The following is a 72,089-nucleotide window of genomic DNA, read 5'->3' as shown; positions in this document are numbered from 1 at the left end:
AGGGTGTGTGAAGAGTTCAAGATCTTGATTATAGGTACTTTGGCTCACTTGACGAGGTCATGTAGCCAAAAAAAGACGGTGTAGCTTGGCGCATCCATAAATGCTCACTAAGGCTCACATGGTCCAACAAGGGATCCACTAATTTCCGAAGAAATTACTTATGTATTAGATCTTGGGGATCAAATGTTCATTAAGAGGTGTTCCATTGAGCTCGGCACTTAAAAAGGTTTTAAAAGCTTTTACAAATGTTTTCAACCATTAAGCTTTTGTTTTAATCGATAAAAAGGTTATTATTGCACTTAATGATGATTTGATGGTTTAGATATGGTGTTCCACCACTTGATCTGCAAGAAGATTGGTCATGATAGTGAAGGGATTGAGTTATATATAGGTACATAAGATAAGGCGGGATTACATGATTTAAATGTAGTAGGGCATGTGGAAACTTGTGGATGGTAAAGTACCACAATTGGTCTCCCCAAAACCCTAACTCCTTGTATATGGATGTTGTCCTAGAGGAAGAGGGGAAATGATAAAATCTCCCACATCGCCCCTGGGCATTAATGTATACCATTTGCTTCCCACTTCCTTCACATCACGCACATGTGTGGGGTCCACTTGAGTGAAGTGCCCTATGTGTTTCCCTTGTCCCTACTACAAGGGTTGACTTGTGGCTCCCATACTCTCCTTTGTCTAGGATAAATCTGAAATAGATCTCCTATGTTGGAGGATCAACACTGTCAAGTGATGGGTCGTCGACGACATCGATCAAGGTAATCCTAATCGTAGGATTTATGTTTTTCATTCTTAGAAACTTGAGAATATCTTAACAAGGATACATAGTGATGTAAAATCTAAAACAAGGTTTTTGAACATTGTCAAACTCCACTTTGTTTTGCTAAACAACACTAACCACTCAACAACATGCTCGACATAATGTATATTTTGATATTAGGATGTAGATTTTGGCTTCCTTGATGTGTTAGAGTACACAGTCATTGGTGTGCATACATTACAATGTATTTGACTGTGAGAGTACACATATTCAGTTATCCTATGGTGCACCATATCCTTGAAGGTAATGGTGCATCTTTTAAATTCAATTTACATTTATTTTAAGCTTATCTTTTATAACAAGTGATCTATAAATAAGAGCTAGTGGGGGGAGAGAGAGGAAGAGATGAAAAAAAATATTTTCTTCCCCCTCTTTTCTTCATCTCGACATCTTCCACAATGCACTCTTGAATTTAACATGTTATCAGAATCATGATAGCTTTCTTATTTATAATCTCTCTTATTTTGTTCATTTCCCCAATTTCCATTCTTACAATTTGTCATGAAGTTTTGAAGGGTTGTTACTAGCATATTTGTCAGGAAATAAAAAGGGCCTCATCATGTGCCGACAACTGTCAAAAGTGTTGACTGATTGTCATCCAACCATCGGAAATGATGTCGGATCATCATACAGCCACCATAGGCGTTGAAAAATCATAATGCAGCCACTAGAGATGCTATCAGGACATTCTATGGCCATAAAAAAATGCTATCAAAACATTCTAAATCCCCCGGATGTGTGGTCGCATAATACAACAACCACCAGAAGAGTAATAAGTTCTTTGCTAGCAACCGAAAATGCATGTGACTCACATCAGCCAACATAAGTGCCTACAATTCAAATCCCATCCAACACAAGCGTTGGAAGTACAATTAGCTTATTCCAGTCTCCGAAATCTGGCAAGCTTGACATGTAAGATATACATGCTCTAGAGTCTTAGAGTACACTGTTTGTGATGTGCATGTATTACAGTATATTTTGGGTTTGAGAGTACACATTCAGTTGTCCTATGGTGCATCACATCCTTGGAGATAATGGTGTGTCTTGCCAATTTGATTTCCATTTATTTTAAACTTACCTTTTATAATAAGTGGTATATGAAACCAGTGTTGCTTCAGGAATGCTTATTGATTCACTATGTATTTGCCAGGGAGGTTTGGGGTCTTTTTCTCTAATTGTTCAGGTTACTATGGGTGTTCCCGAAGACGATAAAGGAATTTCTCATTGCTTGGCACAGTGGGAGGATAGAGAAAGAAGGGAAAAGGTTGTGGCGATTAAGTTTCTTAGCGAGTCTATGGCCTTAATGGGGGGAAAGAAACCGTCGTTGCTTTAGGAACAAAATGAGTGGACCGGTGCAAGTGTTCAATAGGGCAATTCTTAATATGAAGGATTGGGTGGAAGCATAGATTTTTCAATCTTCTCTCGTCCTTTGGGGGGCGTTTCACTGGGTGTAGTTGTATTTTTGTATATTTGCATGCTTTGGCTTCAGCCTTTTTATAATATATCATCATTGATCCAAAAAAAAAAAAAAAAGTGGTATATGAATAAGGCTGGTAGAGGGAACGAGATGAAGAAAATATTTCTCTTTTCTTCATCTCCACGTCTTCCACAACGTATTCTCTTGAGTTGAACTTGTAAGATTTTGATTACTATTTTCTTTTCTTTGTTTGTCAAGTCATTGTTATCTATTATGGGATGTGGTTCATGTATTTACTACACAATGATAAACTTATTTCTACATATGTTATCCGTAGCTCTCAACCATTTTCTTCAAGAGGATTTTGGATGTGAGTGACATTCTTATAACTCAATGGTTCTCTAGTTCTAGTAAACCCTATTGTTTTGAATAAGGTTGGTTTAGACTCACATAGAATAGTCGAGATTTAAAAAAGTGACCAACGATTGCTATCTATATAGTGGAGCTTAGATTGTCTAAGTTAATACTGAGTCGACAAGGATGCAACACCTTTTATGCCCAAGAGATCTAATCTAGTAGGAGTTCCCTAGCCTTTTATCATTTCGAAAATAGAGAAATGCTTCAATTTTCTTAGAGCAATATAAGTTATAGTGCTCCTAATTGCATTTGGTTGCATTGGGGCTCGTGGACTGTTGTATCCATTGATCTAGATTGTTCATTGGGTCCAACGAACATTCCTAGTCTACCATGCAAGAATCACACCAATCTAACAAATATTAACCACTCATTCAATGCTCTCTAATTTGGACAGTCAAGATCATTTACACATAAATAGGTCCAAGCAACAATTCGATCCATCTATTTGTTAGAGATCATGATGGATTGTTTATCATTCTAAAGAATCCTTTTGTTAGGCAATCATAGCCACCCCATCCATGTCCTAGAACAAGGAAGGGTATGGAAAATAAGTCCAAATCAAGGATGGATTGGATCATCCAATCAGTGCATTTTTTGAATGGTAGCTTGAGGAATATTTTCTGAACTTAATGCATAGTTCAGATCAATTGATTGAACTGTCTAACTAAAATTCTCATCATTAGTCTTTCGTTTTAGTTTTGTTAAAACTTACGAAGGAAATCCCAAATCCAATATTAGTTTTTCATTTGTGAAGTTATGCTTCCAAATACACACTTTTTGCATCAATTTGAGATGGAGTTTGAAACATATCATTCATGTACCTCATCATATCAAGGGAATTAGGGTAGTTCATTTATTACATTCTTTTTCTCCCAATGTCAACATGTCAATGATTACGTTTATGTAGAGTATAGGAAGGTCATTTTTAATTCTCTTAGTTGATGATTTATACTGAATGGAGTTTACAAGGCCCTATTCATAGAAATGAGACTTGATCAACCTCTTTTTAAAAAATCTAGTATTTTTTGTTTGCTTTTAACATAGGCATTTGCTCCAAACAAAAGTTTACTACCCATCATTTAAGGTAAATGATGCAAAAATAAATAAATGAATGAATGAAGAATGTTGTAAAAATTTAAAACTACATAAGAGTATTTAGCATCAAGTTTAGTTGGAACAAGGTATTCCATAATGGCAACAGTGCCCGTAATGGCAATAATGCTTAATAAAAAATTATTTTTTAAAAAAAAAAAACTATTTTGGCCCCATAAGGGCCATTGTAACCGTTACAGGACCGTTACAGGTCATTACAAGACAATTCTGAGGTCAATTTTTCCATAACAGCCGTTACGACACCATAACGAGGGATGGTTGCCACCATTACTAGGGATACCTTGAGTTTGAAGCATAACTACTTAACTTGAAACCACAAAGAAACTCAGGTCCGTAAGTTGAACAACAATCATTGAATAGCATTTCAACAAATGGAAAGGAAACATAGACTTCAAATAGTTTTTAGCAGCAAAAAACAACAATGACAGATTGGCCATCCATGCTCCTAACAATATTTTGTAGTTCCCATACATCTTGGATTGCTACTAAAGCTTCAGCCATCCAATAATTAACTCCCCTAGAATAGAAAGCAGTTAGCTCCCTTACCTAAAACAAAAACAAAAACAAAAATTAAAAAAAATTAAAAATTAAAAATTAAAAAAAAAAAAAAAAGGACCATGAGACTAATACATGTGCGAATATTAAGACTCTTCAATGTATGAAAATCCATATAAGATTCTTAAAAGCAAGGATCACCCAGCAATAGAAAGGAAAAATGCTCAAAAGTAAAAGCTCATTGAGAACACAAACATAACATATTCCTAAATTTGCCTAGTATGCGTTTATATTATTACATTGCTGTTTAATCCCCACTGGATTCATAGAGAATAGCCGAAGATACTCGTTGATTTCAGGGGGCCTAAGTTGTATAAGCCAGCCATGTTGTAGTGGTTTGTGCACCTCAGAGCTCTAACCTTTTGTAGCGTTCTCAAGTTCTTTTAATATAAAATGTTATTGTGCTTTGATATTTCTGACATGTAAAATGGTATCAAAGAAGTTTAATTGTGTTTCAATATGATTTTGTTTTGAGTTGGATTGAGGTTGACCAGATTAGTAACCAAACCTCGAGATAGAGAACAAAATCAAATCACAAGAGCACATCTATGAGCAAATGAGCAAGGGAGCCATCTACTTTCCTAAAAATTGGATCAGGAGACTACAAAGATCTTGCAGATGAAACTTTCACCATTACATGGAATATGCATTGTAGGAAAACCTTTCTAACAGAGCAAGCCTTGCCCAATTACAACCTCCCAAGTAGGAATCCATTAATCGATTGGTTCAATCAACCAAACCTATGACTTTCAAGTCACAACTTTTGAAGACTGTCATGGTACCTTTTGAAGAAATGTGGGTGTGAAAATCACCCTGTTTTAGAGCATTAAAAGAGCTTACAGCCCAAGAATCCCAAGTTCTATATTCAACTAGGAAGTTAAGGCCAAAGCATGCTCACCCAAACTAAAACATCAATAGTTCAAGCTAAGCATTGTAAAAGTTGAGTCCAAGTAGGAAGCTATAGCCAAAATATCCAGACATACACGCCAAAACTAAAACAGCAATCATTCAAGCCAAGCATTGCAAGAGCCCATTTGGAACCTCGTATTGGTCAATACAAAACAGACCAATGCATGCATTTTAAACTGGATTGGCGCAAATATATATATATATATATATATATATATAATTTGTTTGAACTGCAAGCATTGCCAATCCTGGATTGACCAATACAACAATCCAAATGGGCACTAAATGTACAGAATGCTCAAATAGTCAAATCCATCAATCTGAACTGCCCATTCAGTCCTAACAGTGTCATATGGCTGATCAAACAATCATAACCATCCAATCCAAACAAAAGCAATGGGTGAACAGACAGATACCCACGCATCGAATGAAAGTAGCTGTGGGTATCAACAGCTCACAGGACTGATACTTCCGTATCTCCCAAAGAGCCACAGTCCCCAGCCTGAACCTGTGGGGCTTCCGCGGCTTCCTCCCTGATGAAGGCCCTGCTCTTCCAAAACCGATACACCATCAAAACTCAACAAAGACAAATATAATAATAATAATAATAATAATAATAATAATAATAATTAAAAACACACACACACCTGCCTGTGCATTTGCAGGTACCTCATCCCGTCCACTCGCTTGACTTTCCTGTTTTATTCTAATTCTTTTTCAGAAACTTCAAGAATCCAACGAATCAACAGGAGAAAAATAAAATAAAAAGAGGATCAGAAATGGAAGTGAGAGAAGTCCCAAGGCCGGGGTTGGGCGAGCCGATGACGCTGGATCTTCTTGAGATCCTGTAAGTTAGAAAAGGGGGAAGAAATGGAAATTTGATTTTCAGGGGTTTTGAGAAAGACCCAAATAGGGGAGAAAAAGGTACACCATCAGCAGGACCACCTGAAATGGTAGTCTATGGGAAGTGGTGCAGCAGACATCGTGGCCTACACCCTACCTGATTGGAGCTGTTAATCGAGTGTCCTGAACCGTGGAAGGCACCATGGATTATATGATTCGTCCGACCCTTACACCCTATGCAAATGGACGGATGACGATGAAATGGCAGGAGATTCATCATCGAGAAGCGAAAAGTCATCAACCCAACAGGGCGAGTCTAGCATGGCCGACCGTCCATGGTGGGGGCCTTAAAGACGAGTGATTCTGACCTACATGTATGGCGGAAGGCTTGGTGACTGCATTTTAAAATGGTATCACGGGCTGCTGAAACGAGAGAGAGAGAGAGAGAGAGAGAGAGAGAGAGAGAGCTGACCTTGTTGAGTCGTTCGAGCGGGTGGACGCCATCTGGTGGGAGTTGAGAATCGGCAGTTCGGCGGTGAGGAGCGACGGGAGAAATGCTTTCTCCTCCTCGCCATGGGATTGTGCCCTCAGAGAGAGAGAGGGAGAGAGAGGGCTGAAGATTTCAAGATGTTCTTTTCCCGCTAGAATTTCAATACGTCCGTCATGTGGAGGGATGTACGGCTCGCACTTGTGCTTCAGCTGAGCTCGGGGTGGGAGAATGAACGGTCCGATGGGGGAATTGGATTGCTTGGGGTGCCAGGCAACGCCGACCTCCGTGCTGTGTTGACATCACCAAGAAATCTGGGTTGCCTGGGGTGCCAGGCCCACACGATGTGTTTTATATCCGGAAGCGGATTGGCTGGTGTACCACACACCAGCTATATAGCTGCTGTAGGTACGTGTCGTGCGAAGACGAGCACTGACGGTCCTCGACCTCTGTGTACGAACGGTTCAAAGGAGATCAAAGTTACATGGGCCCCACAGTGATGTATTTATTTTATCTACACCGTTCATCTATTTTTAGAGATCATTTTAGGCATTATCCAAAAAAACGAATCATATCCAAAGATGATGTGGACCACACCATATATAGCAACGGAGATAATGATTTTCACCGTTAAACAGTTTGTAAGGCCAATCCGCTTCCTTTATATCCAGACCGTTCATCCATTTGGCGATAACGTTTTAGGAAGAGCCTAAAAATGGGGCGCGGATTGGCTACTGACAGGTTGAGTAGCGAGATTGGGATTGAAGTGACTGCACCAAGTTGGCCCATCATGATGTATGTTTTGTATCCACGCCGTCCATCCATTTGGAGATATCATTTTAGAGTGAAATCTAAAGAATGAGTCACATTCAAAGCTCTAGTGGACCCCACCACAGAAAACAGTGGGGAGAGTGACACCACTGTTAAAAACTTCTACAAAAGTTTTCCATCAAGCTGATATTTGTGTATTCCCTTCTTTAATGTCTTTTTTAACCTTTGAATAGGTTGGATTCTGAAAAAACATCACGGTGGGTATTAGGAAGGTTTCAACGGTGTGCATCAATCTTCCTGCTATTTTCTGTGGTGGGGTCTACTAAAGCTTTGGATCTGCCTTATTCTCTAAGTAATGCATTAAAATAATATCTCTAAATGAATGCACGTTGTGTATACAACACATACATCAGAGTAAGGTCTGGTGACATAACTTCACTAGCTAGTCTAGCTAGTCAACCTGTCGGTATCTAATCTGCAACGCCCAAAAATGGTGCAGATCCGAAGCTCAAGTGGTCCATATCACAGAAAGGGATAATGACATACACTTTTGAAACTTTCCAAGGGCTACCATGTTGTTTATTTGAGACGTGGCCTAGCTAGAAATGCGGCCCCTAGCAAGGTGGCTAGTGGTATGTGCCATGTGAGCCCACCATGATGTACATATTTTATCCACCTATACATCAATTTTTTGCTGTCAGTTTGGGCTTACAGTGACTCGATGTTCACCGTTAAAACCTCTAAAGGTCCAATATAATGTTTATTTAACATCCAACCTATTTTGTTCACATAGATATGAACCAAAGTTAGAAAACAAATATCAACTTGATCTAAAACATTTATGGCCAGAAAAGTTTTTAATGGTGGGAGGTCAATCAACACAATCTCTTGTGATGTTATAATCTGCCTCTTTTTTTTATTCATACCTAATTATTTGAAGAAAATGGATGGATGGCATGGATAAAACACATCACATGAATGAAACACTTGACTACAAGCCACATGCTGGTCTAGACTCCCGGTCTCTGTCAATCCCCATCTATTTATTTGTCATCCAACCAATTCATACCGTTAGGTAGACTTAGATGAAAGAAAACATAAATATCAAATCGATTCACAACTTAGAACCCCTAAGATTCAACGGTAGAGTTCAATTTTCTTTGCTTTTCTATGGTGTGGTCCACTTGAGCTTTGGATCTGCCTCGATTGAGCTCATGCCTGATATAATCTCACAAAGTAAATAAATGGTGTAGATATAACACATACATCATGGTGGGCTCCACAGAAGTTGATGATGTCAACACACCACTAAGGTCGTTGTTGTGTTGCCCACCACGCAATCTGCTTCCTCTGATGGGAAGTTGAGCTGGAGGCCTTGCACCTGGGCCTTAAGTGTAAACAGTGTTACAAATGGGCCCAGCTGTTGCAGCCCAAATGGAGGCTTGCAATTATCCAGGTATGGGCGAAGTTGGCTAGGTCGCCCAGTATGCCCGACATAGCAGGTCCAAGCCCAAGCATTACTTAATCAAACCTGGCTCAGCCTGAAAATTGATAAAATCCCTATTTCCCTTTGGATTTTTCTAATACATTCATTTATCAAGTCAGCTACACATCTTTAAAGATAGATAACTGTCCGAGGACCAAAATGGCATATTTATAAGGTCAAGCAAAAATGAGGTCAGGTCAGTTGGGCTAAAATGACCAAGGGCTAAGCCCCAACCCAAAAATAGATCTGGCCATGCATGCAAAGCCCAAGTTTGACCCATGGGCAAAACTAATAGGTCCATGCCCAGCCTAAAGCTGGGTCAGGCTCACCGGGTTGGGTGGGTAACCTGGCCTGATCCCACCCTTATGCCAAGAACTCACTCATCCTATCAGGGACCGGTTCATGGTCTGGACCTGGGCCTATTTTCAGGCCGAGTTAGTGTACCCCAACAGGATAGCCTGGCCTAGCTTTACCATGCTAAGACCAAAATCAAATTGAGCTGGATGGGCCTAATGTTTGCTAGTTGGACGAGCCTAGACGGCTGTAACATCTAAGACCTCAGATGGAGCAACGCGACTGGGCTGCGACCAGCCAGTGATGTGGGTTTAACCCTGACCGTAGCGCCCACCTTGATGTGTGCATTGTACATCCATGCCGTCCATCAGTTTTTTCAGCTTATTTTAGGGCATGGTTACAAAAACAATTCAGATACCAATTTCATATGGACCACACCACAGGTAACAGTGATTATTGACCATTAAAAACTTTTTGTGGGCCACAAAAGTTTTGGATCAAGCTGATTTATTTTTTCTTTCATCTAGGTGAGTGTGACTTTATCAATGGTTAGATGGTCAATAAACATTGGGTGATCGTAGGAAAGTTTTTAATGGTGGACTTTCAATGAACACTATTTCTTGTGGCGTGGTCTACATGAAATTTGTATCTGGTTCGTTTTTTAACGCTGCTCTAAAATAAGCTGTCAAAACCATTAGACGGTGTGAATGCAGAAAGAGATGCTGTCCAATAAGAGAACTATAACTTGTTTGGTAAATGGGGGCGTTCTCAATGCATTGATGATATGGGTATATTTAGTTTTGATATTGAACTGATTTTTATTTGTTTTTCTAATGTTAACCGAATGAAACTCATTCACTCAAAATATTAAAAATCATATATATATATATATATAGAGAGAGAGAGAGAGAGAGAGAGAGAGAGAGAGAGAGAGAGAGAGAGAGAGAGAGAGAGAGAGAGAAGAAGGTATTATGCGCTCGTATGTTACCTTCCCATGAGATCGAGTGCTAGCAACACGTTATTTATCATATGGTAAAAATTTTAATTAAACGATGAGATTTTATAGGGGAATTGGATAAACAAAATGGTGAAACTGGTTATTAAAATACTGGCCTCCACCTCTATCTCTCTCATGCGTATTTTAGGCCTATTGTGATTTTTTTTAGAAATTTACCCTGTCCATCCGTTTTTCCATATCATTTTAGGACGAGGCCAAAAATGAGCCAGATCTAAGACTCAAATGGGCCCAAAATGTGAGGATTGAACATCCATAGTTGAAATATTCGTGGGGCTACAGAAGTTTTAAATTAGGATAATATTTGTGTTTTCAGTTCATCTCAGTAAGAATATTGTTATAAATGGTATGAATATAATTGAAACATCACTTTCAATCCAGGGAGGTTTCAGTGGTAAAAATTTTCCTACTCACCTTTTCCTTTAGTGCAGCCCACTTGAGTCTCGAATCTGGCTCATTTTTTGCCTTATGTCTTAAAATGATCTCCAAAAATTGATAGACGGGGTGGATTTCTCACAAACACTAAGGTTGACCCTTAACTAACACATTGCAACCTTGACCACCCCAAGAATTTCTCAATGATAGAAGTTAAAATCACACTATTTCTATCCACTTGGACAGCGGATTAGATATTGAGAAGTTGAGTAGCAAGACTCGCAACTGAAGTTATGTCACCAAGTTCGGTAGGCCCCACCATGATGTATGTTTTGTATCCACACATTCCACCCATTTAGAGAGATTATTTTAGGGCAATATGCAAAGAATGAGTTAAATCCAAACCTCCAGTGGACCCCAACATAGAAAACAGTAGGGACAATGACGCCCACCATTAAAAACTTCTAAAGGCCACAAAAGTTTTAGATCAAGCTGATATTTGTGTTTTCTCGTATTTCATATCTTTTTTAACTTTTGAACCAGTTGGATTTCAAATAAACATTATGGAGGGCCTTAGGATAGTTTCAACGGTGGGAATCACTCTCCCAACTTTTCTGTGATGGGGTCCACTACAGCTTTTTATCTGCTTCATTCTTTGACTAATGCCCTAAAATGATATCTCAAAATGGATGGACGGTGTAGATACAACACATACATCATAATGGGCCCAAATAACTTGGTGACATAACTTCAGTCGCCGACTCGGTATCTAATCCGCGTTCATCTAGGGCTGTACACAAATTGGGCTAGCTTGATTAGCTCGCTCGACTCAGCCCGAAAAAAGCTCGACCCGACCAGACCCGGAGCTGAGTTTGGGTCGGGATGGGCCATTTTCTTCAGCCCGAAACTGAGTTCGAGCCGAGTTCGGATAGGTTCCAGTTCGTCCCGCCCACCCGCTATATATATATATATATATATATATATATATATATATATATATATATATATATATATATATATATATATATATATATTCTAAATTCTTACCCAGCTACCCTAACCATTTACAGCAATCCAGGCCGTCCAAATCGTGGGTCCCTTTGTAGGTGAAGCAAAGTTTCAAAAATCTATGACAAAAGCCCTTCCCAAAAATCAAGACCATTCAAGTTACCTGCCAAAGCTCTTCTCATGGAGTAGATGGAGCAAATTCAAAAAATCAAAGCCGTCCAAATCGTGGGTCTGAAACTGGCACGAACTCGCCCGATTGCTGACCGAGCCGGGTTCAGGCTGGACATGTTGGCCCGGTGAGCGGGCGGGGCCGGGTTCGGGCTGCTTTGGTTGGTGAGTGGGCTGGGCCGGGTTGAGCCCAGTTCGACTCGGTTCGGCCTGACGTACACCCCTACGTACATCCACTTCCCTGTTAAAAATGTTAAAAGGCGTGATGGACTAACACGGAAGCGGATTGGCCGATGTACCACACATTGGTAGCAAGTTTTGTGGGTCCGATCATGAGGTATGTAATATATCCAAACCGTCCATCCATTTTGCAAGCTCGTCTTAATGCTTGAACCGAAAAATAAGATGGATGTAACACTCAATTGGACCACACTACAAAAAGCAGTGGAATATTGAATGTCTACCATTGAAACCCTTTTAGGGGTCACAGAAGTTTCGGAGCAATTTGAAATTTGTTTTTTCTCTTCATCCATATATTTGTTACCTTATTAACAGATTGGATGGAAAATAAATATTTTTGTGGGCCCTAAGAATTTTTTAACGGTAAAAATCATTATCCTTGCTGCTATTTTTGGTGTGGTCCATTTGAGATTTGGATATGATTCATTTTTTGTCTAGTGCTCTAAAATGATCTCGAAAATGGATGAACGGTGTGGACATAATAAATACATCACTGTGAGGCCCATGTACCTTTAATCTCCTTTGAACCGTTCGTACAACTCAACTCGAGGAGCGTCGACCAGCTATATACCTGGTATGCACCAACCAATCCGCTTCCCTCAACACCAGCTGGACGCGGATTAGCTAGGACAGGTTACGTCACCAAGTTCTGTAGGACTTACCATGTTGTATGTGTTATATCCATACCGTCCATTCACTTGGAGATATCAATTTAAGGCATGAGACAAAGAATGAGTCAGATCCAAAGCTCGAATGGACCCATCAAAGAAAACAGTGGATAGAGTGACGCCCACCATTAAAATTTTCCAAGGGCCACAAAAGTGTTCGATCAAGCTGCATTTTGTATTTTCCCTTCTTTCATATATGTCTTTACTTATGAATAGATTGGATCTCATATAAACATCATGGTGGACCTTAGGAAGGTTTCAACGGTAGGCACAGTGGGAAGGTAACACGGGGTCGAGCGCATAGTCCCTTTTCCACACACACACACACACACACACACATATATATATATATATATAAAGTTTACTTCATTTAATAGGTTTCCATTTGTACAGTGCTATTGATGAAGTTTCCTTCTATTATAATGATTTTGTTTTGATGGTGGCGTATTAGTGAATGAGTGGTGTGAAAATGAAGAATTCAAATCTTAATATTTCTAAGCGTGACGTATTTCTTCATCAATCATCAAAGAGAAGTTTAAATGGACACATAAATATTTTGTTGATGCCATGAGGCCTGTTGGAGTCTAGCAACCTGCGGCTGTTTTTTGGTCTTTTTGGCTCGATCCATGCTTGGTTTCCCCTCCCCCTTCTGCCAGGTTTTCAGGTGCTTCTTTCTTCTCTAGCTGCAGCTGCAGCTGCAGCAAGTGGATGGAGCTTTGTTACAGGAAGTTTTGGTCTTCTGGATGGCTACTTCAGTAGTCTTCATTGCAGGTTGTTGCTGCAGCCTGCTCTCTGAATGGTGGAAGGATTTCTGCGGCAGGGTCTGGGAGAGTTGATCGATTTGCTGCTGTGTTTGCTTTCCCTTTGCAAGGGTCCTCTTTAGAGTTTGATTCATGCGTGCTGGCCTAGCGTGGGGTCGTCTTCTGAAGTTCTTGATGCTTGTGGATTGTATTGTATGAGGAAGGGACGCAGTGGTTTGGTAGTTCTTCTTTCCAGCTTGCTTCTCAATCTATGGGATGAGTAGGGATTGCTTTTATCATCAGAAAGAAGAAAAAAAAATGTGAAGGATTTTTGTGCAGAGTGGGCGTTTGGTCCTGGTTTCTATATTGCTGCAGATGGATTGCTTTTAGTCTTTTTGCTGCTGCTGGTTGTAGCTTGGAATGATTAAGCTGGTAGTATGGTGATATGGTAGTATGATTGCTTAGATTTGTTATGGACGGTTGGCTGCAGGGAAGTCATGCAGTTGGCTGGGAGTGGTCGCATGATTTTTTGCTTTGTAGTTTTTCAGCTGGCTGGTCTAAGCAGGTATGGGCGATCTAGGTGGTGTTTTTTGCCTTTGTTGAGGCTTGAGGGGCATGTGGTTCTCTGTTATGGATGTTGATTTCTCTGTTGGGTATTGAAGATGAAGAAGGCTTGTCTGGCGTTGCAGTAGAGGCTTCAGCCGTGGTATGGTTTATGGAGGCTGTCCAACGATGCTAGTGTAGTTTGCTTGCTGCTTTGGTAATGTAGGTGGCGGCTTTGTGGGCTGGTTGTGTGTGGAGTATGGCGCCTTTGTTTTTTATTGTCTTTATTTTAGCATTGTTATGAGCCAGTATAGGTTATGGGCCTGCTAAATGTTTGTATAACCTATTTCTTTATCAACAAAGTTGTAAGTGGTGTGCTCCCACCTTTTTGAAAAAAAAAAAAATGAATGATTATGGCATGAAGTCTTTATCTGTATTAGCTTAGAGGAGTTGATATATTAGGGAATGTACCAGCAATGGTAGCATTAGCTACGGTCCTGCAATTTCTTCAAAAGCAAAGGCTATTGTACCAATGCCTACAATCTTGCTACGAAATAAAATTGTAGTAATAGCTACGGCTTTTATCCGTAACTTGTAGGTATGGTTTCCACTTTTCCTTAGTCTTGTATTTCAATTCCTTTCTCATGATGAATACCTGGTAACGTCAGTATAATTTTGAAATCATGGCTTTTATTAAACTGAACCTTCAAATCCCAGTTCAATTATGCATCCAAATCCTTTTTTTTTTTTTGTTATGTCTTTTGGCTTTTCCCTTTTCCTTTCTGTTTGGCAGTGGGGGCAAGGTCTAGGGAGGACAAATTGTCCACATTTTTAGAAACTTTCACCCTAGTATGTAGCTACATCAGTCTGTCTTATTACTTGAAGGAATGGCCTTAAAAAGGGAGTTAAAAATCTATCAGAATGGTTAAATATGGTTTTATTAATGTAAATACTATATCATTTGAATCTATTTTTTTACCAAAAGCTCATGAGATTGGAAAACATGTGAATCGATCCAAACTGACAGGCTAATAGTGGATGGACCAATGCTCAACATTTACATCAGTTAAAAGGATAGGATAATGGTGATGAAGCTGAACTAGGTGCGCCCCCGGATTGAATGTTCCAGATCCATCACACCATTCATCAACGGTTTTGCAGGGTGGTAACATTTTAAGAATGTACCAAGCATCCACGAACTTGGGAACTAAAAAGTTAAGCAAAATGGAAAGTTGGCCTGAGACCATGATTGCACAACACCTGTAGTGACCAGGATCCGGTTTGCCTATTAGAGATTAACTCATTCCAATCACAAAAATATTTTGATCTTCTGCAATGTAGAATAGATGCAAAGATCATACCATTGAATTTATCACACCACTTTAAATTTTATTAATTGAAAAATAAATACATTCATTTGAGAAGGGCTTAAATAAAAAAAATCCAGCCTCACCTATCAAATATGACAAATTGAGTTACAACACTGGCACAAGAGACCAACAACAGCTAACATAACAAAATTAGAAGCCCATTACATCTCATGCACCACAAACCCATCCCACATTCAGAGTGTGCCTCAATTCAAGAAACCGTCGTGCGGCCTATGTCGAAAGATCGCATGCTGTTCACTCCCCAAGTATAGGGTTGTGATGTAGTAATAAACTCGGTAAGACCGAGGTCGAATCCACAGGGACTGAAACTTGTACGTTTCCTGAAACTGGGTAGAAATAGAACTAGACTAAGATATGATCTAACCAAATAGAAATTTAAGGAATAATGGTGGAATAATTATCTAAAACTTTAAGGAATTCAGAGGAAGAAACTAGGGATTCAGAGGATCCACTTGTAGAGATCAGGGAGATCTTATGCATGCATCAAGGATTATGGAATTCAAACTGAACTTTCTTGGTCTAGTTTTCAAGAGATGAAAGGTATATGAATTAGAATGGATTCCATCATCTAACCATGCCCAGGAGACAAAGCAAACAACAGGATTAAACTAATTACCAACCAATCAACAATGTACGAAGATCAGGAAGGGTACTGTCATCCTACCATGCCCATGGAACAATGATGAACAACAGGGCTTCCTGACTTCATAAACAAACAAAAAAAAAGAAATATTCAAAGCCATTGCAGACCCATTGTAATTTCAGTCACAACAGACCATTAAAGACGAATAAAAATATTCCTTTAATAATTAAATATATCAAATTCAGTTTATGAATTAAAAGCATGAAACAATATCTCCCATCTCGCTACAGGCTTCACCTCTTAGCCCTAGCTAAGAGGTTTAGCCGACCATGATTAGGCTCAACATCCTCAAAGAAATAAAAAAAACAGTAGTAGAAATAAACAATTAAGAAAAATACTACTCCCTCTCTCCCTGTCTCTGCTCCACAGCTGCTTCTCCTTTAATCCCCTGAACCAAGCCAAGCTCCCTTCCTTCAATGCTTTTCTTTTCTCCCCCTCTCGTTCCACGTTCATTCTCTTTTTATTTCACAGGTACGAAGAGAGTCCGTTCGTGGCTGGGATCCGCGGGAATTTTTCGCAGCCAGCTATTCAAACCGCCTGCGTAGGAACGGAGACTGACTCGCGTTTGGAATGTGTTTGCAAGACAACGATCTTCCTTGGAGTCAAAACTTCTGCATGGCTAGGGTAAAGACCCACTTATAAGGACTTTGAACGGTCTGGATCATCAAATAGATCGACGGAGATGGGCCACCACTGTCCGGAACGTCCGAAATTTTCGGACTTGCGTAACACACGCACAAAAGTTGCGCTGAGCTCTCGGTGGGGCCCGCTTTGGCTATCTTTCAAGAAATCCACACCGTCTACCGGATTAATTAAGAAAAACTATTCAGACTTGATCGATTTTGGGTTAAAACCATGGTGGCCCACAGTTTATTTTATTACACCGTCTATTCTGCGTTTTGGAATATCAATAGCCACCTGCTCTTCATTCCGCGATTCCGACACCTAGGCCATGTTTATAGGGCCCTTTTACCCTTGATGGACGATCCCGATTATCTGGAACATGGACCATGGTGGCCCACAAATTCCGTCCGCAAGCTCTGTTGCGAAACAGAGCTTTCACGTCAACGCTGTGAAAGTTGGTGGGGCCCATAATCAGTGTCAACTTGGAAATCCACCCCGTTCATTGCAATCTCCTCAAAATACCAATTGGAAATGGCTGGTTTTAATCCGCCGCTGATGAAGCCCACGAGATATTTCACTCCACCGTCCGTCCTGCGTTGGTCGGTTGAAGACGTGTTTGTGTGCATATGGGATGAAAAAGCAACCTTGGCATGGGTTAAAGCTCACATTCGGACACCATGGACGGTCCAGATCTAATATATAAGTGATGGGTGGGGCCCACAACCAAGAACCGGCGACCGTCGTCAAGACGCTTTTCCGTTTTAATTTTTGGAAGAAGAAGTCGGTCAAGGATTGGTTTGACCGACTCTTCGTTTCGGTGCACGGCTAGTGCACTTGTGCACTATGCACACTCATACTCCAGTGGGGTCCATTATGATGTTTTCGAGAAATCCGCTCCGTCTATCCGTTTTGTCAGCTCATTTAAATGGTTGAGACCAAAACTGGAGAATATCCAGATATCAGGTGGGCCCCACTTAAGGATTTAAGGAGCTGATCTATCCGTTGGGCCACTTCCACAGCGATCCAATGGCTGATTTTTGATGTGTACGGTTTATTTATGGTCCTCAGGCCACTTATGAAGTTTCGAACTGATCAGATGGTGGGAACCCTATGATCTTGCATTCTGAACACTTTTCAGGCCACTTGAGCTTCAATTCCTTGATTTTCTTGGGTCCCTGATGTGTAATTCTGTTGATCTTTGGTCTCTGGAGTCCGTCCCACGCTTTGGTGTCATTAGAGCGTTAAGTCCATGCTTTAAGCACCCTTTTCGGTCCAGGCTCGTACATACACTCTGCATTATAAACACGATTAATCAGGCCATTAAGCGGTATCATGCGTGTAAATCTATGCAATAAATGGGTCTGATATGCAATATTTGACCCTCAACACAACCCCAACCAGCATTTTGCTAGTCCCGAGCAAAGTATGCGAAAAATAAGTTGAGAAATACAGGACAATTTTTATGAACTCAAGCGATTTTTTATTATTTTTTTTAAAAACAGTCTAGATTCGAAAATTCTAAGATGCATGAATGTTGGATATTACTTCCTCCTGGAATCAAGTGCACAATAAATTTCATAATCAACTTTAAAGTATTTATGCATTAATTAGAACAATTCTAAACAATGAGTATCATGAGTGTATAATAAAATCTCGGCTTATCATCATTAAGAAATCCAATGGATAATTTTTATGATAACATTGATAATCAAAACAGTATTTAGGACACTCAAAACTTAAACCAGAATTTGCCTTTCAGTTTTTTTTTTTTTTTTTTTTTTTTTATCGAGGGAGAGGAGAAATGAATCCACACCTATAGGGAGCAAACCTATGGTGAAAATTATTCGCCTAACCTTTTCCAAAGGTATCTCTTTCTCCTCTTTTTTTTTTTTTTTTTTTTTCATGACGGGCAATTTTTCTAAGCTGGTTCCTTACATGCTTAGTGATTACCAAGTTAACCCTTTAATATCAAACTGAAATCTTAATGTGAAAGCGAGATGTGACATGTGAACTCATAACTCAATCAATGTTTAAAACTTCCAATTATAAATTAATACTTCAAACTTAACTGTGAAATCTAATATAATAGATAACTGAATCTAAGAGTCATAAATTACCAACTTCACTTATCTTGTAATTTTAAATCCAAGATGGTTATCACAATCACTTCAAATTCAACAAAATGTCAAAAAAATTTTAAAATTTTTACAACTTTTATACAAGACCAAGAAAATGCTGATTAGGTGACCTAATCTCCCACCCCCAACCTAAAATCTACATTGTCCTCAATGTAAAAGAAATAAGCATGCGATGCACAGACAAAAAGTAAATGAGAAGTGATGGAAAGATAATACCTGGATGAAAGAATCAAGAGGCTTTTCAAAGATTTCTACGTAAGAGCGGTCAGCACAAGAGAGAAACCAACAGAAGTAAAATAAAATAACAAAAATACAATCCTACCTATACCACTTTCGCAGGTACTCTCGATTGCATTTAGCGTATGCAACAAGCCTTTAAACCCCTAGGTTACCCCTAGTGGACGAGTTGTAGTCTCATAAGGGTTTGCAGCAATGTTACCCACAAACATTGAACTGACTAATGAAAAAAATGTCATAAAATGAAGAACTGGGTTGCCTCCCAGGAGCGCTAAGTTTACCGTCTTCAGCCAGACAATTAAAGCAACTACCCTAGTCCTAAGAAAACAGGAAACCTACCTATACCTCCATCAGACTAGGAGATCAATCCTGGTAAACAGGATCAGTCAAAGGCATGGACATGTCCTCTGAATCAAATTTCTCGACAAATGGTTTCAATCGATGTCCATTGACTTTAAACTCCTTGCCATTGTCAGGATCTCTTATCTCAACGGCCCCATGCGGAAAAACAGTGACAACAATATAAGGACCGGTCCAACGAGATCAAAGCTTACCCGGAAAGAGATGTAATCGAGAATTGTACAAAAGGACCTTCTGACCAGGCGTGAATGATTTTCGCGAAATGTGTTGGTCATGAAATGCTTTCATCTTGTCCTTGTAAATTCTCGAATTATCGTACGCATCATTCCGGATTTCTTCAAGTTCATTCAATTGAAGTTTGCGTAGCGAGCCAGCGTTGTCCAGATTGAAATTAAGATTTTTGATCGCCCAGTACGCTTTATGTTCCAACTCCACAGGCAAGTGACAAGCCTTCCCATAGACAAGTCTAAAGGGAGACATTCCAATAGGGGTTTTAAATGCAGTACGGTATGCCCATAAGGCATCGGTCAATCGAATTGACCAATCCTTACGATCAGGGTTGACCGTCTTCTCCAAGATGTGTTTAATTTCCCTATTAGAAATCTCAGCTTGCCCACTTGTCTGTGGATGATATGGGGTGCTCACCTTATGAGAGATACCGTATTTCTTCATTAAGCTCTCAAATGGTCTATTACAGAAGTGTGAGCCCCCATCACTAATGATGGCTCGAGGCGTTCCGAATCGAGAAAGGATGTTTTCTTTTAGGAATTTAATGACCGTGCGATGGTCATTCTTTCGACACGGAATCGCTTCGACCCATTTAGTGACATAATCCACGGCGAGCAAAATATACAGATTTTCAAACGATTGGGGGAATGGTCCCATGAAATCGATGCCCCAGCAATCAAATGCTTCAATGATAAGAATGGGATTCAAAGGCATCATATTTCGACGAGACAATGCTCTCAATTTTTGACAACGCTCACAAGCTTTGCAAAACTCATGAGTGTCCCTAAACATAGTGGGCCAGTAAAAGCCACACTGCAGGATCTTGGCCGTGATCTTTTTAGCAGAAAAGTGACCACCACAGGCCTCTGAGTGACAAAAGGAGATGATGCTCTGATGCTCATCGTCTGGTACACATCTCCTTAGAATTTGGTCTGGGCAATATTTAAATAAATAAGGATCATCCCAGAAAAAATTACGCACCTCGGTGAAAAATTTCTTCTTATCTTGCGCAGTCCACTGTGTCGGAATGGCACCTGTAGCAAGATAATTAACAATATCAGCGAACCAAGGTGAATGGGAGACTCAAAACAGTTGTTCATCAGGGAACATGTCGTTTATATGGGTCGCCTCAAGGGAATCAGAGGTATTAAGGCGAGAAAGGTGATCGGCCACTACGTTCGCTACTCCCTTTTTATCTTTAATTTTCAAATCAAATTCTTGGAGTAGAAGGATCCATCGTATCAAACGGGGCTTAGAATCATTCTTAGAAAGAAGATACTTAAGTGCCGCATGATCTGTGTAGATAATGATCTTGGATCCGATTAAGTAGGACCTAAATTTGTCTAAGGCGAACACTACAGCTAAGAGTTCCTTTTCCGTAGTCGAGTAGTTCACCTGGGCAGAATTTAAAGTTCTACTTACGTAATGAATGACGTAGGGCCGCTTATCTTTTCTCTGGCATAGGACTGCTCCAAGAGCATAATCAGAAGCATCGCACATAAGCTCAAAAGGAAGGCTCCAGTCAGGTGGCTGCATGATAGGTGCAGTGGTTAACGTGCCCTTAAGCTTGGTGAAAGCTTCCTGGCACTGCTCAGTCCACTCGTACGGAGCATCCTTTTGAAGAAGATTACATAAAGGACGAGAGAGAAGACTAAAGTCCTTTATAAATCGCCTGTAAAATCCTACGTGTCCTAAGAAGGATCGCACGTCTCTGATGTTCTTGGGTGGAGGTAGGTTAGAGATAAGATCGATTTTTACCTTATCTACTTCGATTCCTTTGGACGAGATGATATGCCCAAGGACAATTTCCTTCTAAATCATGAAATGGCACTTCTCCCAATTAAGTACCAAGTTCTTTTCTTCACATCTTTTCAGCACACATTTCAGACTTTCCAAGCACTTGCTGAAAGATGGACCGTAAACAGAGAAATCATCCATGAAGACCTCTAGATATTGCCCCACCATATCAGAAAAGATACTAAGCATACATCGCTGAAAGGTGGCAGGGGCATTACATAGTCCGAATGACATCCTTCGATAGGCAAAGGTGCCGTAGGGACATGTAAATGTGGTCTTTTCCTGGTCTTCAGGGGCTATCTCTATCTGGTTGTAGCCCGAATACCCGTCAAGAAAACTGTAATAGGAATGACCAGCTAACCTTTCCAGGATCTGATCAATGAATGGTAAAGGAAAGTGGTCTTTCCTCGTGACGGTATTCAACTTCCTGTAGTCAATGCACATTCTCCAACTAGTAGTGACTCTAGTTGGCACGAGTTCATTATTAGCATTGGCTACGATGGTGATTCCAGACTTCTTAGGGACCACTTGAGTTAGACTCACCCATTGACTATCAGATATAGGATATATAATACCCACATCCAATAGTTTAAGAACCTCGGCCTTAACCACTTTCTTCATATTTGGATTTAGTCTACGTTGTGGTTGCCGAGCGGTTTTTGCATTATCCTCAAGATATATGCGGTGAGTACAAATCGAGGGATCGATTCCCTTGAGATCCGCTATCGTCCATCCCAGGGCTCCTTTATGCTCAATGAGAGTAGATATAAGCATACTCTCCTATTCTTTCTCCAGGTGGGCAGAGATCACCACCGGGTATGTCTCATCTTGACCTAAATAGACATATTTCAAATCAGAGGGCAAAGGTTTTAGGTCAAGCTTCGGTGGCTTGAGGTTAGATGGTAGAGGCACTACATCAGTTTGTGGCAATTCTTCAAATTGTGGCCTCCACTGGTTAACTTCAAGTACCGGTGCAGTATCAAGCAAGGCACAAGTCTCCCTAATCATGTCATCATCAAAATCATGGGAGTGGGCCAGGCACATCTCCAGATGATCGGAGGATAAGGTCAGTGGTGTCGTATCTTCCACGAAAGAGTCAATCATGTTAATGTCGTGGAAATCGTCATCATCCTCTGAGTTGCTGCCGTTGTTGAAAAAAATGTTTGACTCCAATGTCAAATTTCCAAAAGACATAGTCATGATACCATTCCTGCAATTGATAATTGCATTTGACATGGCAAGGAATGGGCGACCAAGAATGACGGGAATCTGAGTGCTCATGTTATTGATGGGTTCGGTGTCCAGGATGATAAAATCTACAGGGTAGTAAAATCTATCGACCTGGACTAACACATCCTCAATTATCCCTCTTGGTACACGAACAGAGCGATCAGTAAGTTGTAGTGTGGTTAGGGTGGGTTTTAATTCACCCAAACCTAACTGTTTGTATACTGAGTAGGGAATCAGATTGACGCTCGCTCCTAAGTCAAGAAGTGCGTGATCAATTCGATGGTTCCCGATTACACATGATATGGTTGGGCTACCGGGATCCTTGAATTTCTGTGGCACGTCTTGCTTCAGGATGGCACTCACTTTCTCAGTCAAGAAGATTTTCTTTTGAATAATTTTTTGTCTTTTGGTCGTGCATAAGTCTTTCAGAAATTTGGCATATGAAGGTATCTGTTTAACGACATCAAGTAGAGGAATGTTGACTTTCACCTGTTTCAACACCTCTAGGATATCCTGAGAGTTAGAGAGAGGTTTTGGTGAAACCAACCGTTGGGGGAATGGAGCAACTGGCTTCTCTAGAAGTTTCGGTTCTAATTTTTGTGGGGCCTCACTAGATTCATTATTGTTGTCCTCTTTCGGTTCTTGAGGCTTTTCGGGCCTAACCGGAAGAGTTTTATCAATGATCTTCCCACTCCTAAGAGTGGTGATGGATTTAGCATGCCCCATTTGATTTGAAGAGCTGGGATCATTATTCTCGTACTGCGGTTTAGGATTGGGGAGAGGTTGTGCAGGAAGCATCCCCTTTTCTATAACCGTCATACGAGAATCTATCTTTTGCATAAAATCTGTAATTCCCCGCATTGCCTGAGCCAGCTCTTGTATGGGATTTTGAACCGGTTCCTCTTGAGGTTTCACTTGATTTGGATTTTGATTGAAGAAACCTGGGGGAGTCGCCGTTTGTCCATTCCTCCAACTAAAGTTTGGATGATTTTTCCAGCCAGGATTGTATGTGTTGGAGTTAGGTCCAGTAAAAGGTCTTTGATAATTATTTATGGCATTGGCTTGTTCATTCAACACTCCTCGAAAGCGGGTATTGTAGGACAGTTTTCAGTTGTGTGAATGTTGCAATCATAGATGCCATAAACAATTTCATTGACCTTATCCTTCTTTCCTTCCATGGCCTCAACTTTCCTTATGAGTGTAGTCACTTTACACTTGAGATCATCCTCATCTTTCAAGAGATATAATCCACCTTTCTCCTTTAATTGAGTCGGCTTAGACGTGGTGTTCGACTTTGGGTAATAGTCCCAAGATTGTGTTTTTTCAGCCAAACTATCGAGGTAGTCCCATACCTCGTCGATATCTTTATTAATGAACTCTCCATTACACATTGTCTCGACCATTTGGCGCATGGAAGATGTCAGTCCATCATAGAAAAAATTTGTAATGCGCCACGTTTCAAATCCGTGTTGTGGGCATGAACTGACCAAATCTTTGAACCTTTCCCAACATTGGAAGAATGTTTCATCTTCCTTTTGGGCAAAGTTCATGATTGCTTTTCTGAGGGTAATCGTTTTATGATGTGGGAAGAATTTTTTTATGAATTCCCTCTGCATGTCGTTCCATGTGCCAATGGATCTAGGACGCAGTGAATGTAACCACGTCTTAGCTTTCTCTTTTAAGGAAAAAGGAAAGAGTTTCACTAATTGTATCCTCGGATACATTAGGAAAACATAATGTATCTATTATCTCATCGAACTCTTTCAAATATAAATATGGACTTTGATTCAAGTCCATGGAATTTGGGAAGGAGTTGGATAACTCTGGCTTGATGTCCATTTGTCTGTGTTTTCGGGAAAAATCATGCATGAGGCGTACTCACTCCCGGATTGTAGATAATCTCGTAAAGTACGAGGCGGGGTGCTGTTGCACCTCATTTTCATCTTGGGTATCTTCCACCCCAGGTGGAAGTAGAGGAGGTTGGTCTTGTAAGAACTTCAATTAACTCGGGGGATTTCGAGCGGTGTCTAGTCCTGCGATGGATGGTCAACCCCTCAACCAATCCTCCTTCAGTCAAGAGACGTCGAGTGTCGTCACGGGCCCACTTGGGCATGAAAACACTCGCAACCCTCAATTAAAAACCTAATCCTAAGAAAGGAAAAGAAAAGCTAGAAAGAAAGAGAGAGTTGGAAAGAAATTACCAATTTGAAGCCCCTAAGTTAAGGACCTGCAAAATAAAACAAAAATAAGTTAGATTCTAAAAAGGAGAAAAAACAATCTTTTAAAAGAAAGATAACAGTAAACTAATTTCCAAAAGGAAGTGGAAACTTCTAAAATAAATCAAGAAAGTCCTAAACTAAAAAGTAAATTACTACAAGAGAATTGAAAAATAGAAAGTAGGGAAGGAGTTTACCGAATTAGAAATTTATATCTTAAAGGCCTACAAAATAGGAAGGTTAGTTTCTAAACAAAAATTCTAAAAATAAATTACGAAACAAATTAGATTCTAAGATTAGAAAGTTAATAAAAGTAGAAAGTTAATTAAGAAATAACCTAGTTTCTATTTCCTACAGATGGGAGGATACTAGAATTAGAAAATTTATAAAATTCAAACCCTAATTCTAAAAGGTAGAAAAAGTAAAGAGATTATGAAGGAATTACCAATTTATGGACTTATGTCAGGATCCTACAAAATATGGAAACAAGTTAGTATCTAAAAATAAAATAATAGTTTCTAAAAATAAAATAAAAAACCTTTAACCTAAAGTTAGTAAAATCCTAATCCTAACCTAATTCTAAAACTAATTAATTTCAGAAAAACGTAACCGTCAGTCTCCGGCAACGGCGCCAAAAACTTGTTCACTCCCCAAGTATAGGGTTGTGATGTAGTAATAAACTCGGTAAGACCGAGGTCGAATCCACAGGGACTGAAACTTGTACGTTTCCTGAAACTGGGTAGAAATAGAACTAGACTAAGATATAATCTAACCAAATAGAAATTTAAGGAATAATGGTGGAATAATTATCTAAAACTTTAAGGAATTCAGAGGAAGAAACTAGGGATTCAGAGGATCCACTTGTAGAGATCAGGGAGATCTTGTGCATGCATCAAGGATTATGGAATTCAAACTGAACTTTCTTGGTCTAGTTTTCAAGAGATGAAAGGTATATGAATTAGAATGGATTCCATCATCTAACCATGCCCAGGAGACAAAGCAAACAACAGGATTAAACTAATTACCAACCAATCAACTATGTACGAAGATCAGGAAGGGTACTGTCATCCTACCATGCCCATGGAGCAATGATGAACAATAGGGCTTCCTGACTTCATAAACATAAAAAAAGGGGAAAGAAATATTCAAAGCCATTGCAAACCCATTGTAATTTCAGTCACAACAGACCATTAAAGACGAATAAAAATATTCCTTTAATAATTAAATATATCAAATTCAGTTTATGAATTAAAAGCATGAAACAATATCTCCCATCTCGCTACAGGCTTCACCTCTTAGCCCTAGCTAAGAGGTTTAGCCGACCATGATTAGGCTCAACATCCTCAAAGAAATAAAAAAAAACAGTAGTAGAAATAAACAATTAAGAAAAATACTACTCCCTCTCTCCCTGTCTCTGCTCCACAGCTGCTTCTCCTTTAATCCCCTGAACCAAGCCGAGCTCTCCTCCTTCAATGCTTTTTTTTTTCTTTCCTCCCGTTCCACGTTCATTCTCTCTTTATTTCACAGGTACGAAGAGAGTCCGTTCGTGGCTGGGATCCGCGGGAATTTTACGCAGCCAGCTATTCAAACCGCCTGCGTAGGAACGCAGACTGGCTCGCGTTTGGAATGTGTTTGCAAGACAACGATCTTCCTTGGAGTCAAAACTTCTGCATAGCTAGGGTAAAGACCCACTTCTAAGGACTTTGAACGGTCTGGATCATCAAATAGATCGACGGAGATGGGCCACCACTGTCCGAAATGTCCGAAATTTTCGGACGTGCGTAACACACGCACAAAAGCTGCGCTGAGCTCTCGGTGGGGCCCGCTTTGGCTATCTTTCAAGAAATCCACACCGTCCACCGGATTAATTAAGAAAAACTATTCACACTTGATCGATTTTAGGTTAAAACCATGGTGGCCCACAGTTTATTTTATTACACCATCTATTCTGCGTTTTGGAATATCAATAGCCACCTGCTCTTCATTCCGCGATTCCGACACCTAGGCCATGTTTATAGGGCCCTTTTACCCTTGATGGACGATCCCGATTATCTGGAACATGGACCATGGTGGCCCACAAATTCCGTCCGCAAGCTCTGTTGCGAAACAGAGCTTTCACGTCAACGCTGTGAAAGTTGGTGGGGCCCATAATCAGTGTCAACTTGGAAATCCACCCCGTTCATTGCAATCTCCTCAAAATACCAATTGGAAATGGCTGGTTTTAATCCGCCGCTGATGAAGCCCACGAGATATTTCACTCCACCGTCCGTCCTGCATTGGTCGGTTGAAGACGTGTTTGTGTGCACATGGGACGAAAAGGCAACCTTGGCATGGGTTAAAGCTCACATTCGGACACCATGGACGGTCCAGATCTAATATATAAGTGATGGGTGGGGCCCACAACCAAGAACCGGCGACCGACGTCAAGACGCTGTTGCGTTTTGATTTTGGAAGAAGAAGTCGGTCAAGGGTTGGTTTGACCGACTCTTCGTTTCGGTGCACGGCTAGTGCACTTGTGCACTATTCACACTCATACTCCAGTGGGGTCCATTATGATGTTTTCGAGAAATCCGCTCCGTCTATCCGTTTTGTCAGCTCATTTAAACGGTTGAGACCAAAACTGGAGAATATCCAGATATCAGGTGGGCCCCAGTTAAGGATTTAAGGAGTTGATCTATCCGTTGGGCCACTTTCACAGCGATCCAATGGCTGATTTTTGATGTGTACGGTTTATTTATGGTCCTCAGGCCACGTATGAAGTTTCGAACTGATCAGATGGTGGGAACCCTATGATCTTGCATTCTGGACACTTTTCAGGCCACTTGAGCTTCAATTCCTTGATTTTCTTGGGTCCCTGATGTGTAATTCTATTGATCTTGGGTCTCTGGAGTCCGTCCCACGCTTTGGTGTCATTAGAGCGTTAAGTCCATGCTTTAAGCACCCATTTCGGTCCAGGCTCGTACATACACTCTGCATTATAAACATGATTAATCAGGCCATTAAGCAGTATCATGCGTGTAAATCTATGCAATAAATGGGTCTGATATGCAATATTTGACCCTCAACACATGCTCTGAGCTCCAAAATTCTCAGCCGCCCGAACGGTAGCAATGAGATCGGTGTGGGGTCCCGGGCGACGCAACCTTCAGCCCACGGAGAGAGATAGAGAGAGAGAGGTAGGTGGGGACGGACGTGTCTGGAGAGATAGAGAGAGGGAGAGACAGAGAGGTAGGTGAGGGCGTGGCTTGAGAGAGAGATGTAGGAGAGAGATGCGTGTCATGTGAACTTTCCATGAGGTCGAGCAGTGTGGGCCCCACCGTGATTCGTGTCGAACATCAACACCGTGCGTCAGATGCAAAATTCCATGATGAGAGGGGTTACCCTCTCATTAAAACATTCATAATCATTTTTTGGGCCCACCGAGGTTTGGTTCACAAATCCAGCCCATCCATTATGTGTCTCCCACTTGGATGAGGGGTCAGACCAATTTTCAGATGCATCAAAACTTTATGTGGGTCCCACCAATTTCTTTTATATTTTTTAGGCATGTTTTCACATGATTTTAGATGGTATGGCCTACCTGAGTTCAGTATACGGATGATTTTTGGGATATCCCATCAGTTAAAGGGGACCCATCAAATGCACCATGTTGATGTTCGACACGCATGACGGTGGAGCCCACACAGCTCGACCTCATGGGAAGCTCCCATGAGCTCGACCGCATAGAACCATTTCCACATATATATACACACACACACATGAGCTGGGTTTCAGACTGAGTTGAGTCAGTCCTGAGTTGGATTTTGGGTTGAATGGAGTCGAGTTACGGGTTTGGATCGGAAGTCTACTCGGTTCGGATTGACTAACCCACTCGGTTCAGATCAAGTCGGGTCTAAACGAGTCGGACCCATGCCTAGCTCTGATTAGATAGCACACACATGCTGCTTTGATACATACATAGTTACTGTTAACATGATCTCTTTATTTATTAGAGAACAAGACCTCTAATACAAGAACTCATTGGATTTCTCAGTTCCATTGAGCAATCCGAACAACAGCCTTATGTAATTGAGATTTGTTGTAGAGAAAAGGATTTCGGGAAAATGGTGTGTTAACGAGATAATGGCCTCCCTGACATCTTTTATTAGTTTTTGAATATATAAAAGATACGATGATGTCCTGAGGGAGCAAAATAAATAATCCATCTAACAAGATTAGTTAAATTTCAAATAACATTCCAATATTGACTCCTCTAAATCAAGGACCCCACTAGATGAGCATATCCCAACTGCCAAATTGGTGGACATAGAAAAATAAAACTGTCAGCAATCCAAATTCAATCGCAGAAATCAGAAAATTAGCATCGTTTAAAACAATGTGATTTTTGGGCAATGTCCGTCCATGGTTAAATATATAATCTTAGAATGAGAATTTGCTTGTGTAGATTGGTGGGCCCCACGGTGAATGTGACGCAGGGATGAATGTGATGAGGTTGATCACCGTCTTCCTCAAGGATAACTATTCCGAATCCACGAGGAAAAGAAATAGAGATAATTTTAAGATATATGAAAGAAACTTCTTGAATGATTGATCAATGAAATAAACGAGTCTACAATCCTTTAAATAGGGATACCAAGACTAGAAGAAGTTTAAGAATTAAACTATAACTAAAGCTCCCTAAAATTTGTTAACTTACTATAAATAGTATCATAAGTTACTATAAATAGTAAATTTTCTATTTATATTAAGTGTCTTATGTTGCTTAACCATGTTATTCTCCTAATTATTCTAAACACTTTTTATGTGCACAACTCCAATTAAAAATGGAATTCGGCTGTCGATATGATGGAATCTCGCAAATTCGGCGTGGGCAACCCAGCATAGCCAGGTCGGTTGGCTAAAGTAGCCCGTCCTACCCCAAAATCACATATGGTACATCAAGTAACTCATTCCGGTTTCCGAGATATACCTGTTTTAAGGTTCTGACGGTCTTGATGACTCCTGCCTCTGATCAGGCCTTCTCTGATCCATCTTGGACATTAAACTATCCGTGACCCCCGCTACATTAGAATGGGGGATACCCAAAATTCTCTGCCAGTGGATGTCCTCACTGTTCTTTACATTGCGGACTGTTGGTTGTATGTCCTTTTTTTTTTTTTTTTGGATGACTGATTTCATCCGATAAGGGAGATATTAGGCCCTGGTCCATCCTCCTTTCTGAGTATGCTAGCTATTGTTTAGTGCTGAAGGTGTGTTTGGATGTTCAATGAACTGAACTACAATTCATTTGTCATCATTTTAATTCCTAGTGACAACCAAACCCCTAATTGCATGTAGGACTGAGACATTAGTAATTCCAATTCAGGTTGCTACTCTGTCTGTGCTCATTTACTCATTAATAAATGCTGTTCTTGCTATTCAATTCGATTGAACATGCAAACAAATCTTAATAATCTCATCTAGGAACTGAAGAATCTTATTGAAGCCGCCTATCTGCATTCACTTGAGCAAAACGCTGCCTACGTATGTGTGTGGGCACACATTATGAGCAGAGCAGCATGATTTGTAGGTCAGCAGACATTAACAGTGGACCCACATATGGACATCCCAGTTCTTGATTATTGCACCATGTAGGTGCATTTGGAGGATTATTGGTTTGGAAACAGCCTGTCTGCAAGTACTTCCTCTCTTTTCATCTCTGTTTCTGAACTTTTAGAAGTATGCTAAGAAAGTAGACTTTGGCAAGCACTGTTTAGGTCATTCCTTGTGTTGTCTGATGAACATACTTGGAAGACCATCTCATCATCTGCAAAGTAATTGATTTCCAGTCTTCTGACCATCGATCCTCACAGAAGACCCACTGCACAAGAGGTATATAGCATGACCATTAGTCCATTCTACTTATGCTCAAATCTAAAAACACATCGATCATACATGTTGGCCATCTCTAGGTATTATAAGCTGCTGGTAATGTGGGCCCAGACAGATATTAGGATCAATCAATGGGGATGATTTTTTCCAGTGCCTCTGACCCACCATGGAGCCCCCACATGAGAACAAATATGTTCACCAAAAGGTGGCCCACATATAATGTTGATTGGGATGAGCAAATGCTGGTTCAAACATTTGTGTATTTCCTGTTTAAGTATCGGCATTCTCATGAATTTCTCATCCAAAACTAGATAAAGTCATTGAAAAACTCACTGAGTTGACTTGATCAAGACCTGGGTTGAGTTAGGGGAGGTAAATTAAATTTTCTTTGTAGGAAAAAAAAAAAAACCCAGAAAATCTCAATTGAGTACTCAGCAACCCAAAAACCAGCGTAAATGACAAGCCTTTGAAATTAAAAAAGGCAACCAAGTAGAGTTTCGAGTCAACTAGTACACAAGCCTTCTGAGTTTTCAAACCTTATTCCCACACATTATATAATATACAGTGTTATTAATTATTATAGTATAAAATTTGTCCTGTAAACAGCTTCTACTGCATCCATGGGTGATCGGTGACTCGGCAAAGGAGGACCTAATGGACTCAGAGGTTGTTCCACGGCTGCAAAGTTTCAATGCACGGTGCAAATTCCGTGCTGCAGCAATAGCGAGCGTGTTGAGTAGCACGGTTTTCTTTGTTAGACAGGCCACATGCCTTGTATAGCCGATTCTATAGATAGACGATGTATCACCACTCAACTCCTGAAATTTCTAACATCAGCCCTAGATTGCTACACGCTTTTGCTGATCGGTGCGCAAAACAGATGGATGGACTTGATCACCACATGCATGTTGTGTACCAGCGTAGGGGGCTTGTAAGTTACTACCCTTCATAAAGATGCATCGGGTAAATTGTATGGCCGTGTTTGTTTGACACCTAAAAATGAGTTATCTCATTTCTGTTAACAGTAATTATGTATTAGAGATATTGATATCTAATGCATAGTTACTATTAACATGAAGTAATTATGTATCAGAGAACAAGATCTCTAAATTCTAATGCATAATTACTGATAATTAAAATGAAATGAACTAATTTTTAGTCGTCTACCAAATAAGGCCCCAGGTTCTACAAACATATGCCTGTAAATGGAACAAATGTTCTGTTTGGGTGTGATTAATCTGGGAAGAGGTTTCATAAAAATAAAAAAATAAAATGATCAATGCGTGTGATTAATCTGGGAAAAAGTTATTTGTAATATATAAGTCTGATGTGGAGGGAATGGGCCCACCAAAATTGGCATTGAGACTTAACCTGGGATCCGCTAAATTCTTGAGACCTGTAATCTGGCATCGGCCCACTAAACTTGTTATTCTTGTTGGAGCTATTTGGCATCGGCAAATTTCAAAGTACAAGTATGAAAAAAAATGTTAAACAGAGAGATCCACAATAAATAAATAAATAAAAGTAAATACAATGGCCAATCAATTACTTAACATAAACATAGCTCATGAAACTCATATGATTACTTGTAACAACCATAACAGTCAGACTACATATATTTTTTACATGCATTCTAAAATAAATACAATCTCTCTTTCTTCCTCTGCTTAAACATCCATTTATACTTTACCCTTCTAAACTCAACACAAGGATAGAATTACAAACAGCTAGTAAAGTGACCGTTGCTTCCTGAAACCTACTCGTGAAGCATAACAGCTGATAAACTTGCAAGCAACGAAGAACATCCATGCTCGATCTGAAGAATCCCTTTTGAACATGGGATTGCCTGACATTGACATAGAATTTGAGAGGCCTATTGCTTCATTTTCGATTTGGAGCCTGCCATTATGTCAGAGGGTCTACTGCTTGATTGGGCCTGCATGGCTCATGGGTGGATCATCTGGTATGTCAATCTTATAAGCCTATGGCCACAGGGAACCGTATAAATATCACATCAATTGGACAATCCTATCCATCTGAGTAAGAGCCTTCAAGCAAATGAGTGATGACAAAAATCAGCCATTTTTGTACAAACTGTATAAATATCCCATTTAACAGAGAAAATTGGGCAGCTAGGATTCTCCTATCCGCATGTTTTTTGTACAATCACCCACAAAAAGTTGGTGTGTGTGGATGCTGGTCTTCATAATCTGACTATGCAACAGAAATCAGGTAGCACAGATTCTCCATCTTCTGTACAATCACCCAGAATGGTAGGGGCGAGCAGATGGGTGGTGGTCTTGATCATTTATCCATGCAGTCTTGTGGGCCACATCCATGAATGGACTAAGCCACAGAGCCTCAATTGCAAAGTTGACAACCTTTTCTCTTGCATCCTCCTTTCCCTCAGATACTTGAACATGGAAGGGATGAAAGGTACCAGGTCTGGCTTCTCTAATCCAAGCAGTTGTATTGGATGGAACTTTTGTCCAATCCGTTCATAGAATGGTATTTGTTAGAAGCTGCAAAATTGTAGCCAGGTTATCGATGGGAAGATTGGAGATCAAGATTCGACCTGTATCTGAAAATTCAAGTATGCAGCATCTCTGCAACATAACAGTAACTTTGGATTAAATATTTTACCCCAAACCATGAATGAATTAATCATTATTCATGTAAATTAAGAAAACCATGCATGTACCATTGAGCCATCGAAAAGTTGAGATCTTCACTAGCTCCCATATATTGCCATGATTAGTTAACTGCCAACGGTGATGTCTCTGTGGATGTTGCTAAACATTTCAGAACTATTTCTGCTAATATTTCCGTTTGAGGTACTTTAAAATGAAAACCAATAGATCCAGTAGCCTTGATGGGAAGGAATGATGTATAGCTTTGTATAAATAGTGTTCTCCATTTTGAATATGGAGAATCTAATACAAGGAGATGCAAAGGCTCACAAATATATTATCATCATAATCTTTTTAGCCTTTGTTCCAGTGTGAGCTATAGCATACAGATCTTGAAAACAAAGAAAGCAGAATTACCTAGTGTTCTCGATGTGAATGAAGAGATTTCATCAGAGATTCACCCATTACTCTGAATTGGGCTGCACTATTGACATTTCCTGAGATGGTTCAACAGCTGCCAAATAAATAAATAAAATAAAAATGTAATACTCTGCAAAGTTCCATTATTCTGTTCTCATGCAAAGTTGACAAGGGATGGTCAGTAAAAAACACTTCATGCTCACACAAACATGTAGGCTACAAGTGTTTGCTTGTATGCATGAAATATAAACACAAACAATGCAACAATTTGAAAGTCCAAGAAACTATAGCTATACACAAAACTCCACCTCAATCTATACTTCTCATCTGTGACCATTTCTTGCAAAAGCTGTAACCGATTTCGCAAATCCTGCACATCAATAATGCTATAACTGTTAACTGAGCTTCTAGAGAATGTTATGTTTACAATACATTGGTAGATACATTCTTATCAACACACCCCAGTTCTTTGGCTGTTGTGTAGATATTACATTAATAAAGTAAACATAGGACTGAAAATATTAGCAAGTGGATAGAAATTTTACATTTGAAGAAGTTAGTCCCTGTGGATACATTTCTACAGAGGACAAATATAGTTTGATCAGTCCACTAATATGGTGAATTAGTGGTCCACTCATGTACCACTGGTTATCATCTTATCGATCTTTTAAGCATCCATTTTCTCAATAGAAGTGTGGCTCACCTAATGAATGGACAAAACTGCATCCATTTTCTCAATAGAAGTGTGGCTCACTTGATGAATGGACAAAACTGATAGTAGGTGAAGACACATTCATCATGACACCAGTGTTCAAGGGCTTGGATCACCAACATGTGTTTCAAGTCTTACATTAATGTTGTGATCCTGCCTTCTGAATGATTTCTGCAGAATTGCCAATTAAGAGATCCACACAACCACGACATTAGGCAAGGAATCATGAGAGAATATAAGAAGCAACGGGACTATATAAAACACACCAACACATGTATACTCCTGATGGTTAACAAAGCACAATCTAGATCTTATTTTCAGAATTTCGTCATTCCTGTTGCAAGTAAGTGAAAAGAAATCAATATTCATGAATGCGTTTCATTGGACAAATAAATGATAAGCGATTATGTTGCTTGGACTACTCAAATCACTGAAAGAAGACATGCCTAAAAGAGTAAAAGGAGTAGAGCATTCCATTAAAACAAAAATTACACATTTTAAACAATCCAAGATTTAAACATTTTAAGCAGATATGTATACCTATTTTGGACATGGAGAACAGTGTTTTTTTTTGTTTTTTTGACAAGGAAATAAGTAGAAACAAGGTCCTGGAAAACCCATCACTCCCACATGTCTGTACAGATGTATTATGACATATGAGAGCTGTTTTATTAGAAATACCTCATATAAGGTCAGTTTTGAACCAAGAATAGATATCCTAATAAAAACACAAGCTGATAGACATCCACCGTTATCGCGATGTCGGCATGCATATAGTGTGTGTGTGTGTGGAGGAGAGCGTGATATTTCATCAATAAACATTTTACCAAAAAGTAAAGAAACTTCTCAGCTGTGGCATTTAATAATCGGTGTCAATAAGAGTATGTTTTTAAAACAAATATTTTCTCTTGGTTCCATACACCATATACATAAGAAACAGGAACACGTATTCTAGTAGCTAAACTATGACCTATACAAAATGTATATAAATGCTGCCAGAAGTAAGAAGAAAATAGAACATCAACATGTGTCAGACATGGGTGTCAAATAATGCAGGTTTCTAGAATATAAAAACATATAGATTTTGAAAATAATCAAAATGAAAGGAAACCATGAAAACTACTGAAGTATGGGTAGATAGATGATTGGTAGATACTAAAACTTCAATATGAAAAAAGAAGAAGAAAAGTTTCCCTATAACTAGTCAAGATCTTGAAGGATCCTTTCATAGTGGGGCCCAATAAACAAATGGTTTTGGGTGCAGCTCGACGCTCGCAACATTGTCATAGCAATGTAAGAAGCATTAATTAGATTCAACTTTTTATGTAGAAATAAGCTTTCTTACTTGTTCATAGATGCTTCTATCCTTAGTGTTGGCATTCACCAGCTATTGTTGCTTCTTATCTTAGGAATTCTATGTGTCCAGTTCCTGCATGATGATATATCAACACTGGAACAACTTGGTGAGTCAGTTAAATATTAGATACATATGAGAGAACTTACATATGTCATTAAAAAATGCAACTCAAAGGGAAGTTCCTGGCATTAATGCTCCAATTGCAACCAAGCATGGAATATGAGAATATGAGAAAAAGATGAAGAGAGAATGCAATCGTTACCCAATGCAACTCAAGAGAGTTTTCTTCAATGTAGAAAGATCTTTATATGGTCATTTTCCATCGTGGGGACGCTGGCTGTCCACAGTCAATCATTGCTTCCCTCTTTTGGCCCATTCCTTTAATATTAGAACAGAGAGATGGATGCCTGATGTAGCTCACAAACATCATGTCATAGTTTTTGCCTATCATCAGCTGCATATACAATGCCCCATAATTCATCAGTCAAATTCAACCAAAACACATTTTGGGAAACTAACCTCATAATAAAGAAAAATACATGAAAAGAATGCCAATTTTTGTCATAGACATCTTAGACGTGAATTAGAAAAGACAAGGAGAAGCATGATTGTACCACGGGTGCTAGTGTGCTTCTTGCACTCAAAACCGGGGAACCTAGTCCTTTTTTTCTCTTTTTTTTTTTTCTTTTTTTTCTTTGGCATAAATATAACAAAGGAGTGATCAACTTCTTGTTGTTTTTTTTTAGTTTACAGGAAAAATGTTCTCTGCTGAGTTCCATGCATGTTTCCTTTCCCATATTCTGATGTAAGGCTTGCTCAGCTTGATATAGAAACACCTAGCAAACATGTATCTGTATTATGTTTCATAAACAGCCCATACAATGAACACAATTACACAAACACTGCTATAGGTGCACAAGAAGCAGAGCATGACAGGTGAAGGCACACTATGCTAATGCTCAAGCCCAAAAATCATACTAGTCTACTCAATAGGTGGGCTACACTTGTATGAGAAAAAAATGGACCAATTGAAAAAATGACCAATGGTCCATATTCAATGTACATGCACGTCTTATCCGATGAGTCAACCAGCATAATGTTTGTGTTAGGTCTTGATGATAGTGTTCCCTACCAGATGAATGCCCGGGTCTATAACATATACTGTAAGTTGGCAGGCGAGCTACGACCAACCTAGATCCACCACACATGAGCAAGTCCACTTAGAATTCCTTGTATTATCAACTTTTGATATTTTGCAAATGATAACTGACCAAGAAGTTAACTGCATAAACGAGGAAAAAAATATGAAATAATAAGACATTTAACCTTATTTAAGAGAAGTTATGGCTCCATCAAAAAATACAACAAAATAGTGTCGACATATCTATGAAAATATTTTACTTGTGAAAGAAAAAGGAATTTTAGGAGCAGACTGAAACCTTTCGCATTGTTCATTTTGCCTTTACTGTTATGAGTGGGAGGAGAGGAAAGCTTCATGGAAGAATGATGCAGCTCACTCACATTTATGGACTGTCATGTAGATCAACACTAGTTCAGGGGTCCATCCTGATCATCCATTCCTTTCCCCTCCCTTAAGCTGCATGCCCGGTTTATAGCTTGGTTCTTTCTTTAACAAAATTCAAGCTATCTTGCAAAAGAAATAAGAATATATCAGTTGGGATGAGAGACAATTAGATGAATGGGGCAGAGGGCTTGACAAAGGGTAAGATCGTGTTATCATGTTGGAAATATTTATTAGACATGTACCATCATAACCAAAGTCAGATAATGCTAACGACCAGCTCTCCTCTCCGAAATTCAAAGTATTATAGTAGATATGTTAAATGATAATTCATAATTCATGCAACACTATGGCTAAAAAATGTAACAAGTTGTGAAGAAGAAAGTATAAAGATGTCAGCCAACCATGAAACCTCTGTTAACAAACAACAAAAACCATGCATGTATTTGTGACTAGGTTTTTTTTTTTTTTTTTTTTGTCCATTTTAATTGTGCATTAGATATCCACCAACCAGCCACTTAGGAAATCAGACATCAGTTCCATATAGCTTATGGTTTATCACACATCTAAAGTAGGGCATACAGTTTGGATGGTTTGATTTTGAGTCATGCATGCATAAGAACCATCACACACATGCTATAGTATGACCATTTTTCTCACAAAACAAACCCAAGTGACAAATAGCATCTACATTTGGAAGCATAGTTCTAAAACTCACTAACTTGAAAAAAAACTGGGCCTATTGACTTGGCAAGATATTGAACTGGGTCAACAGGAACTCAGTTCTAGAAGTGGCTTGGTTCCAACTCAGAGAAACCCATCGAGTCAATCTGCTGACTCAGCTGACTCAACATGACTCATGGTGACTCAAACAGAGTCACTTACTTTGTTAAAAGGTTTATATATATATGTGTGTGTGTGTGTAGAAGAGCTGGTGAGAATTAGTCACTTGCCCTCCCTTAACCCTCATCCTATTCAGTATCTTACTGTTTGTTTTCCTATTTTATGTTGCTTATATACTATATGTAAATATTTTTTTACTACCAATCTTGATTTTTTATTTTATAATTATTAAATATTGAGTCAAGTTTGGTCCGAGTCCTCATGTCAACCTGAACTGATTGAGCATCAAGTCGAGTCAAGTTTTTGGGATTTTAAACTATATTTTGAACAAGACATCCATTCTGCCATCCAAATGAAAATCCCTTTTGTGGAATCCCCTGAGTTCTTGAAACCTGTTCTTTGGCAATGGCCCATTGAACTTAGTATTCCTGTCCCAGCTGTTTGGCATTGTAAAATTTTGAGTATGAACAAGAAAGTAAATGGAGCAATACCCAACCAAACAGTAAAATACAATGGCAGATCAATTCCTTGAACATAAGTATAGCACATAAAACCCATTTGATTAAAAGTAACTAGTATAACAGTTAATATCTCAGACTTGAATAGCTACTTAATATGTATTCTAAAATAAATACAACAGATGACATGTAGATGGGCTCCCTGGCACACACACTTAGCAAACCTCTAAATAAGAACTCAGGTAATGCGGACGGGTATTTTGGTTCTATTGATTTACATTGATTGTAGGGAGTAATGATAAGAGGTTAGTTAATCCCATGCGTACAGCCAAGCACATCTATGTGCAAAGACATGTGCAAATCCAGAGCATGTATTAGACATCCAGGCCTTCCATCATGTGATCCCCACCAAGTTAATGCCCTAGCCCAAAAGCCATGCCAGTCTATACATCAGGATGTTTTAGCCCTCTGTTTGTTTTACATTATGGCCCACCCGAGTGGACCAGATTGATTATTTGGCCAGAAGATAAAATAGCATCCCCCACTTCCTGGAAAGCTTGAATATTACATATATGCCATGTTAGCTTGTGTGCTTGCTTGTGGATCCATAGGGCCCCACAAGCATGTTGCCTTCGTCGCAAAAATACAAAACAGGATATATTGTATACAGAGGTTCACTATTCCACATGCATGTAGACCCCTCCTCATATTGATGCCATTGCATGTTCCAATATGAAAAATGCATGTGAGATCTGAGCTTACAATCAAATAGATTGCCACAAGGGCACCATATTCTAGGAGCCCAAACTATGTGATTGAATAAATCCTCCTTTATCTCATGCAGGTCTAGGCCTCCTCCTTCCCCTTCCCCTTTTGGTCCAAAAATCCGGGCTTTCACTCAGTTTAGCTAAGGGCATGAAAAATGGATAACTATATAACATGATTCAACACTACATAATAGTTTTTTTTTTTTTCAATCACAAAAACCAAAAACATCAAAGTAGGTCTAAATGATTTTAAACCTCTATCTGTCATTCCATCCCTTGTTTTGTATACCATGGCCCACATTAGATGATTTAAGACGTGTGGGTCATCTAATGGAGAGCTTGATCTTGTACATGTGCCATATTTGCAAGTGCAATGGCATATCCAAAAGCATAGTTATAAACACGAGCAGGTTATTGAACCTCATGATAGCAAAATCAAGGTTATTGAACCTCATGATAGCAAAATCAATTCAATAATTTACTTGTTTTAAATGCCATGGTGTGTTTTGATTATTTAAAACTTAGTTTTTAACATTCAGTTTAAGCTGTGAAAATGGTTATGTATATATCACATGATTCAATGCTAGAATTTTTATTTTTATTTTTTAATCACAAAAACCAATAAAATAATCATTTAAAAAAATTCCAATGAATAAAAAAAAAATCATTTTTGTCTATGTATTTCAATTTTTAAATATCAATGAAATCCTATTAGACAATAGAAAAGCAGGAAAGAAACAAAATCCATCAAGACATTGCATAGGAATCCCCAATACAAAGAGAAGATAACAAAATATCTATGGACCCCTTTGCAAGAGTCACCAATACAATTAAACCAACTACTGGGAATAGACACATGAAATTTCCAAGATGCAAGATCACAACCTTAACTCATTCAAAATAGAGTTCGGCTTCAAGCAAGAATGCTCTTTCCAAAGGCCAAGAAAATCTCACATCATTTGTAATAGCCAAGAATCCCTCCTTCAATAACCACTTTCATCCTTAAACATATCTCTAATCCTGAACGGCCCTACCGAAAAAAAAAAAATCTGTCCGTATTAATGAACCATCATATAACAATTTAAGAAATCATCCTCAGAACTGATTACCCGCAAGCAAATTACCACAACTTATGGTGTTGTATCTTGTTGACATAGTACATTCCAGCTGTGTATAATTGACACCAGTACTATGAAAATGGTAGGCATAACCATGAAGATTACCTGGCATAGAAATCAGGGTGGTCTACTCATTAGATGGGCCACAGCATTGGAATGCACACCTAGTGATCTGATCAGCCTGATTTTTGAGAAGGAAGGCCTTAGTTTTTCATAGTACTAATATCCTACACAATGGCAGTAAAGATGTTATAGTACAAGAACTAGTCCCGTTATTGCTGGTAGGTGATCGATTCTCAATCATCTTCCCCACACTATTCAATACGATGCTTGTGTCAGAGAACGCAACAAGCATTCAAACATGTCTAAGAAACACATCAGCAAAAAGAAAGATCAGGTTAAAAATAAAGAAAAAAGAGTAGAAAATTTGATTATTAATCCAGTGACAGTTTAGCACCAAATGAGATTTGCTATCAAGGCTTGCCCATTGTTCACTCCCCAAGTATAGGGTTGTGATGTAGTAATAAACTCGGTTAAGACCGAGGTCGAATCCACAGGGACTGAAACTTATACGTGATCTGGAACTCACTAGATCTAGAACTAGCAAAAGATGTGATCTAAACCAAATAGAATTTAAGGAATAATTATGGAATAATTATCTACTAACTTAAGGAATTCAAAGGAAGGAAACTAGGGATTCAGAGGATCCACTTGTAGGGATTAGGGAGATCTTATGCCTGCATCAAGATTTATTGAATTTAAACTGAACTTTACTTCAGATGAAAGGTATAAGAATTAGAATGGATTCCATCATCTAACCATGCCCAGGAGACAAAGAAAACAACAGGATAAAACTAATTATCAACCAATCAACAATGCATGAAAGTTAGGAAGGGTACCGTCATCCGACCATGCCCATGAGACGATGGTGAACAATAGGGCTTCCTGACGTCATGAACATAAAAGGAGAAAGAAATACCCAAAGCCATTGCAAACCCATTGTAATTTCAGTCACAACAGACCATTAAAGACTAAGAAAAATATTCCTTTAATAATCAACTAAAATCATATTCAGTTTATGAATTTTAAATTACAGGCACAAAATATAATCTCCCATTTCGCTACAGGCTTCACCTCTTAGCCCTAACTAAGAGGTTTAGCCACACATGAATGGGCTGAACAAATCAAATAAAAATAAAAAGAGAAAGAAAAGAACAAGAAGTAAAGAAAACAAAACCAGCCAAGCTCCTGGCAAACTCCACTGGTCCCAAACCTCCCTTCACGTTTCAGCCACTGTTGCTCACGTCCTCTCCTGCGTGCTCCACGGCTCCTTCCCTCCCTCCAAAAGCTCCCCTTTCGTTGTCTCTTATAGCCAGCCTCAGTCGGCTGAGTGTTGGTTCGAGATTACGCACTCCCCTGCATAAAATTTATTTACGCAAAGAGACTTCCACAGCAGCAGTTTTGCGAAACCTTGGGTTGCGATTGATCCGATTTTAGTCGGATATCATGGGATTTTCCACCATCAAGACCTTTTAGATTGTTGGCCATTTGATGTCTGGTGGCCCACCAGACAAATCATTCTTAAACTGTTGATTGGACAGTCCTGTTTGATTGGACGATTTGTGAAAGTGCCTCCCAGGTGTTGCGGCTGTCTTGCGTGAGAAATCAGCAGACTCCAAATTTTCTACTTGCGTGCATGGATTTGGAAAAACTCCTCTTGTACGGTCGGTTCAATCTTCTGGAGTGACTGGACGGTCCGGATTGACCATGTGATCAAAGGTAGTGGCCCACTAGATGTCAACCGCAACTCTCTATTCGCGTTCTCAGTGGCAGAAAAATCGAAATTTGATTCCTGTGTTGCCATGCACGTTTAGTGCAAAAAGTGTACTATGTACACTGTATGATGATTATGAGAAATCCACACCATCCATCTTGTTCCCCATTTCATTTGATCCGTCTCAGCTCGCAATTCCACCTTGCAACACAAACATGATTAAAATGGGCTATTCAACGGTACCATGTTTATAAATCCAGGCAATAACTGGGTCTGATATGCAATATTCGACCCTCAACACCCATTCACCCCATGATGTGATGATCCAAACCATACATCTAGAAGGTCCCATAATATATGTCCGCCCCCATGAGATAAATCTAACTGATCTGACATCTTCAAGTTCAAATAACATGTAGACCATTGTTTCAAGCTGCTTTTAGATAAGTAAGACTTTCTATGTATGTACCATCTTCAGTTGGAACTTCTGGATGAACAATTTGAATCATCACATGGTGGGTCAGAAGGAGAGAGAGCCCTGTTAGCAAACCTAAAATTATGTAAAGATGACGTTCCATTGCGAATATGTACTTCCAAAACTCAGTGTCATCCACACACCAGTTGCGCCACTTTTGTAACAAAAAATTGGAGAGTTTGCAAAGAAAATAACTATTAATTCACATTCCACATATGCTTGTCACCTACCTAATAAGCAGACCGGCCTGATTTTTGGTTCAACAACCAGCTTTTTTGCTCAGTCTCACACAAGTGTACCACATTGGCATGTTTGCTGCTAGGCTCCTTATTCATTTGCAGGAGTTCCATTCCCATTCCACAATGAAATGATGGTGTTTAAATGATCTGTTTGCCAAACGCATCGGTTAACCACAAAAGGCAATCCAGGAACCATACGTTGCATCTACCAAAAAAATTCAGGTAGTTGACAATGCTAAGACAGAATTTGCATAATGGACAAATAGTTCCATGGAATTTACTTCATTATAGGGTATGTACAATCATGGTAAGTGCATTATTTGATAATAACATCCTTCATTGTATGATTTTTGACCATGTAATTCTTGTCATTCCAACAATCTGATCATTGTAATGTCCATAAAAGGATGATTGGCCTGCCTGTTTGGATTGGTGGAAACCAAAAAATAACTGTGGAAAGGAAAGAGTTTTCTGCTAATGTGATGTTTTCCGTCTGTTGCGCCAATAAAGTTACATGTGAGAAGCTATTTTCTTCTCTACAGTTTTCCTAGAAAAGAGTGTTTTCATTTTCTTCCAAAGACCTTGATTATCCACATTTCCACACTTTTTGAGAGGCAAATATCACTTTTTGATCAGTGATCATTCCACATTTCCATTAGGCGGCGTTCAGATCGTAAGTTACTTGAGATAAGCTACTCATGCATCAAGTAGCTTATCTTAGTTTCTACTAATTAAGCAGATAAGCATGTTTGGTTAATAACATATTCATCATCTTCTCCTTTCTTTCATCTCTCCCGATGCGTCTCTTTAGTAACTATGAAAAGTAGAAAAGGTAAAAAAGTTAACTGAAGTGATGTGATTTTAAATAACAAAAAGTCACCCATCTAATTATAAACCAAACTTATCTGAAATAAGTTAATTAACTACTGTTGTAAGTAGAAAAAGTAACTTATTTGGTGGTATCCAAACGGGCCGTTAAAATCATGGAAAGTAACATAGACAACCTTTTTAGGATTCTTTTCCATGGATTTCCCCATCCATTATTTTCCTCGGATGTGGAATTTTCCTTTCAATTCTACTCTTTAGACTCCGTCAATTCAAACAAGCCTAAAATATTGTTAGATTAAATAATGTAACAAAAATACTATAAACAGCATGATTTTTCACATTTAAAATTTTATTTCTATCAGAGCTAGGCCTTAGTGACTTAATTTCACTCCAACATATATTTAAAATTAATGATCTTAAAGTTAATTACCTTAGATTTGAACTGATCATTTGCAGTGTAACTTCAACCATGCAAGCATTCAAGGTAGCATTAGCCTTAGATTATCATGAGCTCCTGAATTGTCTCCGGTGTTTGATGCCCATGTGTGGCTCCATCGCACTCCTGAAGAAGCACAAATAATTAAAATGATAATACATCTACCGAGAGTAAGTTAAGCATTTTTAGTAGACAGTGTCTTGACTAAAGGAAAGCACGTAAGATTGCCTTTTGGTCAGCTGAAATGACTGAAGTGACCTCTATTTTTTTGGGAGTTTTACCGCAAAATTCTTGAGGAATCTATATTTTACCAAATAGAGCCTCCGCAATTAAAAATTATGAGGTGATGCATTTTGAGGGATGAAATTACAAAAATACTCTCATTTTTTCTTTAGTAAGTAGTGAAACTCGATACTTGTAGGCCCACGTAGTATATGTTTAACATCCAAACCATCCAACATATGCACCACACCATGGTGATAACATGACCAAAATATCAGGTCAATCATATTAGCTAATGGGCTACACTTAAATTGAGAATTTTGAATGCTGTACATTATTTTTTTTATGGATTAGCCCACCTTATGGTTAGATTTTTGATATTTTTACTCAGTATAATAATAATATTAGTGTGCAAATGTTCGAGGGTTGGATGTGAGACACATACCACATGGACCCCGCAACTTTTGATTCTCCACTTTGTTGTAAAGAAAAGCAAAGGTGAGCAATATTGTAATTTCTCCTCTTAAAAAGCATTTCCCAATAATAAACATAAGCTTGATCCAAAGCTTTCGGGGCCTCTAAGCAGGTTTTTAATTGTGGGTGCTTAAAGACCACTATTTCCTTGGTCCACCTGAGATTTGGACGTGACTTAATTTTTGAATCATGCTATAAAATGACATGGGAAATAAATCCATAGAGCACTGACCAATAGCCCCTTGCTACCAACAACTTTCAACAATAGTCACCTCATAAATATGGTATTTACATTTAAGTAATTGAGATAAATCATTAAGGATGGGCATTTTTGTCATTTAATGAAAAACAGGACATAAGGTGCCCCTTGACAATTACCTTGATCAGTGAGGTAGTTTAATGCGAAGATAATTTTAGAAAAGTACTGAGATGTAAATAAAGTCTTAATATTGTAGTATTTGATAAAATTCCCAATCATATTATTAGTAAGGAGCTTTCCAGTAAAAATCCCCAAATTATAAAGCAAAGATAAGTTTGAGTGAGAAGTGGTACTTACAATCCTAAATGGGGACAGCCTACTAAATCTGGATATATGGGATGTGTGATATGTAATGCCAATCCTCGCCTTTCTCCTTCTCGCATCGCTTCTTTAATTGGGGACACCTTCCGATATCTAGACGTTGGAGATTTGTTAGGAGTTGCAACCCTGATGGCAAACACTCCAATTGAGGACATTTGTAAATTCTCAAATATCGAAGCGATGACAGCTTTCCTATTCACTCTGGCAGAGCCGCTAGACATGACCAACCCCAGATTCGTAGGTGTTGGAGGTTTGTTAGGAGTTGTAACCCGGATGGCAAACACGTCAATTTATCACAACCATGAATCGCCAAATCTCGAAGCGAGGACAGGTTTCCTATCCACTCCGGCGGAGTCATTCCATCGATGTGTAGCTCTTTCAGTGTTGTGACATGTCGTAGCCCTTCCGGAAAACATGTCAACTTCTGACAGCTCTTGATGGTGAGGTGTTGAAGGGAAGTAAGGTGTTGCGTAACCTCTGGTAAACATGTCAACTTCTGACAGTTCATGATGGTGAGTTGTCGAAGGGAAGTAAGGTGTTGCAGTCCCCCGATCAAACTCGTTAAGCTTTGACACTTGTCGATGTATAGACGATTAAGAGAGCTCAAGCCCTGTAGTCTCAAGGACGTTAGACCATTGCAACCATTAATCCGCAGGTGACGGAGAGAGGTGAGGTTTTGTAACTCCTCTGGCAAACACTCCAATTGAGGACATCCGTAAATTCCCAAAGATCGAAGCGATGACAGGTTTCCTATCCACTCCGGCAGAGCCGTTAGACTTGGACAGTCACAAATTGATAGATCTTCCAGTGTTGTGACATGTCGTAGCCCTTCCGGCAAACATGTCAACTTCTGACAGGTCGTGATGGTGAGTTTTCGAAGGGAAGTAAGGTGTTGCATACCCTCTGGTAAATATGCCAGCTCCGGACAATCATTAATGATCAAGTCTTGTAACGCAGTGAGGTGTTGCAGTCCCCCTATCAAACTCGTTAAGCTTTGACACCCCTGGATGGATAGATCTTGAAGAGAGCTCAAGCCTTGTAGTCTCAAGGACGTTAGATCATTGCACTCAACAATCAACAGCTTCCGGAGAGAGGTGAGGTTTTGTAACTCCTCTGGCAAAGATACCAACATACTGCAGCCCCGAATAAACAGATCCTCTAGAGCAGCAAGGTTTGCCACTGAACCTAACAACATCTCATTACCATCCGTCAATTGCAATTCTTTTAGAGATGGCAGGCATGGAAGTGTTGTTAACTTTGGACATCTCCGGACAGTTAATTGGTTAAGGCAGGGGAGTACTCTTCCATTGGATCCTGACCACTCCTCTAAATTAGGCATATCTTGGATGGTGAGTCGTTTCAGTGATGGGAATGACTCTGTGACATCATTGCCGCCATGGAAATGGTTGCCAATAGATTTCACGGCATCCATTCCTTGTATCACAAGAACCTTCAGGAATGGTAAGTGGCCGAGCGGGGGGAGTTGTTCGCATCTTCTGCAATTAATCACTGAAACTTCAATCAGATTTGGAAGTGATGAAGAACACATCCAACGCGGAAATCTGACACCCATGTACTCTTCCACAGTCAACCTTTTGAGATTTTGATGTGGTCGGAGACCTTCAAGGGTTTGCTCGACATTTCCTTCCAACTGAAGATCAATATCCCGACCCCATGAAAAGTGTAACTTATGAAGGTTCGGCTTATCCTCCAAGTTTGCTACCTGGGCATCTGCTGCACACATCACATTCTCGAGGTTTCGAATAGTCAATTCTCCTCCAAGGTTTAGACCTTGCAGCTCTCTTATACCACATCCACTATCCTTACCAACTATGAATATTGGCAAGGTCTGAAGGAACTTTAATTCTCCCATATTAGCTGGCATATGGGTCAATCGATGACAGTAATCAATTTCAAGATGTCTTAGGCTAGTCATTTTGCTCATGTTCCTGGGTAACTCTTTTAGAAAATTACACTTTGAGAGTCTCAAGGTTTGCAAATGGTGAAGGGTCCAAATGGATTCAGGAAGGGCTTGTATTCGTATACACAGCTCGAGGTATCTCAAGTGCTTCAAACTGCTGATTGAATCCAACAACTCCGTGGTGACATTCACATTGTTTAAATCTAGCACGCGTAAGAACATAAAATGTACCAAAACATTATGAGGAATGCTGAAACACCCACTTCCAAGCACAAGCAGCGTTCGCAAATGGTTTGCTCTCCTTGAGGGCTCTGGGTCTGTTAGGAAACTCCTGTTATTCCCGCAGTCCAACAACAAACGACGAGATACGTTAGGGATACTCACTGCATTCTTGACCTGCACAATCGAGCATTCATTCCCAGCAACAGAGCATGCAAGATCATGCACGAGGTCATGCATCTTGCACCATACGATATTCCCATCTTCATTTTTGTGAACATCTTGAAAGAAGGACCGACATAATAGATTATTGAAATACTCTCCACCGACGTCTTCTATTTGCTGACTTCTGCCTGATGATTTAATAAAACCTTCTGCCATCCATAGTCGGATTAGCTTCTCGTTCTTGATTTGATAATCTTTTGGAAATATTGAGCAGTATGCAAAGCATTGCTTCAAATGTGGTGGAAGATGATAATAACTCAACCTCAAAGCAGGTAAAATGTGATTATCTTCTTCCGCTAGATTCCAAATGTCACTTTCCTTAACAAACAACCACTCTCTTTCCTCTGTTTTGAAGTGCATCAAGCTTCCGAGCGCCTTCGCAGCCAAAGGGATGCCCCCACACTTCTTCACAATTTCTTTTCCAAGCATTATAAGGTTTGTATGTTCTTGTCTTCCATGCTCAAACGCCCGCTGCTTGAACAGAGACCAACAATCATCGTCTGATAATCTTGCCAAATGCTGTGGAGGGAGAGTGCCCATGATTAAAGCAACTTTTTCACTACGGGTAGTTATTATGATTTTACTACCCGCTGCACCTCCCCTTAGAAATTGTTTCAACCGATCCCAGTTCACAGGATTTTCTTCCCAGACATCATCCAACACAAGTAAAAACTTCTTCTCCCTCAGCAATTCTCTTAGGCGATGCTGCAGCTGATCCATGCTTTGGAGATCACATTTGCTATGGGTTGCTGACTCTATGATATCTTTTGTTACCTTACACAGACTGAAATCGTCGGACACACAAACCCACGTTCTTAATACAAAATGCGTTGCTACCCTCACGTCATTGTAAGCTAACTGAGCGAGTGTGGTCTTCCCAAGGCCCCCCATACCGACTATGGGGATGACTATAACATCCTCTCCGTTATCGTTGCTAATTAGTAATTCCATTACCCTTCTTTTATCTTCTTCCCTTCCATAAACATCTGATTCGATTACAAATGAATCAGTTGGTTCTCGGCCTTTAATATTCGACACCCGTTCTCCCCCTATCAAATGGAATTGAGATCTCTCTTCAGCAATCTTATCTAATCTCTGCCCTATCTCCTTTATCTTATCTGCCATATTTGAACGGGACACCAGTGGGTTCGATGCTGAAAAGAAGGTGCCGATCTGCAATTTTCTGCGTTTAGCTTCCACTTTTGCTTCGATTGTGAACCCATCCAATATGTCATCTGCATCATAAACCACATCTTTAAGCTTTCCCAGCCAATTCTGTAACGCCTTGCTCTTTACTGGCTGCTCCTCCGCATCTTCAAGCACTGCCTGTATTGTTGATAACCTGCTTAATAGATTTTCCATCTCCTTGTGAAAACCCCAGAACAGTTCACACTTTTCTAGGATTGGCGATGCTAGTTTTTCAATAACTAGTTGAAGAATGCCGGATACGACTGCTTCTGCCATTCCTTGTTCCTAACAGGGAAATCACAAGAAAAAAAATTAGAGATGTCCAAAGCAAGGGAAAGAGAAGGATCTGATCAAGATCACATACAAGATTATCCTCTTCTATCATTGCCTATATATGTTCCATCTATCATATCCTCTTCTATTATTGCATGTACATGTTCCATCCATCTTAGATTCTTCACAATATAATAAGCCAATGAGAGCCCAACAAGTGAGTTGACATAATTGGCTGTATCCAGCTTAAGTGTGGCTTATGTTCGTTGATTAGGATTGTTGGTCTGGTGGGCCACTATGCAGATGGTTCCAATTGCCTGGTATGTGCAATTTTTTATGGCAACTCCTGGTGATTTTCTCGAGTATTGATTTTACAGGATGAGCTTGACAAAATCTTGTTCTACGTACGTTTTTTTATTACTAATATCACAAGGGCTTGTTTGGATTAATGAAAGGAAAGAAAACAATCCTGTGAAACTAACTTTTAGTTGTTTGTTAAGTCTTTTGTTTTTTTTTTTTTTGCAAATTATGTGAAACATCATTTGCCATTTTCTATTTTTATTGAAAACTATTTTTAATGCATTCTCACACATCCACTCATTTGAAGGGAGGCCATTTTCCCACTATGGAAGGAAAATGGAGTTAAACTCAAATGTGGCACCATCTATCTTCATTGTGCCCCACACCTGCCCCTGCGCCACATGTTCTACCATTCTATCCTTTCTTGTAACCCACATGTGGAAAGCATCCTGCATGTGCCAATGTGCACAAGTTCTCAAAGGGCCCACATGTGTCAAAAGTACGAATGCATGTCTTGCGCCACATGTGCTACCATACAACCTCAAGCACCTCACATGTGCCACATGTGCTATATTTCAGCTTCAATGCTTACATATGCCACATATGCCACATGTTTATTATCCACCTTCAAGTATCCCACATGCACTAATCATTGCTATGATTTAGCTCCAAGCACCCATATATGACACAATGTTGCATATCTAGGGGGCATTTGGATGGTAAGTAACTTATTTTAGTTTCTACTTATTCAGTAGATAAGTACGCTTGGTAAACAACATACTTATCAGCCAAAAATTAGAAAATCATGTTTGGCTTCGAACATCATAAGTAATTATCCCTCAAGTCTATTTGGTCCCCCTCACATCCACTGTCCATCATGTGGGGCCAACCTCTGACGTAGACCATTCATTGTGTGGGTCCCACCTTTGATGTGGCCCATTCATCATTAGGGGATCACCTTTAAGGGCATTTGGATTGTAAGCTACTTAATTCTCAAGTATGTAGCTTAACTTGGTTTCTACTTATTAAGATGAAGTGATTAAGTAACATTAAGTAAAAATGTTACATATAATTGATCATAAACCAAACGTACTTATCTATTGTCGTAAGTAGAAAAGGTAGCTTATTTAGTGGTATCCAAATGGGCCTAAATGTGCACCGTTCATTATAGGGCCCACCTTTGATGTTTGTCATCCATCATGTGGGGCCCACCTTCAATATCCACTGCCCATCATGTGGAGCCCACCTTTGATGTGGACCATCAATCATGTGAGCCCCACCTCTGATGTGGGTTGTCCATCATGCGGGGTCCGCCTTGGATATGGGCCACTCATTATTAGGGCCAAGCTTTGATGTGGATCATCCATCATGTGAGACCCACCATTATTAATTAGCCATCATGTGGAGCCCGCTTTTGATGTGGACTATCAATCATGTAGGCCCCACCTTCAATGTGGGTTGCCAATCATGCAGGGCTCGCCTTGGATTTTGGCCATTCATCATGTGGCGCTAGCTTGAATGTCCACTGCACATCATGTAGATCCCACCTTTGATGTGGACCGTCCTTTGTCCATCATGTAAGTTCCACCTTTGAAGTGAGTTGTCTGTCATGCCAACCCACTTTGGATGTGGGTTATTTATCATAATGGGCCGACCTTTGATGTGGACCATCCATTAGGTGGGCCCACATCAAAATGGGGCCATCTAAATGTGGGGCCCACTTGTTTACAACTATCTTGACACGGCCACTAGCTGAGCTTAGCTTGAACTCGGCTTTGCTCGGTCCTCAAGCCTGACTGGCCAGCTCGGCTTGGTTCGGTCAGCAACTCGAGCCAGTTTGAGCCAAGATCGAGCCTCTACAGCATTTTCTTAGACACATGGAGTGCACCTTCAACTTCTCACGGAATGTAAAGCAGCAGCATCGACTTACAGGTATTTCATCAAACACTTAGTAGGCAACATATAAATCAAAATACAAGGGTATTTGTTTCATATCCATACCTTCCTTGCCACCAGCCGACACTTTGTTGAGTCATGTCATCAAATACTTGCTGAGTAACATCAATATCAAAATAACAGAGTCACCGAACAAGTTCGATCTGAGTTCAATTCGAGTTAGGGTTCGATCCGAGTCTAGTCAAGCTTGGGTAAGCTCGAAATTTCAAGCTCAAAAAATCAGCTTGACTCGGCTCGAACTCAATTTCGAACCGAGTTGAATCAAGCTTTTTTGAGTCGAGTCGAGCGAGTTAACCGAGATAACTCGGTTCGTGTACAGCTCTATCCACACGTACCAATAAGATGCCACCATATGTCAATGCTTCCTATTAAATGATGGACGAAATTCTAGTCACATACCAAGGATATCTTTTGCCCCATATCCTTCGGTGGCACGCCACTTGCCAAAAGCAGAAGACGCAAAATTGTATGCCGGTTTGTAGATAAAACACTGTGACGAATGACATGTAGCCATTATACAAGTGGCATGTGTGATCGAAGCAGCGTGCACGACAAGTCTATAAAGACCTATCGAGATAGCGATAATAACACAAACTGGATATGCTCGGCAAGGCTATCTTATATAATTTTGCTAAAAATGAGAGATCCTCCTACAGACGATTGGTGCTCTCGCGACGATTACGAAAGTTCGAGAAATGGTTTCTTCTCAAAGAAATCAAAGACACTGTAAGGAATCCAGATATAATGAGATTGATCCCACAATGTCTGCAGATCTCTATAGTCATGCTAGTAAGGAGATCTAAAAACAATTTTGTATTGTAACCCTGGAGACCTCATTGGCAAGTCTGGGATGATTAGGAAACAACTATGCATCGTGATCACCAAGGATCTTGGATCAACAAGAAAATCCAATGAGGGTTTGCTTCCTCCCGAGCTATATAAGGAGAACATGATGAAGAACTCAGGACCCCATGCCAAACATATTCTCTCATACATAGAGCAATGTTACTTATCTTAATTGAGATTCCTCCACTTCTATCCAACTACGCTATAGAACGTCTAATGTTTAGGTTAGTTTAGATTGTTACTGTGTAGTGGCTTCACTACAGTACAGTTAGGAGTGTTATAAATATTCACGACCTCCAGTCGTTGGATTCCCAATCAACCGAGTCCTTATTTGGAAGATTAAACCATTAGTTATATCCTATTGACCACTTAACTCGATTTTTTATTCACACAGGCGATCACAGGTATTTATCTTTTGTTTCTCTGATTTTATTGTTCATTTGTTGATTGTACTAAGCTTCAAATATACATTAATAAGATCAGCATTGTTAGCCTTTAGTTTTAATATTTTCTATCCATCATTGTTCTATGAAAAAATATAAACCCTACTATCACCATTCAGAGAAAAGTCCTTAATGTAAGGCAAAAAGAATCCATTCACAAGGATAAACCTCTACCCTTTTAAATTGCCTGATTGCTATAGCAAGTGGTGGATGAGAAGGTGCCTTATTCCACGAAATCATGAAATTTAATTGGTATGTCCTAGCGTTGGGGTCACTAGTGTTCAATTAAACTCAAGTAGAGTATGACTCTGGCACACCTGCACTAACCTAACTACACACGTTTAATCGAATACGGGCCTTTGTTAACATATGTGGCCTCGTATTTGATTGAATTATGAGAAACATATTTTTTGACATGCTTGATGGGACATGGTATACTATCTTTAGTATTCTTCAATAGAGCACGATGCCTCCTAAATTGAAAAAGGATAGTTCTATCCCGTACACTATAGAACAGCCATAAGACAAAGGACAATGCATTAAACCCATCAACGTGGACACATGATTCTCTTCTCAACTAGGCTTCAGAGATGTCGCCATGCGCTTCCTTCAGATGCAAGGACACATAAGGTAGATCACAAAGGGCATTTAGATAAAATTAGAGACATTCAAAAGGGGAGTCAAAAATTTCTTTGAGTGCCTTTTGACATCATGAATATTCAGCCTGCTCCCAATCTCCCTTTGGATTTGAAAGCAGAACAACCGACCAAGCTCCCTACAAGGGTTAGCTAGACCAAACTCCAAGGTTGTCCGATACCATGACCATCAGTGGTGAGGAGAAACGACCAAAATGGCCGACCTTACAACCAATTGAAATTCGTTGCCTAAAACCTATGTACACCTAAGGGGTAACTCCAAGCATGCATCAATAATCTTGGGGAGAAGCTGACCACTTGGCCGATGCTGCACAATTACTACCTGACGGCCAAGAACCAAGGGGAGCAACCTCTAATCACACTGACCATTTAGCAAGGCTACTAGAAGGTTAATATACCTGGAAGTAACCTTTGAATATCACACCAACCATTTAAGGAGGCTACCAGAGGGTTGAGATACCCAGGAGCAACCTCTGATCCCACCACCTCCTCGACCGTTGATCAAGTGATACAAAGGTCATACCTTGCGCTACTGCAATGATTGCTCGGCCAAGACGATGACATAGGATTCATTTAGGAGTACAACATCCAGCTGAACGATTGGCAAATTGTCTGACCAATGTACAGGAAATCCTATCCTAACTAGGTATATTAATACTTTGAGTAACGTACAGGTTTCAAGTTCCCTGAGTATATCATATTCTTCGAAAAGGGTGAGACTTCCACGTTTTAGCATATCGATTGCTTCACCATGTAATGTGGTGAAGTATTGCATTATGATTTCTTGAAATTGAGGTTGTTCGGGCATTCCCTGATGGGAGCAGCATTTACATGGTACATAAACCTCCTAATCAATTCAATCCAAACCTGGCTTGATATGGAGGAGAGGTTTCATATGCAATTCTCCTGAATCAAGCCAGAGGTTTTAATGGCCATTTGTCAAAACTTTGCCAGTTGCTTGTAAAAATGGCCGAGCAATGTCAGGGATTTGTGTTGCGGAATCACACAGATCTAGATCTAGGATAGCAATCTAAGAGCACTAAGCAAATACAAGAGAACACAGATTCAACGTGAAAAACCCTTTCGGGAAAAAACCACGACACAGAGCGACAGATCTTTGCTACGAAAATAGAAATTACAAAGAAAGAGAACTTACCCGATTCGAACAACCTCGAATCTCACCCTTGATACACCCTTTAGAAACCCTAAAACCCTTTAAGGAACCCTTGGAACCCTTTTAGAAAGTCTTAGAATCCCTTAGAATAATACCTCCCAATCCCGTTTACACTCATATATATAGTTTTAGGAAGAATTCCAAACAAAATTGGAAAGAATCATAAATGAAATCGGAAACAAATCAGGTTAATGGCCATTTGTCAAAACTTTGCTAGTTGCCCGTAGAAATGACCAAGCAATTCATCAGTTGTTTCAAAAGTGCTAAAAATTAGTACTCAGTGATCCTTCACGAAGTTGAGTTCACCAGACTCACCTTAAAAGACATGAACTTTGAGCTTCACGAGAAGTTTGAAGGCATACATTTTGGTGACTTGTTTGGGCTGTCAATTAGAACCACCTGATACTAGTGGATTTTCTAAGGGGAGAAACACCATATGAATGCATCAAGGGGCTTGTCTTATCACGAACTGAATTATGAACTAGACATGGCGGAACTAACCCCCACACAACTGTGCGAAGACCAAGAAGTTGACTATGAATCAGCTGTGGCGGAGGTAATTGGCAAATGCCCCTACGAGGGTCCGACCTTGTAATGCCCCGAGATTAAAGCCTCTACCGGTGTTAACCCCTAAAAAGGTGCCCCCGAGTCTAATGCCGAAGAGATCTTTGACCTCCAATTGGAAGTCAAATTTATTAAAATCCCGGATTACCAAAGGTCCCGTCAGCTGAGGAATTGAAAATGGATGTGTATTGCAAGTGACATGGTACTAAATCTCATTTTGCTAAGAATCGTGCCGTTTTCAGGAACATCATATGGGACAACATTGACAAAAAGCCTTCTTAAGTTTTACACAATAAGGGCAATGGGGATTGATCGGGATCCCTTTTTTGAAATGACTGATGCAAATATTATTCAAGCCAATATAGCAATAATCGATTGTTCGGGGGGGAAAACAAGAAGCAACAGTGCAGCATCCTTTGCAACAACCTTAACCGTTCCATTACAGATGTCACAACCCAGGAATCGGCCAGTCATTATTAAGGACAAAGGCATCTCGTTGACAACCGTCATGGCCATGGGAAATGTAACAACGAAGTCTCCCTTAGCCATGAACAGCAAGTCATCTGCAGGAGCCACCATTTTGATCCCTTTTATGAAATGACTGATGCAAATATTATTCAAGCCAATATAGCAATAATCGATTGTCCCAGGAAAAAACAAGAAGCAACAGTGCAGCTTCCTTTGCAAAAACCTTCCCGAGCGACAAATCAGCAACCAACCGTTCCATTACAGATGTCACAACACCGGAATCGACCAGTCATTATTAAGGACAAAGGCATCTCGTTGACAACCGTCATGGCCATGGGAAATGTAACAACGAAGTCTCCCTTAGCCATGAACAGCAAGTCATCTGCAGGAGCCACCATTTGCTGATACTTTTGGACCAATTCTATGTGGCCCACAATACCTTCTACTCCGCCGTTCATCATGCCTTTAACGGTTAGGATTCTGCAATATTTTACATGGTCTCAAAAGGCCGCCTTGGTGAGGTAAATACCCCACCTACGCACACAATGGACGGTCCCGATTGATGTTATGCATGATGTGAGCGCCTGCTGACCGACTTTGAGTGCACGGGTGCACGGCTGGTGCACTTATGTACTGTGCACCTCTGTCTCATATGGGATCCACCTATGATGTTTGCGAGAAATCTGCACCGTCCATCTTCTTCCTCTTTTAATTTAAGCCGTTGAGTCCAAGGATGAGGTGTATCCAGCGATCAGGTGGGCCCCAGATTAGTAAATTGTGGGCTGTTCTGTCCGTTGGGCCACTTGCAGAGGGATCCAATGGCTAAAATTTGACGTGTACGGTTATTTTTTGGTCCTCAGGCCACATATGGAGTTTCGAACTGATCAGATGGCGGGAACCCTATGATCTTGCATTCTGGACATTTTTCAGGCCACTTGAGCTTCAATTCCTTAATTTTCTTGGATCCCTGGCGTGCAAATCTATCGATCTTGGTTTCCTAGGGTCCTTCGCTTGCCTTGGTGACTTCAGACTGTTAAATCCATGCTTTTAACATCCTTTCCTGCCCATGCTCGTAAATACACTCTGCATCACAAATACAATTAAATCAGGTCATTAACCGGCATCATGCTTGTAAATCCAGGAAATAATTGGGGTCTAATATGCAGTATTTGACCCTCAACACTAGCTAGGAGGGTCAAGTGTTGCTAAGCCTTCCACGAAAGCTACTGAGCATGTCCTTCCCTACGCCACCCCACACCTTTAACTCTTAGAATTTCTAACATTACTGTGATTGCTACTGCACATTTTTGGCTTATAGGTGCGGTCCACTGAATGGACAGACTGGATTGCCCGCAAGCATGTCGAGTACTAGAACAGGGGAATTTTAACATTTCTGATGAATGTATTGCATTAAGTTTTTAAACACACATGTATAAATGGAACAAATGGTCTGTTTGGGCAGAGGATCATCTGGCACAATCAGGATCAATTCAGGTGGGTCCCATATCTCAAAATCTATCTAGGTTGAGCAGCTAATGACCTTGCAAGCGATGAACAACATCCCTGTTTGATTCAAAGAAATACTTTTCGGAAGACCCAGCAGATCTGTCACCCTTACATAGAATTTTGATCTCATGGGCCGAATTTGAAGATTTTACTCAAGGATTGATTGACAATTTTTGGATTGTTGAGATGGAAAAATTCAACTGTCCTTGTTCAGAAAGCATTGTCCATGAATGAGTAGCTTGAATTGTTCAACCAATTTTGATTTTGGTACTGATCTTAGTGTTCTATAGTTTAGGCGTTTAAATTTTTAGGCATGATAATTTGGTGATTTCAACCAAAAGCAGCATCCATGTGGTCCACTGACTTTGCCAAATAATTTTAGGGAGTGAGCCAAAAATGAAATAGGTAAGCGGATCATATGGTTGGAAACAGTGGGTATTCTACACCCACCTTTTAAACAATGTCAGCCCACGATTGAGATAGTTAGGGTCTATCATGATTTTTGAGAGATATCCACCCTGTTCACTAGGTTTTTCAGATCAATTTAGGATATGAACCTAACGATAAGGTAGATATAAAAATTGAGTGGGCCAGACCATAGTAAATGGTAGCTATTAAATGCCCACCATTGAAACAACACTAGCACACACCATTGAAACAGTTGTGGGACCCACCATGATGTTTTTGAAAGATCCTCCCTGTCCACTAGTTTTGCCGGATGATTTTAAGGGGTGGGCACAAAAATGAGGCAGATCCAAAACTCAACTGGGCAACACAGCTTGAATAGAAGGTATTGAATGCCGACCATTGGATCACATTGTGATTTTTGTTGAAATAGCCACGTGGCCCACCGTATTATTTTCGAGAAATCACCCCATCCACCATTTTCATCAGCTTATTTAAGGGGTGAGACCAAATATGAGTCAGATCCAACACTTAACTGTGCCCGATGACTTACAACTAGAGGTGGGCATTTTTGACCCGATCCAGTGAATCCGACCCGATCAGACCCGTTCCGAACCGAACCGACAGTCTAGATCGGGTAAGTTCATTTAGATCCGACTAGTTTTCGGATCGAGATCGGGTAGTGGTTAATCCGGATTGTTCCGATCCGAAAACCCGATCCGAATAGATCCGGACCATTCCAATCCAGCCAGATCCGGAGTGAAAATCAATATTTTTACTTTTTCCTATGGTGTGGTCCACTTGAGCTTTGGATATTTATCAATTTTGGATTCAACAGCTAAAATAATTTGAAAAAACAAATGGACGACGTGGATACACCACATGCATTCATGGTGGGCCCCAACAGAGTTCACTCGCCTGTGAGTATGAGTTACTTTCATGGCCCGTGGGCAACAATTGTATTCTATATTACTTGCTTTGTATGTCAACACGGTAGGCTACGAGAGTATGTATTAAAGTGACTTAACCAAGTTCCTTGGGCCCCACCACGATGTATGTTTTGTATCCAACCTTCCATCCATTTGGAAAGATCAAGTGCAATATCCAAAGAATGAATGAAATCCAAAGCTCCAGTGGACCCCAACATAGAAAGCTCTATGGACAGTGACGCCCACCATTAAAAGCTTTTAAAGGCTACAAAAGTTTTAGATCAACCTAGTAATTTTGTTTTCCCTTATTTCTTTATTTTTCAACTTTTGAATAGGTTGGATTTCAAATAAACATTACGGTGGGCCTTAGGATAGTTTCAACGGTGGGAATCATTCTCCCCACTTTTTTCTGTGATGTGGTCCACTACAGATTTTTATCTACATCATTATTTGGCTCATGCCCTAAAATGATATCTCGAAATTGATGGACAGTGTGGATATAACACATACAATGTAGTGGGGCCGACAGAACTTGGAACTTGGTGACGTTACTTCAGTAGCCTGCCTGATGGGACAACACAGGCAGCAGGCATTGATACAAATTTTTTTTAGTCATATAGGGCCCACCTTGATGTATATATGTTATCTAAGCCGTTCATCCATTTTGACATATCATTTTAGTTGTTGAACAAAAAATTATGATACATTGAAGATTGAAGTGGACCACACCATATCAAATGATCTAAATAGTGCTCAACCCGATCCGACTCGGTTTCCCTGACCGAGTTAGACTCAGATCGGGTCAAATAAATCAAGCATCGGATCTGTCCGAGTCAGGTGACCTAGACCCGGCCTCGGATCGGATCGATTTCGGGTCAGCCTATTAGAATTTCGGATCTGACTGGGTTAGGCGCAATCCGGTCTGACTCGGACCGATGCCCAGCTCTACTTACAACAGTGGTATTAAATGCACATTGTTGTTTGTCATTGAAACTGTGTGGCCCACTGTGATATTTTTCAGAAATGCAACCCATCCCCTAGTTTTTTCTAGCTCATTTTCTAGTTGATAGGCCCAAATATGATGAAAATTCAAAACTATGCAGTTTCACATGGCTTCAAATAGTGCTATTGAACACCCATCTTAAAACAGAGGAGCTCTAAAAACTCTGTAGCCCCCAGTGATGTTTCTGACAAATCCAACCTATCCACCATTTTTGCCAGCTCATTTTAGGGGATGGACCCAAACAAATCCAACACTCAAGTGGGCCGCACGACTTGAATAAATGCTGTTAAACTCCCGCTATTGAAACAATGCTAGCCCGCTGGGATGTTTTTGAAAAATCCACCCCGTCCACCATTTTGTTACATCATTTTAATGGGCAAGCCCAAATATAAGGTAGATCAACACTTAAGTTGGGCATGTCACTTGCAACAGCGGGATTGAACGCCCACTGTTGAAATATCCAAAACTCAAAGTGATCCAAGTGATCCAAAAACTCATGTAGCCCATTATGATATTTTTCAGAAATCTACCCTGTTCACTATTTTTGTTAGATCATTTTAGGAGGTGGGCACAAATAAAAGACAAATCCAACACTGAAGTGGACCACACGACTTGAAACAATAGTATTGAACTCCCATTGTTGACACAAAGCCAATCCATATTAAAACATTCCTGGCCCACCATATTCTTCGGCTCATTTTAGGGTGTATGTCTAATTATGAGGCAAATCAAATACTCAAATGTCCATGATTGAAGTACTCATAAGGCCCACAGTGATCTTTTTGGAAGATCCACCTGGTCCACTTTCTCCATATGATTTTAGGGGGTGAGAATGATCTTATGGCTGGTTTGGATGACACATAAATAGCATGATGAGCCCAGGAAAGAATATTTTGAAAGTGGTTATTCAATCTAGAATATTTCCTTTAATGTAGCCCACTTAAGCGTTGGATCAACTTCATTTTTTGGGCCTAGTAACATCAGTATTTTTTATTATTTTTTTTAAAAGCAGGATTCATGTGGTCCACCAGTTTTGCCAAATAATTTTAGTGAGTGAGCCAGAAATGAAGTAGATAAATGGATCATATGGTTGGAAACAGTGGGTATTGTACCCCCACCATTTAAACAATGCCCACCCACCATTGAAATATTCAGGGCCCACTATGATGTTTGAGAGAAATCCACCCCGTTCACTGGTTTTTTCTGATCCATTTAGGGCATGAGAGTAAAGACAAGGTAGATATAAAATTTGAGTGAGCCAGACCATAGTAAATTGTGGCTATTAAATGCCCACCATTGAAACAATGCCAGCACACTCCATTGAAACAGTTGTGGGACCCACCATGATATTTTTGAAAGATCCTCCCATGTCCACTAGTTTGGCCAGATGATTTTAGGGGGTGGGCAAAAAAATGAGGCACATCCAAAACTCAAGTGGGCAACACAGCTTGAATAGAGGGTATTGAATGCTAACCATTGGAAGACATTGTGATTTTTGCTGAAATAGCAGTGTGGCCCACCATATTATTTACAAGAAATCACTCCATCCACCATTTTCATAAGCTTATTTTAAGCCATGATTCCAAATATGAGTCAAATCTAACACTTAACTGTGCCTGATGACTTACAACAGTGGTATTAAATGCACATTGTTGTTTGTCATTGAAACTGTGTGGCCCACTGTGATATTTTTCAGAAATACGACCCATCCACCAGTTTTTTCTGGCTCATTTTCTAGTTGATAGGCCCAAATATGATGAAAATTCAAAACTTTGTAGGGTCATATGGCTTCAAATAGTGCTATTGAACACCCATCTTAAAATAGAGGAGCTCTAAAAACTCTGTAGCCCCCAGTGATGTTTCTGACAAATCCAACCTCCCAGTGATGTTTCTGACAAATCCAACCTATCTACCATTTTTGCCAGCTCATTTTAGGGGATGGACCCAAACAAATCCAACACTCAAGTGGGCCTCACGACTTGAATAAATGCTATTAAACTCCCACTATTGAAACAATGCTAGCCCGCTGGGATGTTTTTGAAAAATCCACCCCGTCCACCATTTTGTCACATCATTTTATCGGGCAGGCCCAAATATAAGGTAGATCAACACTCTAGTGGGGCATGTCACTTGCAACAGCCGGATTGAACACCCACTGTTGAAATATCCAAAACTCAAGTGATCCAAAAGCTTTTTGGGCGTAGTAACATCAGTATTTATTTATTTATTTATTTTTTTTTAAAAAAACAAGATCGGGCAACTTGGATTTCTGAACATGCGTCATGGTGAGCCCTGCCTGCATCATGGGTCAAGCAGTTTGGATGGTCTATAAATATAATAATTGACCCAAGAAGGTTTCAGCTGTAGCCTATAGGCATTTCCCTACCCTCATCACGGTTCAAGAGGTTTGGATGGCTTATAAATATAATAATGGACTCAAGAAGGTATCAACGGTAGGTATTGTATGCCTTCTCTATTGTTTCATGCTGTGTGGCCAACTTTAATTTTGGATTTGCCTTATTTTTGCCCACTCTCTAATATGAGCTGAGCCGGCGAAATAGATGGATGAGATGGATTTCTCAAAAACAACATGGTTGCTTAGACAAGAAGAAAGGGAAGAAGGTAGAAGAGGAAGAGGGGGAGAGAAGTTGGTCGGGTCAAACCGAGTTGACTCATTTATTTACCAAGTCCAACTCATTGATTGAGTCCTTTGGCTGAGTTGAACCCAGGCCCTGCTTGCCACCAAGAGAAAGAATATAAGAAAAAGAAAGAAGTGAAGAAGAAGAAGAAGAAGAAATGGCGGTGGTAGGTTGATTCGGCGAGTTTGGTCAAGTTCAGCCCAACGGGGCTAAGTTCAGATCAATTCAGCTAAGTTCAGTCAAGTGGCATTAGTGCATGGTGTTCGAATCAAGGTCGGGTCAAGTTCCGGATTGAATCGACTCGGTTGATTGAGGTATTATGTTTCTTAAATTATCTTTAAATTTAATTTTTAGTGGACTTTTAGTTCTATAGTGAATCCAATTTGGAGATGCTTAGTTTTAGACCTTAATTATCATTTGGGGAAAAATAACTTCCCAAGCCCCTTGTTTAGTTTTAGACTCAAATCATGTAGTGTGTTAATCTATAAGATTTTTATTAGAATTCTATTAGGTTTAATCTAAACCCTAAATCAACTACCCTACTTCTGCATCAAAACCTTAAATCTAAGTAATTCAAACCCTAAGCTATGATCTTAACCACAAGTAACATGTAAAACTTTGATATAACCGTACAATTTTATCCTTTTTATTTTGACTGATAATTGACAGTTTTTATCTCATAATAATTATTGTAATAGATCTTGAAACTCATATGCTCAACATTTATCTTGTATAAACACGTACATGTTGCACATGAATATCCTCTCATACCTGTAGATTGTTTATGAAGCTTGAATTGTTGCATTAATTAGTGAAAGCTCCACTTATATATGTTTCTTCAGATTTGAGATGTAACTTGATTGATTGTGATTATAATGGACTCTCGAACTACTGGTCATTTTGTGTATTGGATTAAATGGAATTTTGGATTTGCCTTATTTTTGCCCACTCTCTAATATGAGCCGGCGAAATAGATGGATGAGATGGATTTCTCAAAAACAACATGGTGAACCTAGGTAGGTTTCAACAGTGGGTGTTGTTATCACCACCATTTCTATTGGTGTGGTCCACTTGAGCTTTGGATTAGCTTCATTTTTTGAGTTCATGCTCCAAAATGAATTGGCAAAACAGTTGAATTGTGTTGATAATATACTTACCTCACGACAGGCTCGTGGCACATAAATATGTAGAAATTCGCACGCTATCATTTATGTATGTAAGCAGTGGAGATTGAGTGGCTACCCCTTAAACACTCAGGTCCACTGTCATGTCTCTGACAATTCTACCAATTCTACCAATTCCACCCGTTCCACCAGATCGTTTTAGGGGGTGGGCTAAAAAGTGGGGTCGATCTGAAGTGTGCCACGTGGCTGGAAACAGTGTGTATTGAACCCCAGCCATTATTCATGGGCCCACCATGATGTATTTGGGTAATTCACTGTCAGTTTTAGGGGATGGGGCCAAAATGATGCAGATACAAAACTCAAGTGGACCACATGCTAGGAAACAGTGGAGTTCAAACATTTGGGAAATCGAATTGCCGTACTGAGTTACTCAGTACGATAAGTAAACCCAGTTGAGCCCACCTTGAATGCATGTGGTCTATCCACACTGGCCATCCATTTTTCCATCTAATTTAAGGGATTGAGCCCAAAATTTAAGCATATACAAAGATCAAGTGGATCATACCACACGAAACAGTGGGGATAATGATTTCCACCGTTGAAACCTTGCTAGGCCCTACAGTAATGTTTATTTGTCATCCAACCTGTTCATAAGATCATCCAGACATGGATGAATGGAAAACACATATATAAGCTTGTTCTAAAACTTCTGTGGCCCATAAGAAATTTTCAACGGTAAAAGTTCAAGTCAACTGTTTCCTGTGGTGTAGTCCATTTGAATATTGTATATGCTTCATTTTTAGGCTCAAGCCCTAAAATTATATGGGAAAATGGATGGACCGAGCGGATAAAATACATAAATGATGGTGGACCTCAAGAGTTTACTCAGTATGCTAGCTAAAAGTAGTGACTTACTCACTACACAATCCGCTTCCACATTTGGGGCCTACTACGATGTTATTGATCCACCCTAGTCTCTTAGGAGTTTCAACACGAGGTCTGGGGTTCAATACCCATAGGTGGTGAAATTCCATGTATGCATGGGTGGGTGTGGTGTGTGTAGGGTGGGTGTGTATAAAAAATAAAAATAAAAATAGAAATGCAAATGATCTTATGACCAGTTTGGATGGCATATCAACATCACAATAGAACTTAGGAAGGTTTTAACAGTAGGCATTTTCCTTCCTATTGTTTTCTGCCCATGTGGACCACTTGAGTTTTGAATTTGCCTCATTTTTGGGCCCACATGCTAAAATGATATGGTGAAACTGATGGATGATATGGATTTCTCGCAAGCAGCGTGGTGGGCCTCAGGGGTCTCACCTAGCTTGGGGGTGGCAGGTATGGTGTGATTAGCCAGGCTAGCATGCAGTATTGAAATGCTTTCACACGCGGCAGCTGCTTTACTAAAGGTAAAAATAGTAGAAATTTTATGAAAATAGATTAAAAGTAAAAGATTTTCAATCCAGAGCACAAAAGGCATCTGCCAATTGAAAAAATCCCTAAGATTTAGTATAGTATAGCCTATTGGCCCATTTTCTGTTTGGAGCTTGCCCTTATGCTTGAGTGTCTGTTGTTTGACCAGGCCATGTGGCTACGTGGGTGCATCATCTGATCCGTTACCCTAGGGTGACTGTCTAAATATGGCATCGGATGATCCTCTCCGTCCAAGTAACAACTTTCAAACAAATTTGTAATAATAAAAATTGGCCTAAAGTCTACATTCAACAGAGAATATCAGATAATTAGGATTTTCTATTAGTGGTTTTTTTTTTAATTTTTTTTTTAAAAAAAATTTAAGGAGCTGATAGTTAGTCTAGTTCATCTGACCATGCAACCAAGTGGGGTCCATCCATAAATGGACCAAACAACAGGCGGTAGAACATCAATTGCCACCAAGATGGTCTCTACTTCAACTTGTATCTCCATTTCCTTCTTCAGATTGATGGATTAGATTTCATGTGTATATGCCATGCTAGCACATGGGTGTTGTATACGTGAGCTGCCTTGTTCTTGCATCTGACATGACAAAGCTCTTTTAGAAGAACCAAGTTACCCATCAAGATCAATACTTATATAAGTATTAGATAAGGCCATGTTGGATGTGTAATTCATATAAATTGAAATAATTTAAGATTGAACAAAAAATAAATGAATGATCACAATCATTTTCCTGTACAAATCATATCAATTGAAATAATCTAAGATTGAACAAAGAGTGCTATCAATTAAAATGAATGATCACAAGCATTTTTCTATCTATGGCGCCCAATAAGGAGGGATTAGAGAAATACGTGGCCATCAGGTACAAGGACGCTTGACAAGAGTCGGACCATCACAGTGCATGTAATCTAAACCATCCACAAGGATGGTCCACCATTAAAAAAAATAAAAAATGGACACCTTAGAGATCAGGCTAATCTAATCATTAAGTGGGCCACAACATAAACTTCCAAATTTGCATGGTGGCCTAGTTGATGGTTGGATTGGCATGATTTTCAGAGCATCTCATTTTCTTGGTGGGGTGAGCTGGTTTTGGATCTTTCAGGTATAAACACAACGGAAACCTAGTACTTTTAAGGATCCAATTCCCTTCAACACCTCATGTGCAGTAAAGTCAGGTTTCTAATAATGGTCTAAACATGGATGATTAAGATATTACCTTGAAGTGATCAGGATAACGTGGATAGATTTCTACGATGAAGAGTTTGATACCGATCCTCTAAATCAAGAGGTCTCTCCCTGATCTGTTGTAGGTGGAGGGAGCTGAGAGAGTGGTACGGAAAGAGGGTGACGTAAGCCGTTCACACAAGTCGATCACACCGCACTTGTGATGATGGAGGAGAAGAAGAAGATGAAAGGAAGAAGGAACTCTCTCTCACAGACAAACACTCACACTCTTTTCTCTCGACACTGGTGGAAATCCCCAAGAACTAAAAATGTAATAATGTGTAATGTAAAATAATGAAACACCCCACAAAAAGAATAAAAAAAGTAAAAGCAAAAATTCCATTAAGTGGGAGAAAAAGGAATCACTGACAAGAATAAAGAAAGGAAAAAAAAAAACCATAAAGAAAGCACACGCCAATACCTTTACAAAGCAGGATACCTTCCTTCACAATGTCCTCATATTTCTACAGGGAAAGGAATGGGCCCAGCTAGGGATGGGCCATAGATCAAAAGCCTCATTGATCAAATAATCCTAACAATCAGTTCCGCAGCTTCTCTTCAAAATAAATGAGTAATCATCATATTCTTTTAGATCTCCATGCTAACACCCCACAACAAATTAGATATGTACAATAGTATGGTCCACCCGATATGAAACAAATTCATCAAGGTAGGCCCCACACAGTAAGGGTAACACCACACCCACTAAGCTGTTACCACAGAAAGAGCTAGTCCACTCCCAGGAAAGAGAAGGATAACATACAAGTAGATCACATATTTTTTGCAGTATAGTAATTTTAACTGATCCAGACAGCCATCAATACATCAGGGTCCATGCAGTTGGGAGATGAAAGTATATTTTTAGCTGGATGGCACCACACCTCTTGACTCTTGGCATTTCTGACGTCTCATGATGACTGCTTCACATTTTTTGCTGATCGGTGTGGTCCACGAGATGAATCGACGGGATCAGGACATGCATGTTGAATACCAAAACAGGGACATTGCCAGTTAATTACAAATTTTCATATAGACGTACAACATAAATCATAATGTTATAAACAGTGTGTAAATGGAACAAATGGTCTGTTTGGGTAGGGGATCATTGGGGCACAATCAGGATCATGCCCTGATGGCAATTCAGGTGGGCTCCATATATACTTGTAAGATTCCACACAAGAAAGCATCGTTTTAAGCCCCCTAATCACAACAATATGAAGTTTCAGGAAAAGTAAAATGATCTATAGTGGTGATTAAACCAGGAAAATGCTGCTCCACATATACAAATCTGACGTGGAAGGCACCTGGGCTGCCAAAATTGGGATTGAGGTTGAATACTTAATTTTGATTTTGTGGGATCCCCTAAATTCTTGAAACCTGTTATTTTGGCGACGGCCCACCAAACATGGTATTCCGACCTCCAACTGTTTGGCATTGGCAAATTTTGAGTAAACAGAGGAATACCCAACTAAATAGTAAATAGAATGGCAGATGGATTCCTTATTCCTTAAACATCCAAGTATTGCACATAAAACCAACCCATTTGATTACTTGTAACAACTATAACAGTTAATACCGTTATAAACTTAGGTAGCTGCTTAATATGAGTTCTGAAATAAATACAACCTCTGCTTCTTCTTCAAACAAACATTCAGTTTTAATGATTATGTATTAGAGATGAAGATTCCTAACACATAATTACTGTTAAATAAAAAGAGATAAACTCATTTTTAGTAATTTACCAAACAATACCTGTAAGACCTGTATCATAATTCGTACTGTTCCGTCAACTCCCGCGATCCTTCTCGTCGAAGTCCGGCTTAATCCGAGACTTGTACCATTTCAACCGCACCGTCGCCGCAGTTCCAACGCCTCGTCTTATATACCGATCTGATACCCTAGCAGGGAGATGTGGGCTAACGTTTATTTCGAAGACAACGCCACGCGTTTGCAATTCCAAAAGAATCTCTACAACATGTTCCATCAATCAATCACTCAAATCAATCAATCAATTACTTCATGTCAAGTACACACACCCATGCTTTCTTTCTCCACAAGTCAAGCAACCACAAAGTCAACAAATCTCTCACCTCACATCCATCACCCATCACTCTTTCTCTCTTTACAACCATTCTCTCTCTCTTTCTCAACACATTTTTCAAGCAAGAGAAGAGGCTCACGTCCAAGCTCTTCTATGAGAGAAAAATGAGTGTGTGTAGTCCACTTCCCACTCCAAAACCTTCATCTTAGCCATTCAACTCTCATCACCCTCCATCAAAGTGAAGTACAAAGAGACCGGCGTTCCAACGGACTGAGAAGATCAAACGGTGGGTGTTCTATTAGGCCTACATTTCATTTTTTTAATAAAGGGCCAAGTGAGGCCTACCGATTGATGGTATAGATCACACTTTGGACCCTAGGTGTGGCCGATGGCTCACCTTGATCCACATGATCATTCCATGATGGGGTCATTCTCCATGGACCCCATCATGATGTTTATTTTTTTACATGGCTAGAGGTCATCTAGACCTTCCATTTTGGTGGAGAAGGGATCTCCACCGTTGATCTTTGATTTAATAGGCCCACGTGTTATGGGACCCACTTGATGTATGATTGATTGCAAAGGAGGGCCCATAGTGTCGGGGTCCCTCCATCACACGTGTCTATTTCTCTCTCTCTCTCTCTCTCTGTGATGATGTAGTTGTGTGGCCCTCCCGGATGGACCCAACCATAAGGCATGTATTTTATCCAAGTCACCTATAGGGGGGCCCACTTTATAAGTGTTGTATCCACACCACCCATCATTTGGTGGCCCATGTAGGCAGCCCACTTAAAACGCACAACCGTCCAGCGACGTTGAATGGAAAACACAAATATTAGCTTGGTGTAAAGCATTTGGGGTGGGCCACTTGTGTAGGCCCCACCTTAATGCGTGAATGTAATCCATGCCGTTCATCCTATTCTTCAGATTATTTGAGCCGTTAAGCCAAAAAATGAAGCTGATACGATTTTCTGGTGGGCCATAGCATAGCAAACAACGTTTTTACCGTTGAAATACCCCCTGTTGTTTTTATACCTCAAAATATATTAAATATTGGGCTTGTTTAGCTTGTCTTGAGCTATGGGGACTACTGGGCGGGGTGGATTCTTCCGATGCCGGCTCCACGTATGAAAAACCGTGAGAAAATACGATTTCAAAAATAAAAAATTAAAAAAATAAACAGGCAGCGCCTGACGCAGCAGCAGCGTTTTGCTGTGTTTTGGCGGACGGACAGCAGGGACCCACGGTCCCAGCCGTGGGCCCCACCGTGATGTGTTTCGAACATCCATGCTGTGCATTTGATGGCCCCTTAGGGCAGTGGGCCCCACCCCAAAAATTAGCCATATACGTTACTCAGGTGGCCCACATCACACGAAACAGTGATGATGAACATCTACCATTGGAACCCTTCCTGGGTCACATAAGTTTTGGATTAATATGAAATTTGTTTTTCCTCTGCATCGGTCTGTGTGACCTTATCAACGGCTTGGATGGCAGAATAATATTATGGTGGGCCCCATGTGGGACCCATTGATGTATGTATTGTATCCCACACCGTCCGTGGGACGGCTGGTGTACCTCACTCTAGCTCATAGCTGCTGGAGTGGCGTAACCAAGTTCCGTGGGTCCCACCGGTATCCTCCACGCCTTCCATTTTCAGGACCCACCATGATGCATGTGTTGCATCCAAACCGTTCAACCATTTTGGAAGCCCATTTTATGGCAGGGGCTAAAGAATGAGTCAGATCCATGGTTCAAGTGGATCCCCACAGCTGAAAAATAGTGGGAACAGTGACATTCACCGTTTAAACTTTTTAAGGGCCACGATAGTTCCATTCACTATCGGTGGGCCTTGTAGGATATTTTTAAACGGTGGAAATCATTGTCACTACTATTTAGAGTGCGGTCCAGTTCATCTTTTGATATAATTCATACACACACACACACACACACACACACACACACACATCTTGACATATTTGTGGCCATTCTGTTGAGGCCCATTTTGATTCATTTGTGGCCATCTGTTGAGGCCTACCTTGGTATATTTATGAGGCCCATCTTGATTCATTTGTGGCCATCCATTGAGGTCCACCTTGGTATATATATGAGGCCTATCTTGATTCATTTGTGGCCATCCATTGAGGCCCACCTTGGTATATGTATGAGGCCCATCTTGATTTATTTGTGGCCGTCCATTGAGGCCCACCTTGACATATATGAGACCTATGAGGCCCATCTTGATTTATTTGTGGCAGTCCATTGAGGCCCACCTTGACATATATGAGACCCATGTTATGAGGCCCATTTGATGTATGGAAGGCTCATGGGTTGGGGCCTAATGGGATGTACATAAGGCCCATTGTAATGTGATTCCACCGTAGTTTATGTGTTGATGTTTAGGGCGGAATATGCCTTAGGAGCAATGTTGGTTTGACGACCACATTGTGAGAATAATGTTGGTTAAATGTCTGCATTATAACTCTCCCTAGAGCCCATTGATAGGCCCGTATTTGTTGTGTGTAGGCCATCTAGGCCCATCTTTATTGTAAGGACAGTTCATTACTTTATAACATGCTTAGTATAACTCCATGATTTATGCCCATATGCATCATATATATGCTTGATATGAGGAATGTTTGATCATAGCATAAGCCGTTGGGCTGAGACATTTACGGGACTCCTTATAAGACGAAGTGCCCCACATAATCGCGCGGTACGCGCAGGATTGCTGCATGACTGAAAGTGTGACTCATGCATTTTGCATTGTGTATCGTGATCACTGCACGCCCTAACGAAATCAGGGCCGTGGCCTCCACAGGCACATCGTGGATGGTCGTATCGGATACCGAAAATATTGGCTCTAGCATTGTGGGCACTTAGGATGTTCTTGGGTGAAAATTTCAGAACCTTTTTGGTACCAGCGAATGCTTCAACGTCTAGACCGAGTGGATACACGAGCGTCAGAGTGCCGAATACCAGTTGACCGCGTCTCCCACTGTGTCGTGGTCGGTTGGAAGGGGGTGTGGCCTTATCCACCCGAGTGAGGGGGCTATAAGCTAGGCTGAGTTTGACCAGCTCGCAAATGAGTCCGCTATCGACGAGCCGGGTAGGTATTGGCAGACTACTGGTCAGGTGGATAGTGTGGTCTCTTCCACTTGCTTGGCTGTGCAGCTAGGGAGGAGGCAGTCAGTGTGAAGTGTATTAGACCCCGGTGATATTAAGAGAGGAACTGTACTAATATGTGTACTTGATGAGAACTTGCATGCTTGCTTTGCATCTCGCATATGACATTTGACTAATAGGCCTCGCATCGCATGACCTTGGTATGGCCAATAGCATTCATGCCTTGCATCACATAGCTTTGGTACAGCTGATAGCATTCATGGACTTACCGCAAATTTTCGCATTACTCTGATATTATACGTTTGACACTTATCTTGCGCACACACTTACATCACCAAGCTTTCTATAAGCTTATGCACGATAGATGCGTGCAGGTGGCGTTAGGTTGCAGCAGCGCTAAGCTTGGAGCGTGCAGCGGTTTTTTGGAGTTTTGATTTTCGAAATATGTATTTTCCTTTCAGCATTGTATTCAAATATTTATAGTAGTGGATATGTGATGATGATATTACTGTTGTGATTTGGGTAAACTTGTGGTTATGCTTCTTACGAGATAAATGTACGTTGAAAAATTCTCCTTGTAGGATCCCAGGATCGGAATCTGGCATGTGAGTGCCGGGATCCGAGAATGGAGAACTACGGAGGCTGTTGGCGCCGAATTCGGCGATCGGGAGTTTTGTGAGCCCATTTTTCGAGTTTGGGACGTGACAATATCTTATTTGTTTACATACCCAATTCAAAATATAGAGTTTTCTTGCTATTCATGATGGGTTCATACCCAATATGAATGATAGAGTTTCCATATTATCAGCTCATAAGCGAGCTATGCCCAGTGGTTCAGGTACATGATTTTATTTTAATTTATTTATTTTGTACTGAATGTTGTCAAATGGCTAAAACCTTCCACTGGGTGTAGTATATATAATGGTTCAATTCTACTAG

The 72,089-nt window shown here is 40.1% G+C and overlaps 1 protein-coding gene, 3 long non-coding RNA genes and 1 other non-coding gene across 11 annotated transcripts in view; 1 reads left to right on the top strand and 4 right to left on the bottom strand.

Moving 5' to 3' along the window:
• Positions 1–6,456, bottom strand: part of LOC131227282 (uncharacterized) — a 9,452-nt gene extending 2,996 nt beyond the window's left edge. The window contains exons 1-4 of the long non-coding RNA XR_009162157.1: positions 6,247–6,456; positions 5,894–6,091; positions 5,663–5,791; positions 4,254–4,328 (exon numbers count right to left, since the gene is read on the bottom strand). This is a non-coding gene — a long non-coding RNA (uncharacterized LOC131227282). The remainder of the gene's footprint in view (positions 1–4,253; positions 4,329–5,662; positions 5,792–5,893; positions 6,092–6,246) is intronic.
• A 17,537-nt stretch (positions 6,457–23,993) lies between these two features.
• Positions 23,994–24,100, top strand: LOC131228465 (small nucleolar RNA R71). The gene has a single exon (XR_009162968.1). It is a non-coding gene; the product is annotated as a small nucleolar RNA R71 (small nucleolar RNA).
• Positions 24,101–32,182: 8,082 nt separating this feature from the next.
• LOC131227197 (uncharacterized) lies at positions 32,183–33,421 on the bottom strand. The gene is made up of 2 exons (XR_009162097.1): positions 33,321–33,421; positions 32,183–33,225 (listed from the first exon to the last, which is right to left on the bottom strand). It is a non-coding gene; the product is annotated as an uncharacterized LOC131227197 (long non-coding RNA).
• Positions 33,422–33,661: 240 nt separating this feature from the next.
• On the bottom strand, positions 33,662–37,307 carry LOC131227404 (uncharacterized). 7 transcript variants are annotated; one of them, XR_009162243.1, is made up of 7 exons: positions 37,140–37,307; positions 36,871–37,020; positions 36,001–36,192; positions 35,727–35,831; positions 34,648–34,715; positions 33,978–34,039; positions 33,662–33,763 (listed from the first exon to the last, which is right to left on the bottom strand). It is a non-coding gene; the product is annotated as an uncharacterized LOC131227404 (long non-coding RNA). The 7 variants fall into 7 exon arrangements; XR_009162245.1 differs by having other exon boundaries at positions 33,667–33,746; XR_009162239.1 differs by lacking the exon at positions 34,648–34,715.
• An 8,363-nt stretch (positions 37,308–45,670) lies between these two features.
• On the bottom strand, positions 45,671–66,342 carry LOC131228120 (disease resistance protein RGA2-like). Its single transcript, XM_058223952.1, has 2 exons — positions 65,976–66,342; positions 45,671–49,312 (listed from the first exon to the last, which is right to left on the bottom strand). Exon 2 carries the CDS (start codon positions 49,301–49,303, stop codon positions 45,671–45,673), a length of 3,633 nt encoding a protein of 1,210 aa, XP_058079935.1. The 5' UTR covers positions 49,304–49,312; positions 65,976–66,342.
• Between the last annotated feature and the right edge of the window lie 5,747 nt (positions 66,343–72,089).

Source organism: Magnolia sinica, chromosome 15 (genome assembly GCF_029962835.1).
Source record: "Magnolia sinica isolate HGM2019 chromosome 15, MsV1, whole genome shotgun sequence".
In the NCBI taxonomy this organism is placed as follows: domain Eukaryota; kingdom Viridiplantae; phylum Streptophyta; class Magnoliopsida; order Magnoliales; family Magnoliaceae; genus Magnolia; species Magnolia sinica.
Note: the sequence above shows the minus strand (reverse complement) of the source record. Positions and strands in the feature narration are given on the sequence as shown.

Coding starts and splice junctions, on each gene's coding strand:
- LOC131228120 (XM_058223952.1), bottom strand. CDS start 49,303: ATGGCAGAAGCAGTCGTATCCGGCATTCTTCAACTAGTTATTGAAAAA.